Here is a 71,745-nt window from a genome sequence, read left to right as displayed (position 1 = left end):
ATACTGTTTCACGAAGGCCCACTGCAGACCTTTCAGGGGCCCTTCAGGTGTTGGGTGGCACCAGTTCAGGCTTACAGTAAAATGGGAGTCAGAGATCTTTTTTTCGAAGAAAACTGAAAGTCTTCACTTGGTAAAATTGCAGTGCATTTCTAGAAATGTCTGTTGGAAGGTGCAAATTAAACACTTTGAAGACATTGAGTAACACGTGAAATGATTGCTCTTTTAAAAATGATCACTATAGGGTATTTGATCACAGCAAAGAAATCAAAAACTTGGTTTACACTTTGGAAATGGGTGTCAAAAATTCTGTGATTCTTTTCTGCCATGTTTTGGATGAACCTGTTAGGTTAGCTGAAGCTGATTCACTTATTTATAAATCATCTAAGTTTTAGTCACTTTTTTCTCTTTTATAAATACAGCATCACTTGATTTTACATTAGGAATAGATTTTTTAAAAGGCGTTTTGATAATTGCACTTTCCTGATTCAAAGTTGCCTTTTGTAATCAAACTAAGTCGAGCGTTTTACTGTTGCCAGCAGCTCTCGTGAGCAGACGTACTTTTGTAAGTTGGAAACGGTGATGACCAATGCTCTTCATCTTGGTCCCAATGACATTGTCATCCGCATCGAAACTGGAGGGAGAGCTGCCTGGTCTTGAACTTGGAGTGTCCCCTCCTCCATTCAGCCACTGGTAATCGTAATTTTCAGCTGCTTGTAGTCTGCTGGCTGCTAACTTCAGAGGTGATGTGTATGTGTTGCATTAAGTGTTAAGTAATGTTGAAGCAGAATGACTGTGGAAAAGAAAGCTTTTGCTAATCCGTCACTGAGATCAGATAAGTTCGTCATCAGTATTTTGTATTTATTACTTATAGGGTAATCAGGAATTAAGCTTAATATTTTTAAATATTAAACATCTCAGTGTATTACTTCCCAAACAAGACTAAAATGTTTATGAACACTCATTGCGTTATGAACAAAATGCCGTATAAATCTGAGATTATTTAGTACCGGGGTTCGCAGACTCTCCGTGCATCTCCCCAGCCTTCGCAGCAGTACAGAGGGACATGGCATGTATTTTTCACTGGCAAATAACTCTTCTAATTAGCCTTCTTCAGCCCTGATTCTTCTCTTGGGGCAAAGTTGTTTTAGATCCTGACCAAGTGCACTGTCTGGCTGTCTGGGGCCGGGCAGTGCAAAGTGGACCTGCCACGTGGGCATCACCTGGGAGCACGTTAGACCTGCAGAATCTCAGCCCCACCGACCACGGGCCTGCTGGTCAGAAGCAGCAGCAGAGCCTCCAGGGATGTTACGTTTGGAGAAGCGCTGTCCTAAAACTTCCACCAAGGCTCCCACACTTCTTCCTTGGCTTTCCTTTGATGAGAAAATCAAAATCCATCTGATTCCCACAGGTCCTTAATTCGAATTTCTCTTGTTTAGTTTCTTTTCTCTCTCTACTTTTTTTAAAAAAATTGAGATCTAATTGACATGTAACATTGTGTTAGCTTTTGATGTACAACACAGTGATTTGATATACATGTGTATATATTGCAAAATGATCACCACGGTGAGTTTACTTCTTATACATCCCTCACCACACATCGTTACAGTCACTAGTTTCGTTTTTAAAAATCAATCCACCGAGCGAACACCTGGGTGCCAGGCTCTGTTCTGGGTGGTAGAGGTGAAAAGAGGACAAATTAAGTGCCCCGAAGTTCTAGAGGGGGAGCTGGGGGAAGAAATACACCATAGGTTGTGGGGTAGAGAACTGCTGGGAAGAATGAAGGGACCAGAAAGTGAGAGTGAGGTGCGTGCTTTTCGGAGGGGAGGCCTGGAAGGGGTGACGTTGGAACCAGTTCCCCAGGGAGGCGGGAGATGAGCCTGGGGAAGAGAACTAGGGCGCTGCTGTTGAACCACGAGTATAAAAAAGGATCATGGTGGTGGGTACACCGGTGTGCCAGTCCACAGGTCCCCTGTGTGCCAGAGGTGGGAGTGTTTTCACGTCACCGGTGGCGAACAGAGCCCCGGGGGAAGGTTACACCTTTGGGAGAAGCGGTGAAACCCCTCGTGGGTCCAAGTCTTGTGGGTTTGTTTTGCTTTTAACTCTAATACCCTATACTATGTCAGATGTTAACGTCTGGGCTCCACAGTGAATAGAAGTAAAGTTACTTCCGATTCCTGGACCTGAATTGCCTCATCCGTGAAGCGGTGTATGCAACACCCACCCCAGGGGCTGGGGCTTGTGACCGTCTTTGACCTGCCAGGTAGGGCACGTGCGCTGTCACACCGGAGGAAAGATGGAAAAAGTGGTTCTCAGCCGGGAGCAGTTCTGCCCTCCAGGGGACGATGGGTAATTTCTGGTGACAGTGCCGGTGGTCACAGCTTGGAACCAGGCTGTCTGCCACTGGCGTCTAATGGGGAGAGACCACTGGCGTCTAATGGGGAGAGACCAGGGATGTTGCTAGACAGCCCCCTACAACAAAGGATTACCCAGCACAGAACATGTGCCCCGTGCTGTCAGGAGGGAGCTGATCCAAATGGCGCCACTATTGGGGTGATTCGGGAACAGATGGTGGGAGCTTCCGGAATACCTCGATGATCTGACCAATCGCTATATAAGAAATGAGCCCAGGGATTAGTGTGATTAAAGATGGGGTGATTTTTTGGAAGAAGCTTTCCTAAAAAACCTCCTTGGGCCTACCTGATTCAATGATTTAATTTTTTTTTTTAATTTATTTTATTTTTGGCTGAGCTGGGTCTTTGTTGCTGCACGTGGGCTTTCTCTAGGTGCGGCGAGTGGGCGCCACTCCTCGTTGTGGTGTGCGGGCTTCTCACTGCGGTGGCCTCTCCCGTTGCAGAGCACGGGCTTTAGGCACGTGGGCTTCGGTAGTTGTGGCACGCAGACTCGGTAGTTGTGGCTGGTGGGCTCCAGAGCTCAGGCTCAGTAGTTGTGGCGCACGGGCTCAGTCGCTCTGCGGCATGTGGGATCCTCCCAGACCAGGGCTCGAACCTGTGTCTCCCGTGTTGGCAGGCAGATTCTTTTTTTTTTAATTTTTTAATTTTTGCGGTATGCGGGCCTCTCACTGTTGTGGCCTCTCCCGTTGCGGAGCACAGGCTCTGGACGCGCAGGCTCAGCGGCCATGGCTCACGGGCCCAGCCGCTCTGCGGCATGTGGTATCTTCCCGGACCAGGGCGCGAACCCGTGTCCCCTGCATCAGCAGGCGGACCCTCAACCATTGCGCCACCAGGGAAGCCCGGCAGGCGGATTCTTAACCACTGCGCCACCAGGGAAGCCCCAATGATTTAATTTTTAAGCTGGTTTTATTTTTTCTCTCTCTTTTATTTTGGCCACGCCGCTTGGCATGCGAGATCTTAGTTTCCCAACCAGGGGTAGAACCCGTGCCCCCTGCAGTGGAAGCACGGAATCTTAACCACTGGACCTCCAGGGAAGTCCCTAAGCTTGTTTAAAGCCAATTACCCTTTTATTTCTGATCATTGTTTTATCTGACAGTGATATTAGTTAATTGAAGGAACTTCTTCTTAAACTTTAAATTAAAATCACCGATGGAGAGCTTCCCTGGTGGTGCAGTGGTTAAGAATCTGCCTGCCAATGCAGGGGACACGGGTTCGAGCCCTGGTCCAGGAAGAGCCCACATGCTGCGGAGCAACTAAGCCCATGTGCCGCAACTACTGAGCCTGCGCTCTAGAGCCCACGAGCCACAACTACTGAGCCATCGTGCTGCAGCTACTGAAGCCTACGTGCCTAGAGCCCGTGCTCCGCAACAAGAGAAGCCACTGCAATGAGAAACCCGTGCACCTCAACGAAGAGTAACCCCCGCTCTCCGCAACTAGAGGAAGCCCGCAGGCAGCAACGAAGACCCAACTCAGCCAAAAATAAATTAAAAAATAAATTTATATAAAAAAGAATGAATGAGAAAAAAATCACTGATGGAATATTAGAGGCATCTGGAGATTTGACTGAAAGCGGTAGTGAGTCTGGTGTATTCTAGATAGTTTCTGGCTCACTGTGATGGTAGATTTAGGCTTATTATGTGGTATTTAGAGTTTGAGATCAGCCTAATTTCTTTAATGAGAATAAATCTATTTGCAGTTAACTAAAATTCCTTATATTAATTTCTTATTTATATATATATTTTTGAATTTTTTAAAAATTAATTTTTGGCTGCGTTGGGTCTTCGTTGCTGTGCGCAGGCTTTCTCTAGTTGTGGTGAGCGGGGGCTACTCTTTGTTGCGGTGTGCGGGCTTCTCATTGCAGTGGCTTCTCTTGTTGCGGAGCACGGGCTCTAGGCACGCGGGCTCAGTAGTTGTGGCTCGCGGGCTCTAGAGCGCAGGCTCAGTAGTTGTGGCGCATAGGCTTAGTTGCTCCACGGCATGTGGGATCTTCCCGGACCAGGGCTCAAACCCGTGTCCCCTGCATTGGCAGGCGGATTCTTAACCACTGCGCCACCAGGGAAGCCCTCATGTTTATATTTAAAACATCAAAACAGTGAAGGAAGAGATACCTAATCTCTCTTTTATTCCAAGACTCTCTTTTCTTTAAAAAAGTAATCTCCCTTAAAGACAAGTCTTATGTTGTATGTGTTATCTGATAATGCCTTTGTGTGGCCTCCAGCTGGGGCTGAGGAATCGAGTAGCAGTTACTGCTTCAGATCAGCGGCAGCCACGGATGCAGATGGAGGAGGGAGGAGGCCGGTTATCTCGGTAGGAGAAGCGGTTTACACGTGACCTGGAACGCTGGACCATAGGTCAGAATGTCTGTTTTTGGAGCTGCATAAACCTGAGGGAGCCTGATTGTCATGTGCCCTGTCATGGTGGGATCGTACGTGCTAACACCCCAAGCACACGTCCTGAAGAACCCTGTTCATGCAGTTCCACTGGCTTTTGTGGTGGTTGGGTGTTATCATTTATTGAACATCTACTTTGTGCGAAATCTGACATACTTTGCCTCATTTAATTCTCCTGACAAGCCTGGAAGGCAGGATAATAATAATCTCATTTTACAGGTGAACAGATGGGGCTAGGACCCTTCCACCAGAGAGGCACCAGGAATGGCGGACCAGGAATGCAAGCGTAGCTCAGCTCAGACCCCTTCCACCTTCCACAGAGCTCAACGCCCAGCCTGGCGCTGAGTTTCAGGATAACGGACAGAAAGAGCTCGAGCCCAGGGATCCAGAGGCTTGAGTTCTCACAGCAGCTCCTGGCTCCAGGGCTTCTGACCTACTGTTAAACCATTCTAGATTACTTCTTCCCATAAATATAAAAATAGGTGCCTACTTGGGTCTCAGGAGTGCTGTGACTGTCATAGCAGGGACAGGAAAGTGCTCTGTGACGGGTAGGGCCTGTGGCCTTACTTAGAGGACGTTAACTGGAAGAACTGGGCTGGCTGGATGTATAGGAGTGAAGGGTTTCTATTTTTACCCATTCTTTTTTACAGACTGTCCATGTCTTATTTGTGATTCCGCAGTTAGGTGGTGCTGCTGCTGGGCTCAGCTATTGGTTTGCAATTTTCAGTGTGTATAGTGTATACTGCTAATATTTGCAGTTTGTACACTGGAAAAGGTTTTTTGAGGAAAGCAAATTTTATAACATGAAAAAGTAAATTGTTTTCTGTCTGTGATGTTCAGATTATTTTTGTAGTTTCCATTGGCGTGATGAATATAAAGGAAATTTAGTATAAATATCACCACCTTCCTCATTTTGTTTCCCCAAAATGTAACAATTTATAGAAATACTTGACTCTTCTTGTTGTCCTGTCACAGCATTCTTACTTAATAAATATGAATAAGTAGATAAAAGGAAATATAATTTGCTCAGAAATGGGAATTGTATAATGATATCAGGGTTGTGTTTTTAAAATTTATTTATTCATTTATTTTATTATTTTTGGCTGCGTTGGGTCTTCGTTGATGCGCGTGGGCTTTCTCTAGTTTTGGTGAGCGGGGGCTACTCTTTGTTGCGGTGCACAGGCTTCTCATCGCGGTGGCTTCTCTTGTTGCAGAGCACAGGCTGTAGGCGTGCAGGCTTCAGTGGTTGTGGCACGTGGGCTCAGTAGTTGTGTTTCGCGGGCTCTAGAGCGCCGGCTCAGTAGTTGTGGCGCACGGGCTTCGTTGCTCCGTGGCATGTGGGATCTTCCAGGACCAGGGCTCAAACCCGTGTCGCCTGCGCTGGCAGGCGGATTCTTAACCACTGCGCCACCAGGGAAGTCCTGAGGGTTGTTTATATACCACGCAGTTTGATTTGTTTTGTTTTCAGAATAACTAATTTAGAGAAAAAAATAGAAAATGATATATTCAAGAGTAAAAACTCTAGTGTTTATACAGATTGTTTTTTGAATTATAGTCTATTGAGGAATCTTTTCTGAAGCTGTTTAATTTAGAACTTGTTTAGAGGATGAACTGAGAAATTGAAGATAATTTGAGAATTGTTTGAAATTTTTAAAAAACAAAAATGTCACGTGGTTTTCTACTGCATGTGTTTATAATCTGACGACTGGTTTTTCTGGGACTTCTCACTATGTAGCCAGTTAGCCCGTTTAATCTGTCCCCAGAAATAGGTAGAAAGGAAAACAACATTTGTTTTGTATTTGGGATCTCACTTCAATATTCTAAGTAGGTGGATGTCAAGCATAAAACACCTAATTTAGGAGAATATAGACACTTCTAAATGCAAACCGGTATTTTGTTATTATCTCATTAAGAGGCAGCTCATTTTACGGATTTAACTTGACTAGTACGTACACTTTGGGATTTTTAGCAAAACAAATTGCTTAAGATACCCGTAGAAGATGCATAATAGTATCATAGTTATGTGTAACAGATTTGCTTCACTGTTGAGACTTCACATTTTAACATGCTGTTATACACTAGTCAGTCTTTTGTAGCAGATTTAATGCCATAAACTTTTAAAAAGGTGATTTTCGGTGTTAGCTTTTTAAATAAAAATTTGCCAAAAAAGAATAAATACATGAGCATTTCTAACAGTCCAAGTGTCAGATATTCTGTGCTATTGAATAGATCCTAACATCAGCCAGGTATGTTGCAGATTTATGCCACTGGTCGCAGGGGAGATCAAAAGAGTGGATCAATGTAAAATCAGTCCCTGCTGGTGGTAAGCCAGTTTTATATCACTTTCCTAGTGGGACGGTGTTTCCTTTGCATACAAACAGTAACAAACTAGGTAAGTTTAGCGTAAGCTGTAATGTAATGATTTCAGTTTTCAACTCAAAAATCGCTCCACTTTTAGTATTTCAGTTTTAAAGATATGGTATCGCTCCGTAACAGTATTACTGCGTGCCAGGCGCTACTAGCTGCTGACGGTGAAGCTCAGAACGAGACGTGGTCCTTCGTCTTGACCTTCGTTAAGGTCTAGTGGCAGAGAAGGGCCGACGCAGGGAGTCATGAGAGGGACGTGGGCGTCCTGCAGGTCCTGTAGTTGGGAATTCACCCCAGGGGCGGGGTCTCGGGACGGGAGGGCTGAGGAGCTGGGCAAGCCTGAGGATGGCCGTGACCGCAGAGCAGGTGGTGCCCCCGGACAGGCAGCAGGACGGGGCCGCAGTCGGCAGGGAGCGTCGGACGCAGGGGTCGGAACGGGAGTGGGGTGGGGGGGGGGGTTTGGTGGCGGGAGCGTTCGGACGCAGTGGGTGGACGCTGGGGGCTGGAGAGCAGCGGGGGTGGGGTGACATGAAGGGGAGGTGCCTGGAAGTCCAGCGGGCTTTAGTCCAGAGGCTGAGCTGTCCCGGGCCTCAGCGGTGTGGGCGCAGCTGTGGGGATGGGCCGGACTGGTGCAGAGGGGCCGTGGGAACACGAGGGACGAGGGGATGGGTGGCAGGCCACTTGGGTCTGGGAGGTTTCCAGAAAGGTGGCAGAACTTGGCAAGGAGGGGAGCCGTCTCCAAAGCGTTCCTCTTAGGACCTGGGACGTGGCTAAGAGATGTCCACCAAGGGATGTGCCCTGAGGCCCAAGACAGTCTTACAGGAGGGGAGAGCTTTCAGGAAGTGTTAAGACGGTGCTCTGAATTCTCCCCATTTCAGCAGGTGGACGGATTCCCCTGAGTATATTCTCTGTCAGCCCCCTGACCCGGTTTGAGCCCGCCAGGCCTCTCGATGAGACTCTGAACTTCCTTACTCTCCTCCCTTTGTCATTTTTGCCCCTGCACAATCCGTTTCCTCTGGATAAAATCCAAACTTCCAGCGAGACCCCGCCCAGCCACGTGGCAGTCACCTTTCTCAGATTCTGTCCCACGGGCTTCCCCTCTTGTCCCCGCAGGAGGCGGGCGTAGGGCGGGGCCGGACCCCGAACTGGTCACTCCATCACTGCCTCACGGTGCTGGACGTGGCTGGGCCCTTGGAAGGTGCTCACTGAACATTTGTTAAGTGAGTGAAAAGCAGCCTCCCCTTGAGAGGCTGTGGGGAGACAGGTGGAAGTGAACAGCAGGTTGGGGTAGGAGAGTTTAATCTGGGATGTGAGTTGCCGAGGTTACAAAGGCAGGCTTTGAAGAGAGCAGTCTGGCGAGGAGAGTGGGAGTGCAGAGAGCTTGGCGTTCGTGGTGTAACAGGCTGTGTAATCACGGTGTCACAGGGAAACTCGGTGTCAACAAGTGGACCAAGACTCAGTGTGGCCAAGCTGCCAACACTTCGCTTGGCTTCAGGCAACTCAAAACTTCTGCAGATTTAGGGCTTGGATTAGGGCATGACTATGGAATCCTGCCCCACGTTAGTTTTTCATACTTTCCAGGAATACTTGATTTGGGGGTTTAATTTTGATTGGGAGTGGGGAAGAACAGTTTGTTGTTGATTTCATTGTTTCTCCACAGCGTTAGAAAAGAAGCTTTCAAACTTTGCCTGCGACCCCACAGTCAAAAATGCATTTTAGGGACTTCCCTGGTAGTCCAGTGGTTAGGACACGGCGCTTCCAATGCCGGGGAGGCGCAGGTTCCATCCCTGGTTGGGGAACGCCGATCCCCGCATGCCGCGTGGTGTGGCCAAAAAAAATAAAATAAAATATTTTTAAAAATGCATTTTACATCACCTATGATACAAATCGTGTAATAGATACAAAGTTTTCACATAAAATATCTTTGTTGGGACTTCCCTGGTGGTGCAGTGGTTAAAACTCCGCACTCCCATTGCAGGGGGCCTGGGTTCAATCCTCAGTCAGGGTTCTAGATCCCACATGCATGCTGCAACTAAGAGTTCGCATGCCACAACTAAGGAGCCCGCCTGCTGCAACTAAGACCCAGCACAACCAAATAAATAAATAAATAAATAAAGGAACAGTCTCGTTCTTAAAAAAAATAATAATAATAACAGTAATACTAAAAAAAAAACTTTGTTATTGCCCTCTGATATATTTCATTCGATTTCATCTTTTAAAAAGTGCTGGAAGGGACCCACTAAAAACCAACCTATAACTTGAAAAAAACACTTCTAGAAAGTGAAGAGTGTCCCTTCCCCTGAATGATGGAGTAGCTTACACGTCTGTCTTGGTTTTGTCCCCTTCGGGGGAATGAGGGAGAGAGATGGAAAGGGAGGAAAATGGGCTTCTGTTTGTGACTCTAGGTTTTACATCAATATTTAGGTCAGGTTCTGAGTATTTCTGAATGAATAAACAAATAACTCGGAAGGCCCCATCCCATCCCCTTTTCCTTGCTCTATTTCCAAATGTCTGTTGCAGAGGGCAATGAAATGGAGAACAAGTGACTAATTCTTTTCCTTTTATCCACTTTCTGTCACTCTTAATTGTTTTTATTCGAGGGAAAAATCTTTTATTGCCAAACGTGCCATAGGTATGCCTTAATTGCAAAGTTACTATGCTGTTAAAAGCTCACATAGGGCTTCCCTGGTGGCGCAGTGGTTGAGGATCTGCCTTCTAATGCAGGGAACACGGGTTCGTGCCCCGGTCCGGGAAGATCCCACATGCCGCGGAGCCGCTGGGCCCGTGAGCCATGGTCGCTGAGCCTGCACATCCGGAGCCTGTGCTCCGCAACAGGAGAGGCCACAGCAGTGAGAGGCCCGCGTACCAAAAAAAAAACACAAAAAAGCAATAAAGGAAAAAGCTCATATAAATCATCCTAAAGAAAGGCAAATTTTAAATGCTTTCATGAAGCCTCCAGAAATTATGGGACAACATTTAGAAGCAAACATATTTTAAGTTACAGCCCTTTAGGTGAACAAAGTCCGTTAAAAGTATGAGCCAAGATGCTGAAGATAAAACTCCAGAAGGTAAAGAGGACTTGGTAGCATTTTTACTTTATTGAAAGAAAGAAAGTTCAATGACTGCATATATTTTTATGTTTCTTTTGTTTTTTTCCTGATTATCAAGACTATGATGTTTATTGCTAAGAAGCTAGAAGATACAAAAAAAAGAAAAAGCATTCAATACTTAGAAAACCATGTAACTAACATTTAGTCGTATTTCCTTTCAGTTTTCCCTATGCACGTATCATTTTTGTCCTTTTTATGACATTTCTGTGTAATTTTAAAAATCTAGTTTGTTGCTTCCCTGTTACTGGTTGTTGGTAATTTTTCACTGTAGTGATGATGAAATATATGAAGCTCTGAATGCCTTTGTGTATAATTCTTTGTACCTGTCTCTGATAATTTTGCTACGATTAAGTCTGTAAGTAGAATATAGGTTAAAGAGTTTGAATATTCTCAAGGCTTTGATACTGCTAAATTCGCCGCCAGAAACGTGTGCGTGTGTGCTCACTCAGCTACAGTGTATGAAAGTGCCCAGATGATGCCCACTCTTTTTATTCATTTATTTTATTTATTTTTGGTCGCATTGGGTCTTCGTTGCTGCGCGCGGGCTTTCTCTAGTTGTGGCGAGCGGGGGCTACTCTTCGTTGCGGTGTGCGGCCTTCTCATTGTGGCGGCCTCTCTTGTTGCGGAGCACGGGCTCCAGGCGCGTGGGCTTCAGTAGTTGTGGCACGCGGGCTCAGTAGTTGTGGCGCACGGGCTCAGTAGTTGTGGCACTGAGGCTCTAGAGCACAGGGTCAGTAGTTGTGGCGCACGGGCTTAGCTGCCCCGCGGCATATGGGATCTTCCGGGACCAGGGCTCAAACCCGTGTCCCTGCATTGGCAGGCGGATTCTTAACCACTGTGCCACCAGGGAAACCCCATAACGCCCACTCTTGCCAACTCCAGGTGGTTCTAAGAAATGGTGCCATTTAGATAGAGGGGAAATGCAGTCGTTTTACTTTGCATTTTTGTGATTATTTCAAAGGTTGTTTTCTTAATGTTTATTGGCCGTTTTTCTTTTGTTAATGGATATTGCCTATGTTTCGATTTAATACATCACGTAAGTTAAATACACTGTTAATGTAACCTCCCTTGAAATGGACTAAACTTTCCTATACTGCCAGTTGGTAGTTTAAGTACAGCTTTGCTGGAGGGCAGGTTATGTCAAAAGCCTTAAAATATTCATAGAGCATTTGAGCTCCCAGTTACAATTCTAGGGGTTTTTTCTGTGGGAATATTGTGGATGTGTACCAAGATGAGCAATGATGTACATTCCAGCGCTGTTTATAAGTGAAAAATGGAAGCATTCTAGATGTCCAGACAAGCTGACTAACCCATTCTATATCTAGAGTGCAATCATTAAAGGTGATTTTATGGGGAGTTCCCTGGCAGTTCGGTGGTTAGAACTCGGCACTTTCACTGCTGTGGCCCAGGTTCAGTCCCTGGCATGGCACAACCAAAACAAATAAGGGAATTGATAAAAATGGAAAGATGCTCAATATTGATTCAGTGTAAAAAAAAAGCTGTAAGATGTAGGATGCCTCCTATTTTCTTTTTATAAGAATAAATGCATGGGGAAAGGTCTAGAATGGTTAACAATGTGTTATGTCTGGGTGATGGGATTGTGGGTGGTTTATTCCCTAAGTCTTTGCTTATCTGTGTATTCTAATTTGTCTACACTGGTACACATATGTGTAAAAATTAAAGCTCTGCAAAAGACAAAAACGAGGTGGCCTAAATTTCATAAAGTGTCCGTGCTATCCAAAACAAAGAGCACACTTGACACAGAGTTATAGAGTATATTGATACATGGTTGCTTTAGTTGGAATATCATTATGTGTTTTAAAATAAGCTAATGCAAAGTGTCTTTAAACTTACTCTCATCATTTAATTGAAATACTATTTGCTCCATCTTGAATTAATGTGAAATATAAGTTCACCTTCATGATTTTCGGTAGATCTTCGTTAAAATGCTAATATGACAACTTCTGGCGCTACTCTGACTTGCGTTGTCAGTTGGCCAAGATGCTGCCTTTCCCGTGCAGAGAAGACACCTTAATCCAGTGTCCTTAGGATGTGTTCAGAGTTTTTCTAAAGTCTAGACTGGTTCTAGGATGGTTCTGTGTTTGGCAAATAAATCCTATACCTTTTTGAGGCAAAATGAATTATAGAGACTGAACCGGGTTTTCTCTCTCTCTCTCATTTTTGTTTACAATTTCTTTTAAACTTTTAATTTTATATTGGAGTATGGTTGATTAACCATGTTGTGAGGACTTCCCTGGCAGTGCAGTGGTTAAGAATCCTCCTGCCAATTCAGGGGACACGGGTTCAAGCCCTGGCCCAGAAGATCCCACATGCCGCGGAGCAACTAAGCCCGTGCGCCACAACTACTGAGCCTGTGCTCTGGAGCCCAAGAGCCACAACTACTGAGCCCACGTGCCACAACTACTGAAGCCCAAGCGCCTAGAGCCGGTGCTCCGCAACAAGAGAAGCCACCGCAATGAGAAGCCCACACACCGCAATGGAGAGTAGCCCCCGCTCGCCACAACTAGAGAAAGCCCGCATGCAGCAACGAAGACCCAATGCAGCCAAAAATAAATAAATAAAAAATTTTTAAAAAAGCAACAATGTTGTGATAGTTTGAGGTGTACAGCAAAGTAATTGAGTTATACATATACATGTTTCTATTCTTTTTCAAATTCTTTTCCCATTTAGGTTGCTACATGACATTGAGCGGGTTTCTCTTTAACCACATAAATATTAAGGACTGTGACGGAAACTCATTCTAGTTGTTTATAACCTGTGTCTTTAACAGAGGTGATCTGTTACATTCTTTAACACTCCCGGCTGTGCTCTTGTCCTCCGTGGTGAGGAGTTTTGCTCTAGTTTTTGTCATCGCTGGAGCTGCGGCATCCCATTTCTTTTCCCCTCGCGCAGCTATTAGCATCGGCTAGTTACCAAGAGCCACGTGGGTAGCGCGAATGTGGAGACTGCAGCGTGGCTGGAGACAGGGGGCCCCAAACCTGGTGATGAGTGACTGGGCAGGGCTGTCCATGGAGTTGAGAAAAGTGTGGAGTCTGCTTACGTCCTGAAGAATGCTTCGGTAGGAACAGTTCTAGGAAATCTCAGTGCGCTATTGTAAAGATGGCTTGTGCTGGACTCCACTACCGACCAACTTCTAGTAACTAGAAGTCACAAACAAATTGTAAGGCAATTGAATAAAGCTTTTTGTTTGTTGTGTAGCCTCTTCTTTGTTGGGCTTTCTTTTCCGCTCTCCCTTAGTTCTGATTCCCTGGTGACCCTGCAGAGCTGCACATGGTAAGGTTTGCAGAAGGGGCCCTGCTGTTTCCCCCGGGATGTGTGGTTTGGTCTTTTTTTTTTTTTATTGTTTGGTTGCACTGGGTCTTAGTTGTGGCAGGCGGGCTTCTTGGTTGTGGCATGCGTACTCTTAGTTGCGACATGCATGTGGGATCTAGATCCCTGGCCAGGGCTCGAACCTGGGCCCCCTGCATTGGGAGCATGGAGTCTTATCCACTGTGCCACCAGGGAAGCCCCTGGTTTGATCTTTTCATTCTGTGATTCCCTCCCTCCATCTCCTTGAAAGAGGGCTACTTCTGATTGGCGCCATGGCTGTTTCTCACTTTTTTCTTTCTATTAAATTTGTATAATATCCTCATATAGAGATTGGTCCTTTAGGGAACAGAAAAATACAAGACGTTTAGCAGAGTGTGGCCATGTGTCAGGGTACTGGGCTGTGCGGGACACACCTTATCAAGTTGAGTGTGGCTAGAATGGCTGGACCTCAGAGAGGGGTTAGGATCTGAACCCGACCTTCCCTGAGAGGCTCACCTCTTCTGTTACCTTCCTTCCGTGATATGGATTCTGACCGAGAGATCTGTCAAATAACAGGTAGGTCAGTAAGTTCAGATTCCCTGAGTGGAAAAGAAAGAATTTTGCCCAACTTACACGTATGCAGTGAGTTCAGGCTTTGTTCAGTGTTCTTAGCATTGACGCAGCAGAGCCGGTGGACAAGTGGTGCGTAGTGCCTGCCTAGCACTGTTCGAGATCCTGGGGGTACAGTGATGAACAGAACAGGTAATGTCCCGGCCATCGGGGTGGATAGCCAGCATCTCTAAGCTGTTTTCTGAACAGAACGTGTATTTATTTATTCATTCATTTATTTATTTATGGCCTCACTGCATGGCTTAGGGGATCTTAGTACCCCGCCCAGGGATTGAACCCGGGCACTGGCAGTGAAAGCGCTGAGTCTTAACCACTGGACCACCAGGGAATTCCCGGTGTATTTAGATAGTTTTATGCATAATTACTCCAACACGGTGCTAAGGAAACCTAAGATGTTTTGGGGACACATCTCTTAAGCTGTCTCAGTAGACAGTGACTTCCCATAAGCTCCTGGGCTGGATGGACCATTTCCTGGTATGACTTCTTTCCTGTTTCTCCACTGCTTTTCTTGACATAAACAAAAACCATAGTATTTTCATATTTATTCCGCGTTTCGCGGAACACCCAGATTACTCGTGCTTCTTTCTGAGAACAGAGTGAAATCTGGGTTGAAATGTATGTAAGCAAGATGTGAGATGTTCATATTCTTTGACTTGGTAATCCCAGTCCAAGAATTTTTTTTTAGAATCTAGTCAGATGTATCTGTGGTGTTATTTTTGATGGTCTCCCCTACACAAGAGCTATGTCCCACAGAAGGAGCATTAAAAAATATATATATATGGAATTTTATCAGGTGGAATCTTTACCACTGAAAATTATAAATGTGAAGTGTCTGGCGACATGGAAATAAATAAAGCAAAGAGGACAAAAACCCCAAATAGCATGTATACTATGAATGCAATGTAAGATTATGTTCGCGTATGGATCAGGAATGAGGTACTTGGTTGGGGGAATGGCAGTATTATGCCATCCATACTTTTTTTTTCTTTTATACTGATTTTCCATTAATGTTGCTATATTTCCATTAATGTTGCCGTGCAAAAGTGAAACAGAGCCAGATGAGTTCATACACCTATGCTATACCTGATTTAGGAATGATTATTGTTGTGGGCAAAAATCTTATCTATTATATCAAACCCAGTATATGGAGAAGGTGATGAAAGCAAAAGAAACAGCTGAAAGTGAATGTTCAATCTTCGTAATTTTTAGCTCGACTTTGAACTACCATGGTGATACCATGAAACGTCAGTGGGTGCCGTGTCTGAATGTACCGCGAGGAGGTTGATCTGGTGTGCGTTCATCTAGGTTGTTGGGTCCCACGTTCGACGAGTTGTGTGGATCGTATCAATACAGCCTTTTATCCCCAAGATGACTCAAAGTAGATTCAGACCATGAGCCTAAGACACCCAAGGAACCTGACCATATTGTAAAATCAATCCATAATTCAGGGAACACAAAGTGAATGCACTGCAATTAGTGACGCTAGAATTGAACGAGCAGTAAAGTTAGAGACGGGTCTAGATCCAATTTCATACCTCTGATCAGAAAAAAAGGTCCCATTAAGTAACGTCTTTTCCTGAGAATCCAGATGTAATGAAAAACTAGAGTATCCTAAAGTTACTAGGTTAGGGCAAAATGAAGAAATTTGGGGTCTCTACAGATTCACGGTTGAGTTAGTGAATTGAGTATTTTTACTATACCGGTGATAATTAAGAAACGTGACAGGACATTTATAGTTGCTTGTTAAGTTGAATAGACTTGCAGGTGATGCTATAGCTGGAATCCTGCAGGTGTTAATATGTCAGTTAAAAAAATTTACTCTTAGGAACGTAGGCCATACCTTAAATTTGAGAGCAGTTTGAACCTTGAACTGTTAAGATCTTTCTTAGATTCTATCTGCAATGGGGAGGCTTGGATCGTTCATCCATGGAGAATAAAGTCAATTACTCAGAAAGCCTTTTACCAAATCTTACTTAAAAACAGAATTCTGTATTGTCCTATAGCAGCCTAGCGTAAGCAGTCTGAGAACATGTTTACAGGGCTCTTCCTGTGGTCACTGATAAGGTATTTACCTCGCCCTTGGATCTAGTATTCTTTTAGTCCTTCATTCATTCTTAAGAATTTGAATGTCTACCAGGTACCAGGCACTGTGTCAGGTTCTGGAAGACACTGATAAGCTAGGACAGTGCAGGCTCTGCTCTCCTGGGAGTAGCATTCTAGTGGGAGTAACAGATGGAGAAGAGAAAACAAGATAACTGGATTTTGATAAGTGCTGCGCAGAAGGACCCGGGACCCCGAGCCAGGGTGGGGTGTGGATGGGGGTGCTTTAGACGGGACTCTAGAAGATTGAAGATGCATCTTGGGCAGTGGGTGTCTCATCCTAACAGTCCCAGCCTCTGAGCCCGTTAGTGTGAAAAACTGAAATGGCGAATTGGGGGTGGAGGAGATTAAGGTGGGGTGGGGTTGAGGTGAGGTGCTCCAAACCTGCTAGGCAATTTGACCAAGAACCTCGTGGAACTCGAACATGACTGAGTCTACCGAGACAGCCTTTTTTGCCCCAATTTGGTTCAAATGTAGCCTCTGTACCTAAATTTTAGCACCCAATTTTTAAAAACAGTATATATGTAGCCAACATCCATTTTTGGATAGAGCCTCTCCTCTGACTTGTGAAGGGAAGTACGTGTGCCTCTATAACTTCACGTTACAAACTGTGTTTCTATTTTGATGAGCTCTGTTTCTTTATTTGTGCATTTATGCATTTGTTATTCAACACATATTTATTTGAGAACCTACTAGGTCCTGGAGATACTGAAGTGAACAAATAAATAGCCTCTCGTTATGACACTTGATTCCTTTTCTTTTTCCTTCTGACTTTATACTAATATTCTGTGAATGTCACTGCTTCATGTCATATTCGGAAGGCAATCTTTATGTGACGTAAAGAGACGTAGTTTACAATATGCTCTGCCGCTCTTAACCCTTAAACGTATTTAGGGAATTCCCTGGTGGTCCAGTGGTTAGGACTCCGAGCTTCCACTGCAGGGGGCCTGGGTTTGATCTCCGGTCAGGGAGCTAAGATCCCACACGCGTGGCGTGGCTAAAAAAAACAAACAAACATTATTTGTATTGTCGGTGGGTGATTGTGTTCTTTGGGATGTGGGTAATTTAACTTTTATTCAGGTGATTTTGGTATGCTAGATACTCAACTCTTTCTTTCGGCCATCAGAGCGTTCTTCTTTGTTTGGGAGCATATAACCAGTTGTCCCTGACGGATTATGCGGTCCTGACATATCTGGAGGGAAGATCCAACTCCAAACACTGCGAGATAAATCATTTCCACATTCCTGCTTAAGTGGCCATTTTAGTGTGAGAAGCACATTTTCTGTTGAGCATCAGAGCCAGTGTCTCCTTGACCCAAGGTCACAGCAGTTTTTGAGCAACAGAGGCACAACGGTTTAGGAAAAGCTCCACAGATAAGAACAAATCCTGTAGAGTTTAAAATTTTCCCTTTGAAGAACTATGGACAAAAGCATTCATTTGAAACACTGTTAGTCACATATATCAGTAATGACAACGGGGACTGTTTTCATTTCTTCTTGTTTACAGACGCACCAAGATGACTGTGTCTGAGTTTACAAAGCATTAGCTGAGCGAAAGCTCTGCTTCCCTAGGCAGATTCCTGAGTCCTTAGGAACATTTTGATCTCAAAACAATGAAACAAAACTGTAGAATTCAGTAGATTTCCCCCCATACACTTAATGCTTTTTATAACAGATACACTCTGTGTCTCCTTTCACGTGTAAACATCAAGGACCAGTATCTGTATGAACGGCTGTCTAGGCGGGGGTCCTCCCCTGCACTGTCTGTGGGATGATTAACCCCTTTTGGAAGCAGCCCCCAGCGCCAGCGGGCAGCCCCCCGTCCCCTCCGTCTACCCGAGGAGAGCGCTGTAGATGTGTCCAGGAGGGCGCTGCTCCTCTCAGGGGGTGGACCCACAGCTTTTCACAAACCATGTCCCCTCTGGGAGCAGGAGGGGCCTGGGATACAGATTCTCCGACCAAGGGCGTGAGTCAGGGGTCTTCCAGAGGCGGAGCCACGTGCCTGTATGATCTCACTGTGTCTGACAGTAATGCCGACCCTGGCATCAGCCCCATATCGTGACACTCTTCTTAATTCCTCTTAACGGCTGTGTAATGTTTCACTAGGAAGGTGTACCAGACGTAATTAACGTATTCCCTATCGGGCATTTAGGTTGCTTCAGATTTCGTCGTGTCCATCTTTTTTTCTTTTGCGTCATCTCTGAAGATCAGTTTCCAGCAATGAGATTACTGTGTCAAAGGGAATTGACATCTTTATGACTCTTGAGCCGCACTGTTAAATTGCTTTACAAAAGGTTTGACCTTTTTCTTTGCGCAACTTTAAATGTGAGTCATCAGCCGTGAGCCAGTGCTTAGATTCTGGGGCAGTTAATTATTATTCCCACATTAGGCAGAGAGAGATGTGTGCACGTCCGAATTTCTTCTAATTGCTTTCATTACACAGAGCTGACTTGTTGAGAAAAATGTTCTGGCTGCAGGACATTCCAAACAACAGAGCCATCACTTTTGGAAAGTTTGGATCAATCCCAATTTTGTAATCGGTTCCCAGAGTCGTTCATATTTCTCTTGGCAGGGATCACCTGTCGCTGTGGTCAAAGGCAGCTGAGTGGTTGAAGTCCCGGGGTGAGTGGGTCAAGGTGCCTATTTTAGCATGAGGTTGGCAGCCTGGGGCCAGGTGTCCGGGTATTTTGAGGGAAGTAGTTTTGAAAAGTAATTTTCAATTCATAACTGCGAATAGCATCAAAGAGTCATATGCAGCCCTTCCGTGGAACTTCTCTCCCTCTCTTTGTCTCTCTCTGTCTCTCTCCCTCCCTCCCCCCTATACCAGTTGGAGTGTAGTCGTTAGGTTTCAGTGAAAACACATGGATTGCACGGAAGTCAAGATGCCTGCATGCATCACGGCGCCTGTGTTTTGCAGCAAACTGCTTGACCTGGGTTTCCGCCTCTGACAAGCAAGCATGTTGAAAACATGTGGAAACATCCAAAGTCCTTAAGAATTTTTAGGATTTCTGTCCAGTGGGTGACACCAGTCGTGTCTGCCTTTCTGTAGCCAAAGATGTAATTTCCCCATTCACTGGTGCTGCCGTCAGGCAACGGCAGAGAAGAACAGGACGTGAGACGTAAACCTGTGTTTACAGTTTTCCGTTTCCATTTCCGAGGCTTCACGGCCTATAGCGTTAGGACCAATAGCGAAAACTGTTTTAACTCCCTGTGGCTCGAATATACTTAGGTCATCCCTGCTCCGCATTAATATGTTAAACATAAAACCCAGGGAGAAAGAAAAAAAAAAAGAGCGTTCACTCCTGTCCAGCGGGTTGACGGGAAGTTGACCCAGTCTGCGGGACTGGTCCGGAATTTACCGGCCATGACTTTGTTTGCTGACTGCAAACATTTTTAGCATAAAAAATAGCAATCTCCACAGCAACATCTTCAGACGTGAAGACCAATCATATTTTGTTTAGCAGAGCATTTTGAAAATCTAAAGGCAATTTGATAAGAGAGACTTGGGCCATTTAGGGGAGGGTTAAAGGGCGAGAGTGGGTTCGCTCGGGATTCGCTTCCTGTTAGCAATACTGAATTCTTTTTCATTTGGTCTGTTATGAAAGTAATTATGCTCATGTCCTCCTAAGAAGGCATAGAGTAAGAGGAGAGGTTGAAGCATGAGGCTGGAACACGTTTGTCTCTGTAGCCGCCCACAGAAGGATTTTCTGTTGATTATGGAAACGCCACCTGGAGAGGCAAGGTGAGGCTCGCGTCCCTCTGAACCTGAGCAGCCCACCTCACCTCTGGTTCTGCTTGTTGTGTGGATTAGAACCAATGCAGTTAATGCACCCAGCTGCCCTCTCGCCAGTGAGGATACTATATTTAGAGAGGAACCCAGTTCTCAGCTCTCCCCAGGGAATAGCTGCAGGAGGGTGGCCTAAAGGACGGAGACGGTTGGAAGTAGTTTTTAGCATAGTAAAGCCATCCACGTTCTTTCCTCAAATTCAGCTTTTTTTTTTTTTTTTTTTGAGTGTCAGGCAATAGGAATACTGCTGTGAACAAAACAGACAGAGGCCCTGCCCTGCTGGGGGAGAGAGACAATAAACAAGTAAACAAACATGATTTATTTATCAGATGGAGATAAGATCTCTAAAGAAAAGGCCTGGAGACGGGAGTGGAAGAGTGCAGGGTGGGTTTGGGCAGGGCCTTCAGGTCAAATAAGGTTGGATCAGATCCTCTCACGGGAAGACACCGGGGCCTGTCCTGCGGGAAGCGCGGGGGCTCTGAACTGGTGACGAGAATATTGGGGGAAGACGTCCCAGAGAGAGAAGAGAAGAGCGTGGGCAAAGGCCCTGAGGCAGCTGCAGCCGGAGCAGTGTCCTTGGTACCGTCACCTGCACAGGCCAGTGTTGTTTGTGGCTGGAGCAGACCAGGAGGAGAATGGGTGGGGACTGACCAGGGAGGGTGTGGGGTGGCCAGGCCTCAGAGAGCCCCTAGGTTAAGATAAGGACATTCTTTGGCTTTTATTTTGAGTCAGAAGGGAAGCCATGGAGACTTTGAGCAGAGGCGTGGCGCATTGCCTGATTTCAAGGGGGCTTTTATGGTGTGATGTAGAGTCAGGGAAGGGGGACCAGGTGGAAGGGGGAGATCACATAGAGCTGTGTTCTCCAATATGGTAGCCACAGGTGACTCTTTTAATGAAAGTTAATTAAGTTTGTTTCTAATTAAAAATGTAGGGACTTCTCTGGTGGTCCTTTGGTGAAGACTCCATGCTCCCACTGCAGGGGGGCCGGGGTTCGATCCTGGGTTGGGGAACTAAGATCCTGCATGCCGCACAGAGGGACCAAAAAAAAAAAAAAAAAAAAAATTAATACCCTCAGGAATTCCCCAGTGGTCCAGTGGTTAGGACTCAGCGAGGGCGTGGGTTCAGTCCCTGATCGGGGAACTAATATCCTGCAAGCCGTGCAGCTCGGGCACCCCCCCACCCCCCAAAGTTATATCCTCAATTGTAACACCCACGTTTCCGGGGCTCACTTCCCACACGTAGCATCGCTGGTGGCTACTGCGTTGACAGTGGGCTATAGATCATTTCCATGACCACAGAAGGTTCTATTGGACAGTGCTGAGAGAGTCTTACAGGCCTTGTAGGGACTCTGGGTTTGCTCTGGGTAAATGGAAAGGTTTACCCACTGGAAGGTGTCAAGCAGAGGATGAACACGCTCCAAGTTACGATCACTGGGGCCGCCGTGTTGAGAATAGACTGTAACAGGGCAATGGTGAAAGCTGGGGGCTGTTAATCGTCTGGATGAGACACGATTGAGTCTTGGATGAGATGGTCCTGCTGGTGATGATGAGAAATGGTTGGTTCGAATACATTTTGAAGGCAGAACCAATAGGCTTTTAGGATGGAATTGATGTGTGATTTGAGATGAAGTGCCGTGGGTGATGGTGCGGAGAGAAAGCGAAGCCCAGGCGGAGGGGTTCCCAGGCATCTTGAACCAGGAGGTAAGGCAGGGCCGTGGCTGGAAGGAGGTCTGCGAGCCCTCCCCACTGGAAGAGGTGAGGGGCAAGACGGGTGTGTTGGAAGTTTAAGGACGGTGGTGATTGAGCTGAAGGGAGAAACAGAATACAGGTGCTGGGCAGTGCTGGGGCCCATTTGAACTTGGTGGCCATGAACCCCCCCTTCCTTTGGAGGTTCTCCAGCAGAGTTTGAACTGCTCACCTGCAGGTAAAGGGAAAGGAGATGCCCACCTTCCTCCAGGGCTGATGGCTTCCTGGATGGATTTGCAGGAAATACAAAGGGGAAGGGAGTTTACGGGGTTGGCGAGAAGGATGTGATAACAGATTGCGGAATCTAAACTGAAGGAAGGAGGAAAGTGAAAGAAGCAGGGGGCTGGTGAATGGGGAGAAAGTAGACTGGGGGCTCCATCATTCCTGAGAACAGGTGGCGCTGGAGGTCAGGCAGATTGGAAGGAGAGATGCTTATCAAAGAGCTGGATGTCCAACTCAGTGGTGGTGATGGGTCGGGCCTTTGAAATCTAGGCAGATACATACATCTTCATCCCAGGCTGACTTGCCAAGTCCTGGAATCCATATACTAGACTCTCCCAAAGTCCTAGGATCCTACCCAAGCAGGTTTGGTAACCAAAAATCCAAAGAGCATGGGATCGGGAGCCCAGAGACCTACCCCAGGTTTCCCAGCCCGGCGCAAACCGGCTGCATAACTAAGGGCCTTGAGGAAATGAACTTGCGTGTCCCTCCCGTCTCTAATCTGTGACTCTGTGGCCTCATCACCATTGTAGTCTTTTCCCAAACACTGACCTTCAACGTGGACCCTGAGGCGTTTGCCTGTTAAAATGTGAAATTTTGCAAATATTTATCTGCCGGTACCTCTCAGAAGAGTAAACTCTCGGAAAGCTGCCTTCCGGATCACGTGACCATGCGGTCATCTGAGGGGGTGTGACGGGAATGGTATACCAGCAGCATCTGGGTTAAATGTCCTTCGGGTCCTGGGATGGCTGGGTCTTTACCCGATTTCTCTAACTGCTTCCACCTAACACGGATTTTTCTTTTCACCTTGTTGCCGCTCTATAGGAGCGCTCCTTCAGCAGAAAGGACAGAGGCTGTTCCTCTCAGAATCAGATGCGATACTGTGACCTGTGAGTTCCTATAGGAGCATCTGAACGTCTCACTGATATTTATTGAGGGGGGATTCCAGGAAGGCAGAGCTGGGCCCTGCCGCCTCCCCCTCCCCCCTCTGCCCCTCCATCACGCTTCCTTCTCTGAGGCAGATTTAGCTAAAATAACCGCTTTGTTTGCACGTTTCCTCCTTTGAGTTTTCTAGGGTCATTAGAATGATCTAACCGCCTTACCTGTTATTTGAATGGGGTGAGCCTCTGGAGGGCCAGGAAACAAAAGGAGGGCGTTGAAATGCAAATAGACCGCTCTGGGTTCCAGTCCCTGGCTGCAAAATAAAGCCAAGGCTGACATCAACGTCCCCACAGAGGTCTGTGGAAAAGGCTCTAGAAAAATCTCACAAGATGTATTTCTTTTCACGCGCTGGAGTCCCAAGGTAGGTAAGAAAAACAAAAACAAAATCAAAACAAACAAAGGATTTCATACTTGGAATTTGCTCAGTGCCAGTTGAATAGCTAATTGTTTCTTGTTTTCATTCCCTCCCCCCCTTTTTTTCTGCCTGAATAGATAATCCTTACAAAACATCTATTCATTCTACAAGTGAAAATTTCAGGAATACTCGATACTGACCTTGGCGAGACTAATGGACCGAGGTTGAGTGATGGATCTGTGTGTGTTGTGGCTGATATGCATTTTGGTGCTTTGTACGCCAGTTTGAGAATATTTTAGCAAAAGGAAAGGAAGATTTGTGGTGTTTTAATTAATGAATACGATGAAGGCTTGAACTTGCAGGTAAAATTATAAGACATTATTTTTATAGCTTATTTTGGATTGCTTTCGTTGCTTCAAGAAAGGGCCTGCTATAATTAACGATGGCTCCCTTTTCTATGTCAATGTTACCACTCACTGCTATGGAAACAATTATTTTTTAAGGGACATAAAATAAGGAGGTACTACAGCCTAGCAAAAAGTATACACTTTATCAGATCCTTAAATAAACTTGGGCTTTTATTTGATTTCTGCTATGATCTAGCTATGCGACTTTGGGTAAGTGATTTAGCTCTCTTTTTTTTAAACTTATAAAACTCGAATGAGAAATACGTGATAGTGAAAAAAATTTGTAAAAGTGTTTTAAAATCCCATGAAAAGGGCACAGTCAGAAACCACAGCGGGTTGGTTTTTTTTTTTAAGTGAAAACACCCGATCTTGTCTGTAAACCTCAATTTTAGTATGTTAGTTTATTTTTTTAAGCCATCATTTAATTTCAGGTGCTTTATGAACGCTTCAATTCGTTAATGGAAAGAAATGCCATTTACACAGGATGGCTGTATAGCAACTTTATTCTGGTAAAATAATCCCTTAAGTCCTTTTATACGCAGCCCCTAACTGTTGGCTTTATAAGGTCAGTCCCAGCTGACCAGCCTCCAGGCTGTGAGGAGCTCATCACGTCCAAGATAGCACCAACTCCAGCAAAGGCACAACATGGAGAGTTCTAACATTACCCCTGATTTGAATGTGACCCAGTCTGAACAGAGTACTCTTAAAAAAAAACTCACCAGCAATGTTACATGAATTAAGGAGATCGTTAGGTTGTATCGGTGAAGTTTAGTTACGCCTTATTAAAAAGCAAAGGTTGAACGGTGGAATCCCTTCCATTCAGGTGTTCTTAAATGATTAAGGACTCCAACCTGCAGGCCAGCTCTTATTTCTGACTGCTGACTGCTTTTCAAGGAGAAAGTTTTGGAAACTAACATTCCAGTCCCCGAAGCCTCCAAGAAGCCTAGTTCCGTGAAGGCGTAGATTCTATGGGGTTAGCGGAAGCCAGTGGATTTAGGAACTGGGAATGCCAGGCTCCAGGCTCCTGTGTTCCAATATTGACTCTGCCCGTGAGTCATCCTGACCACTGTCTTGTGTGTCCCTTTTTACAGAAGAGCTGAGACTATTGACTTTTTCAGGGGTTGCAAAACACATTACAAAAGGGTAGAAAGTCACTATGCAAACATGTAAATATAAAACATTGGAGGGGGCACCCTTGAATAAAGATAAATGCATTCTGGGGGCTTCCCTGGTGGCACAGTGGTTGAGGAGCTGCCTTCTAATGCAGGGGACACGGGTTCGAGCCCTGGTCTGGGAGGATCCCACATGCCGCGGAGCAACTAGGCCCGTGAGCCACAACTACCGAGCCTGCGCGTCTGGAGCCTGTGCTCCGCAACAAGAGAGGCCGCCATAGTGAGAGGCCCGCGCATCGCGATGAAGAGTGGCCCCCGCTGGCCGCAACTAGAGAAAGCCCTCGCACAGAAACGAAGACCCAACACAGCAAAAATAAATAAATTAATTAATAAACTCCTACCCCCAACATAAAAAAAAAAAGATAAATGCATTCTTTGGATAAGTGGAAGTTTATGAAAGACTAAGGAGTTTGGTTTCAAAAAGAGTTTTATGTTTGAAATTTTTTATTTAAACTGTGAATTTGGGTCCTTATTTGCTCTAGTAATTGTGTTGTTTACTGAAAGGAAACTTGCCAAGTTGCCTTACTAGAATAGTTAATTGATTAGCAGAGATCAGACCCCCAGGCGTTTTAGAAAAGTACATTAAAATTTAGGAACCTGACTTTCCAAGAGGGAGATTAACATTGGTTGAGTACAGGGCAAGGTCCTTGGGTTTCTCTAGGGACCTTACAGAATTGTGTGTGTGTGTGTGTGTGTGTGTGTGTGTGAGAGAGAGAGAGAGAGAGAGAGAGAGAGAGTGTGTGTGTGTGTTAAGGAAAGCGATGCAGGCAACCATTTTATTTCTCACTTTCCCTGGACAACTGTTAGTACAGCTTGGGTTTTTGAATTCTGACTTTTTGTTGGACATCACCTGGATATCTCATTAATAGAGCAAACCTTTCTAATATGGAGCTTAATGTTTTTAGTTCTTTTAATGGTGCAGCCAGGCTCTCGTCACTAAAAAAAAAAAAAAGTATAATATTTAACCCCCCTTCTTTCAGCCTTCTTTCTACTCTACTAATCCAGCTACTCCTGAAATCCTTTTAGGTTTTCCATCTGTGTCCAGCATCTCTCCTCTTATTCCCAGTAAAAACTGTACTATATTCCCATCACCCATAACTAACAACTGTTATCTTTTTTGTTACATTTGTTTCGGTTCTTTAAATGAATGAAGTGTTGGAGATAAGGTCAAGTTCCCTTTAAATACGAATCCCATTCCCTCCTCTGTCCTCACCTCACGGAGCCCATGTTCAGTTTGATATGTGCTTTTAAAATATCTTATATATATTTACATGTACTCATAATTAGTACGTTGCGTTGTTTCATGAGTGTATATATATATTTATATACATGGGTCCACACCTACCTATTGTTCTGTGATTTGCTTACTTTCACTGAACATTGTTTTTGAGATCTATCTATCTATCTCTATATATACACATCTATTGTACATACACACTTGTTTTTAATTGCCATCTGGTATTTTGTGATATGCATAATATCACATTTTATTAATTATTTCATTAGTGGATATGCAGATTGTTAAAATTTTTTCCCTAATATAAATAATGGTTGGGACTTCGCTGGTGGTCCAGTGGTTAGGACTCCGAGTTTCCAATGCAAGGGGCACGGGTTTGATTCCCGGTCGGGGAACTGAGATCCCGCATGCTGCGTGGCACTGCCAAAAAAAAAAAAAAAAAAAAAGTAATAATACTAATGCTTGTATTACTTTTCCCTAAGTCAGATAGAGGGAATCGTTTCCTTAGGTTTGATGTCTACATCTAGAATTGCTACCTTATGAATATACCCAATTTCACTTTTAAGAGATGGTACCAAATTGATGTTCAGCTCTTTCCCCGAGGTTCTCCAATGCTGGTCGAATTATTTTTATTTATTAAAACAAAGTTTTTTTCTTGTAATGAGAACTTTCAAGATCTAATCTCTTAGCGACTTTCAAACATGCAGGACAGTACTGTCAATGCTGTGCTGTACGTGGCATCCCTGGCAGACTTCTTAATTGTTGCTGATTTTAGGGGGGGACGTGGTTTTCTCTTGGGTTTTCTAGCTTCACTTCCATCCACTCTATTCCAAGGTGCTCCTGGTCAAACTCTATCGGGGGCCCTGCGCTCCTTCCAGGTCCAAGGGCAGCCAGGCCCCTGGGCAGCTGTTCCAGAGCGAGCCGCTCACCACGTTCCCAGTCTCAGCTTTTCCTTTTCTACCTCTGCAACTTGATCATGCTTTTCTGCGTTTCTTTATTGATTCAATAAATATTTATTGAGTCCGTTGCTTCCTGCCAGGTGCTGGGGGTATAAGGGCAAACAAGAAAGACAACATTTAGGCTGTGATGGAGCAGAGGGTGGGGAGGGGCAGAAAAGAAACCAGTAAAAATACGAACAAGATAACGTTTCATAGTTTTAAGTGCGTGAAGAAAGCAAAATGGAAGAAGGTCAGTGTGATTGTGTATGGTGTGTGCGTTGGGGGCGCGCTGTCGGGGGTCGCGGCCATACCCACCCAGGTGGGAGCCTTAGAAGGGCAGGTACTCAGGGAGGCGCTGTTCCTCCTAAGATGTGGCGTGAGCCTCACTCACGGGCCCAGGTGCACGGAAGCCCAGGGCTGCCCTCGGGGCTGGGTGCCTGGACAGGCTAGGAGGGTGGCAGCTGCCGGGAGAGGCAGCGCCCTTTCACGCGGTGATCCAACCCTCTGCATAGCCATCCCTGAGTGTGCTGGCCCAGAGGATCTTTCTGGATGTCCACAGCCCAGGATGGTGCCTCTCACGGCACTTTGCAAACTGCTTTGGGATCTTGGTGTCCGTTCTTCCCAAGAGCTAATGTGTGCTTTCATTTTGCCGTTTTGTGTCTACCTAGAATGAGTAGGTAGAGGGGGAAGAGGTACAATGAAGAGGAAGCCTGTCCTTTCTGATTTTCTGATGGAGTCACTTTGTGTTTTTTCTTTTCCTTTTTGGCCGCCTCATGCGGCATGTGGGATTTCTGTTCCCTGACCAGGGATGGAACCTGCGCCCCCTGCAGTGGAAGTGCAGAGTCTTAACCACTGGACCACCAGGGCAGTCCCTGGAGTCACTTTGGAATGAACTGAGTTTCAGTGAAACCAACTTTCCTTTGGTGGGTCCAAGCTGACGTTCAAATAAAGTGATAAATAAAAGAAATTTAATTTTCCTTAATAATTGGTAAGACCAGTTGTAGGTCTCAATGGGACTTTTCCCACCCCCCCCCCCCAGGGTGGTTCTCAGAATAACAATTAGTGATTTATACTTAACAGTAATCAACAATCTTGTTTTCGATGCTGTGTCCACTCTGAGGTTTAGCCTGTTATGAAGAAGTGATGGTGTGTTAACTGTAGTGGGGACCTTTCTCCAGCATCACCAGCTATGAAGATAACGTTGTGTAGAGAGAATGAAATACATTTTCCTACGAGTTAGGTCCCTCTATCTTCAGGACTATCTTTGAGTTGTGTGTTAGATTTCTCTTACAGATGAAAAAACTGAGCTTCACAGGGGTCGTTACTTGTCCCCAGGTTACAGAATTAGTGAACAAGTAAGCCTGCCTTTACATTTGGGGCTTCTGACCCAAATGGCTCTGTGAAGCGGCCATGCTTTAAATATTAACATAGCAAACACCAACCACTACTATTTCTAGACACAGCCTTTGTGCTCTTGACCACTGAGATACACTGCGGGTCGCTTCTTCCTTCTCGAACTCTCCTTTTCTTTGACCGTTTGTCAGACAGTGAGAGACAATGTATGCAGAAGGTGAGAGCACGGGCTCTGTCTGGAGCTCGACTGCCTGGGTCAAGGTCTTCCGTACCAGCTCACTGGCTGTGTGGGTAGGTTACTCATCACGTCTGTGGTTGGGTTTCCTTATTTTTAAGGTGGGGATAATAACAGTATCGACGTCCTTGGGTTCTTATAAGGATTAAAGGGGATAATACACAAAAGGCCTAGAAGGAGCCTTGAATCTGGGGAGCTCTCAGGCGATGTTTGCGTATCTCAGGTCTCAGCTCACACATCCAGGCTTCTCCTGGTGCAGGAGCCTCCCCCGGGCACCGGACACCCCTGCCCTCCGCCTGCACCCCACCTTCCTGCCACTTGGAGGTCCCCCCACCCCTGCACCTGGGGCTTGTCTGCTCCTTTGGGCCTTGGGCTCCAGGGCAGCACCTGGCTTGCAGCTGGCCCTCAGTGCGTGCTTGTTGAGTGGCTCTCTGTTTGCTGTGTTGGTTTCCCGTCCATAGGCCCTAGGAAATCCTGGTCCCTGAAACTCCATTCCCAAAGCTCCAGATATGATCCCGAATGACTCGTGAGTCTCCTCTTCTAGCCCTGACCCCTCTTTCCCCCTGTCTTTCCAGCTAACCATTAATAAAGCAAAATCCTGTAGGCCTCCCCAGCTCAGCCTGTTCTAAACCAAGCACCCCCACCCCACCCCGCCCCGCCCCACCCCGCCTTCTGTTTCAGGCCATCCCCAGCCTGGCTGACCACCACGTGGGTCTTCACCCACCCGTGGAGAAGCCTGGGAGAAAACCTGGACTCTTGCCTTCTCTGTCAGCCACGCAGGTGTGCCCGGGATGCAGGCTGGAGGTCTGGAGCCAGCTTTTGGCCGGCCTCCTGACTCCTGAGCTCACGCCCTGACCTCAGACATTCTTCTCCAGCCTCAGGGTCACGACCCCCAGTTTGGCCCCAGTAGTCGCAACAAATTTCCACCTGATGTCTCAGACCCTGTGCCTCTCACGCGGCCCCTTCTCCTCCACCCTGTGACAAGTCTTCAGTATCTTACTGACATACAACTTTAGTCCTATGACTCTGCTCTTAGAAACCATGGTTGGTTCCCTTTGCATCTTTTAGTCCAAACTCCGCATGTCGCGTGAAGCCCCTCCTCAGTCTTTTCCTTCTCTCCCCTCTCCTGCCCGGCTGCACCTCTGCCCTCAGGTCTCCTGCTAGACCAGGTGAAGAGGCGGGCGCAGCACGGGCCACGCGGGGCCTAGAGCACCCTCCCTCCCCTTTGCCTACTGACATCTTTTCGTCCTTCAACATTCAGCTCACAAGCCACATCCTCTGCGAAGCCTTTCAAAGAGGGCTCCCAGCAGCCCGTCTCACCAAGGCGCCGGGGGCCCATCATCTGGGGGAACCCGTTTCTCAATCAGAAGGGCAGTTCCCACAGCCCCCGGAGACAGAAGGTTGGACCAGGCCCAGGAGAACCACAGGAGATCGTTCCCTTTTGCCCCTCTCCGCCCCGTGAAGGGGCCGGGAAGGCCCTTCCCAGGCAGGGAGTTGTCGGCTTTCTCCGAGTCTGCCCAGGCTGGCCCGATGCCCAACGCAACCAGTGTTTGCCAAATGTATAAGGATGACACCAGACCAGAGAGCCTAAGATTTGAATGGATCCAACTCTCAGGTGTAAATTCCTCCAACCAACCAACCAACCAACAGACCAGTAGAAGCCCTTGGTTGAAATCTTGGCTTTATCACTAGAACAATTTGCTTCTCTTAGCCTCCGCTTCCTCGTCTGTAAAATGGGGATAAAACCTCCAGGGGTGGCTGAGAAGATTGTAGGAGCTAATGGAAGGATATTAGCCGGCGTGGGGCCTGGCTAAGGAGTCTTTGTTTCAGACAAAGATAATGTGTAGCTCATCGCTCTAAACAGGACCTGGGAGACAAGATCACGTCCTAAAATAACTTTTTAAAGTTAGAATTTCATTGGGAATTTTAAAAGTTAAGACAGTTAAGAATGTCACTAATATTTACAACAGCTTTCCCCTAAGAAGATGCATTCAGCTACATCTTAAAGTACTCTTTGACTTTTCACCATACAATTAGCAGTTGGGCTGGGGGTGGCGGGTGTGATCCACCGCTTGTTTTGCTGCACTTTTGTGTTTTATCAGCTCTGTTTGATCGCAGACGCAGCCGGGCATAGGGGTCACTTGGGCGAGTGTTTTAGAGATTCCTGGGCCCTACCCCACACCTACTGAATCACAGCAGGGAGCCGGAAGGGGACCGTAAATCTATATTTATAAAAACCTCCTTTGTGGTTTTGATCATCTGCGAGGTTTGGGAACCACTAACACATATGCCACTAGAAAAGCCTAGGGTTCAATGTTCTCGGCTTTATAGTCTGTGTAATTAAAAAAAAAAAAAAAAAAACTAGTTTATTTGCCTTTTCGTAAACAAGATTCGATCTCTCCAGGCCTGTTTTATCTTAACTGTTTATCCTGCTGGTGGAAAAAACTGGCTCCACTTCAACAATAGGAGAAGGAAAGGTGCAAACCTCACCGTCTTCCCAACATTTTTAGCACCAGGGGGCTATTTCCCCCGCGTCCTACTGGGGCAATTTAAATGCTAATGCAGTTAAGTCCAACAATTGTTTTAGCAATCAGATTAGAATTGTTTTTTATGAAAATCTTATTTCTCTTTTCTCCGTTCTGTATTTATTTTATTCTATTCTATTTTTTTTTTTGCTAGAGAGGCGTATGTTTCGATTCTTTGACATTTCAAACCTTAAATTAAAAAACAAAAGATCCCACCCTGATATCTTCTCAGCAGTATTTGCAAGAGGACAGGAAGGGATCCACCCTGTAAACCTGAGGTCTGCAGTTTAAATGTGCTTTGTCACCTGGTCTTTGCTGAGTCAAATGTTTTGCACCCAGGAAAAGTACTGCAGACAAACTGTGAGCTGGTATGTGGCTAATTTAAATGCCAGTAAGAAAACTGGAAAGGGCTGATGCATCGATACAGAGTAACTTAGTATTAACTTTAAAACTTGTCTTTGGAGATTTCTAACAGCCTGGTAAGTGCTCTTTCTGGCTGGTAATGTGTTGGTGAAATTCTTTAAATACTTCTTCCCGTTCTTAGAAAGGGAAAACAAATATAAATGGTATAGCAGTTGCTTTGTGTGGTTTAGAGAACAGGAGAAAATTCGTCTTGGCCATTATTCTGAAGTTTTGCATAATTAAGCTTCTTGAATTAGTTTGAAATAAGTAATCACAAACAAACAAAATATAGTAGTGAACCAGATATTGATAGCTGATGTCTAACTGTAGTTGAGCTTTTCGGAAGTCTGTTTTCCTATTTTGATCATGTAGTGGGAGAGCCCGTGAGCAGGTATGACTACAAATGTACTAACAGCGGAAGTGGCAGGAAGCTGCAGTTTCCTTCGAACCAGAAGGAAAGTTTATAGAACTCCTGATGGAAACGTGGACTACAGATGGAGATAAAAGTCGGAATAATTTGTATTTGTAAGTGCTATTTTATTTTCACACTCTAAAGGTGGTTCCTTTAAAGTTAGTATCTGGGACTAAAGAGAGTGCAAACATTCCAGGAAGTCAGAAATGTCTGTTCACCGGTATTAACCAACACCCTAAAGTCATTTCACAAGGTGGAAATTTACTATGGGGCCAGTTTACGTGGTCATCCTCCAGCGTGTTTGCGTCACGAGTTGGGAGCGGCCGCTGGTCTCTGCGTGGCTGAGCCCTGGTGACCAGTGTCCCTGAACCCATCTGTGAAGCGACACAGGCACTGCCCTGTGTGCCTGCTTCTTACGCCGGCCACGGTGCCAGGTGCCTCCACCGCCTTCTCCATCCCAGCCTCAGTCACCTACAGAGGTGCAACCTGTACATTTTTTTCCTGTTTTTTTTTTTTTTTTTGGCTGCACCCTGTGGCATGCGGGATCTCAGTTCCCCAACCAGGGATCGAACCCTTGCACCCTGCATTGGGAGCGTGGAGTCTTAACCACTGGACCACCAGGGAAGTCCCGAGCAGCTTGTACTTTTAATACCTTCAAGCCGAGTGTATGAAAACTCAGAGATTAAATCATACCCACTCAGAGACTAAATCTACCACCTCGCCGTGGTAGAGTGAGAGTTTGCACCTAGGCAGGACCCTAAGCCCTGATGTCCCCATGGAGAGCGCCTCTAGCTCGTAAACGTGACCACTCACCGGCCAGTAACGTTAAAATATGGGAAGAACGTCCTCAGTGGGTTGGAATCCTCGCTTTCTCTCAGTGAGAAATTTAGGGGGAAAGGGCAGAAGAGCTGCAAACAGCCACCTAGGAGGCCGGAGGGGCTCAGAGAAAGATTCTAACTCAGTGAGTTTTCTGCTCAGAACTAGTGTGTAATTCACAGGGCTGAAGACGTGAACTGGATTGAAAATCTGCTGTGTTTTTTTCCCAGCTTAGGTTCATGGCCATAATACAATGACTTGGCATTAAGAGAACAAACAAACAAAAACCCTAGGCTACCTGCCTTTCATTTGACTCCGTCTGGAACCGGAGGCAAGCAGATACTGCCACAGGCAGGGCAAGGACGCGGAGTGCCAGCGGTCAGGCGGGCGTGACGCGGTGCAGACGGGTGTCAGGCAGACACGGCTCTGAGTCTCAGTGGTTAGGAGCCTGGTGAGCTGGGACAGTTGATTTGACGCCTGTGAAATTTGGATGGTTTCTTCACAGGTCCTAGCGTGGGCTGGAGGAGACACGCAGCAAGGTGGATGTTCTCCTCTCACGTCCTCAGAGGCCCAGGTATGACCAGTCCCGAGACAGAGCATCCCGGGAGAGACTTGGAGGAGAGGGATGCTCTGAGGCAGGTGCCTGTATCTGAGTCCGTGGTCAGCTCAGGGCGGAGCTCCTTGAGAAGATGAGATGTGAGCAAAGAGCCGAAGTCGTGGCGTGAGTTACCCGTGCGGGGGTCTCGGTGGGAGAGGTTTCCAGGCAGAGGAAACGGCTGAGGCAAAACAGGAAATTACCTACTGGCAAGATTTAAGAAGAACAAGGGACGCAGTGTGGCTGGAACAGAGTGAGTGAGGCGGAACGTAGTAGAGGGTGAGGTCAGAGAGGCCAGGCAATCAGACTGTTCTCCAGGACTGTTACTACGAGGGCAATATGGAGTCTCTGCTGGGCTTTGAGCTGAGGAGGTGATGAGGTTTTCAAAAGATCACTCAGATGGCTTGTGCTGAGAATCAAGCCTGAAGCAGGGAGGCCCGTTAGGAGAGGAGCCGGGGCAGTAATCCTGGCAGGAGAGGGGGAGGGATCTGACCGGGGCTCGTGACAGCAGAGGGGGTGAGAAGTGATCAGGTCCTGGGTATGTTTTGAAGGTGGAGCCAGCGGGATTTCTCAGCGGCTAGACGTGGGATGTTTCAGGCATGAGCATCTGTGGGGATGGAGTGTGCCAACACGTGGAATGGGGAAGGAGATGTAGATGCAGGTCTGCGGGGAGACCAGGACTTCGTCTGTGTCCACGTTGAGATGCCCCCTGGGCATCCAGGTGGGAAGGGAGGGGTCTGTCTGGTGACACACATTTGGAAATTATCAACATATAAATGTTTAAAGCCTGGAGACTTAACAGAGACTGCTAAGGGGGTGTGGATAGAGAAGAGAAGGGGTCAAAGGGCTGGGCTTTGGGGCATGCCAACCCTGAGGGTCCTGGAAGAACAGTGGGGTCAGCAGAGGAGACTTGAGACGGGGCTCCCAGAGAGCTCGTGGGCAAGAGGAGGCGGGGAGACTGGACGTGAGGCTGGAGGACAGGCGTCCCCAACTTGCAGTGGATGTGGACGCTCAATGTAAGACTTTGGTTGTTTCTTTCAAGGTGATGGCGGCTGGGTGTACTGAGACCTTGCTCTCATTTGCCATGTGTGGGGCACTTCGCTAAGCACATGACATACCTTTAATCACTTAATCTTTATACATGCCCTGTAAGAAAGGGAGTGTCCTTATCTTCTGTAGTTGAGGGAACTGGCTCCGAGGGGTCAGAGATGTCACTCAAGGTTATCTTCCAGTAACTGCCCAGGTGGTCCTATTCCAGGGTCCCTCCTTTTAACCACTAGCCTGTCTTCTCCTGGGTCTGGCCCTTCTCAGCCAGGGGTCAGAGGGTCAGAAGCTGAGGCTTGCGTCCTTTGCCTGGAGACACCTAGCTTCACTCTGTCCCCCAGAGGAGGTGCTTTACAGGCAGAGGAAAGGGTGTCTAGGTGGACGGTGGCTTGATGGGATTTGCTTTGATGTACCGGTGCTGGCGGAAGCATCGTGGGGAGAGGGGATGAGGATGCTTGGGAGCTGGGGAGGGAGATGGATTTGGGGCAGGTCAGCTCAGCTCTTGAGGGACCTGAGGGCTGACAGAGCCGTGCAGCAGTCGGTGAAGGAAATGGGGTCGGCGGTCCGGGCGAGGGAAGCAATTCCAGATGTTCATCACCCACGTATATACACTTTTCTGAAATGGATGCCCTGAGAACAAGTCCGTCTCCCACTTTGCAGGAAAAGGGCACATCTCTTTGCCTGGCGTGTTCTGGGGCGTGTGTAAAAAAACCCCTGGGCTCCAGACAAAGGGGTGACGCATGAGGGCCTGGAGATGCTTCCTTGCAAGTCAGGTGGTTTGGGCTGCTTGCTTTTACCACGTTGTGGGGACTGAAATGTAATTTTTTTTTTTTTGGCTGCACCGCGCAGCCTGTGGGATCTTATTTCCCAGGGATCGAACCCGTGGCCCCTGCAGTGGAAGCACAGAGTCTTACCACTGGACTGCCAGGGAATTCCCTAAATGTGATTTTTGAGTAGAGATGACAAAGTGATTCTGGGGCTGTGACTTACACAGATTTCAAAGACATGACTAACAGTGATCCGAGTAGAATACTTCATTATTTCACTTATTATTATTATTTTGGCCGCACCATGTGGCTTGCGGGATCTTAGTTTCCCAACCAGGGACTGAACCGGAGCCCCGGCAGTGAAAACGCAGCGTCCTAACCACTGGACCGCCAGGGAATTCCTGCTTCACTTACTTATTTGAAAAGAGTTTCTCAGGGATCGTGTCTATAAAAAGAAAAGCAGTGATGCCAGGTTATGCCAAAATGTGTCATTGTAATAATGAGGCATCCACAGACCCATGAGCTAATCATTGGAAAATAAACCCAGTTCCTCTCATTAAGAGATGTATTTCCAATAAGATCTTACCTTTTATGTTTAATAATTGTCAAAGTTTGCAATATACTTATGATGATTTGATTAATTGGAATTTACTGCTGCTCAATCCAGAAGAATTTTTTGTGTGTACTTAATGAATTATGGTCACAGAAACTTTTTATTTATTTATTTTAAAAATATTTATTTATTTATTTTTGGCTGCGTTGGGTCTTGGTTGCTGCGCGCGGTCTTTCTCTAGTTGCGGCGAGCGGGGGCTACTCTTCGTTGTGGTGCGTGGGTTTCTCATTGCGGTGGCTTCTCTTGTTGCGGAGCACGGGCTCCAGGCGCGCGGGCTTCAGTAGTTGTGGCGCGTGGGCTCAGTAGTTGTGGCGCGTGGGCTCAGTAGTTGTGGTGCTCGTAAATTTTAGTTTTGAATTGTGTACACAGTCTGTGGATGAGATCCATGAAAAGGTTATCGATAAAAGATGTTGAAGCATAAAAATAAATTTGATTTAAAATCTGTAACACAAAACCTTGTAGAAGAATGTCTATAGCAGCATTATTCATAATAGCCAAAACATAGAAACAAGCCAAACGTCCACCAACTAATGAATGACTAAACAAAATGTGGTCTATCTGTCTAGTAGAATATTATTGGAAAATAAAAAGGGATAAGCATGGGGCTTCCCTGGTGGCGCAGTGGTTGGGAGTCCGCCTGCCGATGCAGGGGATGCGGGTTCGTGCCCCGGTCTGGGAGGATCCCACACGCCGCGGAGCGGCTGGGCCCGTGAGCCATGGCCGCTGAGCCTGCGCGTCCGGAGCCTGTGCTCCGCGATGGGAGAGGCCACAACAGTGAGAGGCCCGCGTACCGCAAAAAAAAAAAAAAAAAAAGGAATAAGCATGGATCATGCTACAACAAGGATGAGTCTTGGAAATGTTATGCTACATGAAAGAAGCCAGTCACAAAAGACCACGTATTGTATAATCGCATGTGCATGAAATGTCCAGAGTAAGCAAACCTATAGACAGAAAATAGATTAGTGGTTGCTCAGGACTGTGGCAGGGACCGGGGGATGGGGAGTGACTGCCAATGGGGACGGGATTTCTTTGGGGGTAATGCAAGTGTTTTAAAAGTGACTGTGGTGATAGATGCCCAACTCTGATTATGCTAACAGCCATGCAGTTGTACACTTCAAATGGATCATTGTATAATATGTGACTGATCTGTCAATAAAACTGTTAAAAAAAACCTGTGGGGTAAGTGGAGTGGAAATGGAAGTTAAAGCAGGAAAAAAGAATGATGTGCCATTTCTAGCTTTACTAAAAAGATTTGTGCAAAACACAATTAACAAGATGCTTTGCAGCCATTTAAACTTGGGTTAACACAATGTGATGTCAAAAGTAGACATCGCCTAGGGGCGTGCAGTTTGTATTTTAGGGGATTCGCGAGGGAAAGAGCTTGAAGCCCAATGGATTAGATCTCCTAAAGACAATGGCTAGATTGAGTGAGACCAAAGACTGAAGAAGGAGAATTAGAAATACCAGCCTTGGGAATTCCCTGGCGGTCCAGCTGTTAGGACTCGGTGCTTTCACTACTGGAGCCAGGGTTCAATACCTGGCTGGGGAAATAAGATCCCACAAACGACGCATGCAGGAGAAACTAAGAGGGGGGAGCAGAGTGGGGGGGCAGTTTCCAGGTGGAGGGGGTGTCAGACGTCCCTTGGGATTATTCTGGCCAAAGATGCAAAGCCATCCTCGGGGACCAGTCGGCAATGAGGTCATCGACCTGGCACCATGTGTTTTAATAAACTAGTTGCAGTCCAGTGCAGAGCTGGTGGCTGGAAGCAGAGTTTAGGGAGGTCAGAGGAGGTAGAAAGATGGAGGAAGTGAAGACCTCGACCTCGGACCTTGCTCTTCAGAAGTTGGAACAGATAACGCGGCAGAAATTTGGTAACTGGGGAGAAGTGGGGTAAAGGTAGTTAGTTGTTGCTAGTCTAAGGATGCAATCAATTTGAGCATGTTTGCGGATGGAAGGTGAGAAGCTGGTGAGAGAGAGTGAAGTGGAGGAGAGACGTTCATCCCCGCAATGTGCAGGGCGTCCTGCAGATCAGCCAGGTGGAGAGGACGCCTCCCGTGACCGCAGAGCTCCCAGCAGCTGGGGCGCCATGGCTCTAAGGGAGTCCCGTGGGAATCTCCCTGTTCTCCGCTACTTCAGACGCCCCACTTCCCAAATGGCCTATCTCCACACAGCCCACGTTCAATGGGCGGGTGTTTAGGCTACGACAGGATGCGGATGGGGCGCGAGGAGTGATACGCTTGCTCGGCAGTCTTGAATTTGACTGCGGGTAAGAGCTGTTCCTCAGTATCTTGGGTTGGAGGGAACAGAAGTGCTCAGTTGAACACTTCTACTCACTTATCTCATTTGAAGGATGCTGGAAGTTAGAAGCGGATCCACCTCCAGTGCTAAAGGCAATGGTCCAAGGGTGGAGGCATGGGAGCTGCCCTCGTCCAAGCTCGCCCCCCCCATCCCCCAACCCTCCGGCCACATGGATCGTGGTCCAGTGCGCAGCCCGAGACTAGGCGTCCTGTGAAGACACCCAGGGCCCCCCGCGGTGCTGCTTTGTCCCTCCAGTTCACTTGACCCTCTTGCAGCATTTTTACACTCTTAGAAAATGCTCTCGACAATAACTGCCCCAACAAGAGAGAAGAAAGGAGGTGTCTGTTTAGTAACAGGAAGAGAGAGGCGCGGTCGGGAGGAAGCATCTCGCTTTAGTATCCGCGGCAGCGCGAGGAAAGAGACCGAGCAAAGGGAATCTCTTGTCACTCACGTATCTGGAGCCGCACGGCCCATTCGAAGGTCACATTGCACGTGGCAAGGTCATGGCAAGGAGACCGATGTCCTCCCCGTACGTCCCCTGAATCTTCTCTATTCTCTTTCCACGGTTTTGTGTTAATGCTTGGAGAATTGAAGACTGTGTTGTAAGGTGGCCAGGGAATGATGTGGTCCCAGGCAGATGTATTTGAAGCCCCTTGGCAGTCCGTGAACAGTCTTCCAGGCTCTACTTGGGTGTAATCATGCTAGTAGTAATGGTAACAATTATTAGCAGGAGAAATGATTTATCTTTGGTTTTTTGTTTGTTTTTTTTAAATATTTATTTATTTATTTGTTTGTTTGCATCAGATCTTAGTTGAGGCACGTGGGATCTTTAGTTGCGGCGTGTGGGCTCTAGGACCCACCGGCTTAGTTGCCCCGCGGCATGTGGGATCTTAGTTTCCCTACCAGGGATTGAACCTGCGTCCCCTGCATTTGGAAGGCAGATTCTTAACCACTGGACCACCAGGGAAGTCCCTTATCTTTGTTTTTGAATTTATACTTAGTGTTGTCATCGTTATCGTTACAGTGTTTTGTCGCTGGATATTAAGTTCCCTCTGTGTGTTAGGAGCCTTGAGAACACAAAGATAAATTGTACACGGCCTCTCTAAACAGCAGTCCTTATCCAGGCGGCCATGGATCCTTGTCCTTGGTTGGAATTCAGGGGCTTTGTGAACTTGGATGCAGAAAAGATTACATGTTCAGTAACGTCCAGCTGCGATGTCATAGTTCCTTCAGAGATGAATGGTGATGGAAAACCACCGTAGTGTCAGCTGTCCCTGTGACTGTCACCGGGAGATTACACGTATTTTCATGTCGCATTAGAGCTATTTGCAGTTCTCTTGAAATATTGTTCATACGTATCACTACTTTGAAATAATGGTAGTTATTTGACCTACCACTAGACCTTGGCATTGAATAAAAAGGCACATATGTTATGTATTACATCAAATATGTATTTTAATGTTTTGATAACTAGTTCGTAATCAACTTTCTGCATATGCCTGTGTATTTTACCTGATTCTTTTTTTTTTTTCTTTTTCTGGCCGAACCCTGAGGCTTGTGGGATGTCAGTTCCCCGACCAGAGATTGAACCCAGGCCCTTGGCAGTGAGAGTGACGAGTCCTAACCACTCGAGCACCAGGGAACTCCCTTTACTTGATTCTGAAGAGGTTTCACAAGGCTGCCGAGGGAAACCAGGGCACAGAAAAGGTTAACAACCCCTTTAGGTGTACAGTCTGGGGCGGCGGCTAGGGGGACCAGAAGCCTGAACAGATAAAGTCGTAAGAAGCGGCGAGTAGCGGTGAGAAAAATACCCAGGAGCCACGGGCACCCGAGGAGGGACTGTGCTCAGCCTCAGGGGCCCCTTCTGGAGAGCTCTGAGCGGCACCTGGAAGGAGGAGTTAAGAGGAGAGAGACACAGGAGGTCGTTTCCAGGGAGGGAGCAGATCGGGTGCGGGGGCTCTGGAGAAGCGAGGAGTACTGAGGCTAAGTGCTGAGTACTGTGCTGAGTCCTGGAGGCTACGGAATGACCCAGAGACAGCCGAGGGGGTCGGTAAGCTCACTTTTTAAAACAAATTAATTAATTTATTTATTTATTTTTGGCCGCTTTGGGTCTTCGTTGCGGTGCATGGGCTTCTCATTGCAGTGGCTTCTCTCGTTGCGGAGCACGGGCTCTAGACGCGCGGGCTTCAGTAGTTGTGGCTCGCGGGCTCAGTAGTTGTGGCATGTGGGCTCCAGAGTGCAGGCTCAGTAGTCGTGGCTCACGAGCTTAGCTGCTCTGCGGCATGTGGGATCTTCCCGGACCAGGGCTCGAACCCGTGTCCCCTGCGTTGGCAGGCGGATTCTTAACCATGGCTCCACCAGGGAAGTCCTAAGCTCACCTTTAGAACCATTTTTAATGGGGCAGGGTGGACAGCGTACTTTTCTTGGAGAAATTCAATGGCATAATAACATTTTTCAGAACAGCATCACTGACGTGTAATTCACGTGCAATCAATGCACATATGTGGTAAGCTGTATCCACGTGAAAACATCACAGTCAAGGTAAGGAATGCCTCCATCATGCCTCCCCCCACAGAGTGTCCTGCAGCCCCTCCGGCCTCCCATCCCCAGCACTTGCTCATCCACTTGTGTCATGGAGACCTGTCTGCTTTTCTAGAGTTTTATGTGAGGGACTCAACCCACATCCTCTTTCTGGCCTGGCTTCTTGCACTCTGTGTAACACGTTTGAGATTCAGCCAGGCTGTTATAAATCACCAGTTCATTCCTTCTTGCCGCCGAGTAATTTGTGTGCTTTAAAAAAGGGAAAAACCGGGGCTTCCCTGGTGGCGCAGTGGTTGGGAGTCTGCCTGCCGATGCGGGGGACGCGGGTTCTGTGCCCCGGTCCGGGAAGATCCCACATGCCGCGGCGCGGCTGGGCCCGTGAGCCGTGGCCGCTGATCCTGCGCGTCCGGAGCCTGTGCTCTGCAGCGGGAGAGGCCACAACAGTGAGAGGCCCGCAAAAAAAACGAACAAACAAACAAAAAAACCCAAAGCCTGGTTTTCATAACAAAATGTAAAAAGGGAGCAAGTTTCCTAATCCTTATCAAATGGGAACGTGGGTTTAAGATTATTGAGAAACGCCACACTGGAGTGTGGCCAGAGTGCATTTCAGCCCTGGGTTCTCTTACCACCATTGCTAAATTTGAGCACATTTGGAAATATTTTAGACCTGCAAGCAGGCAGCCCCGCAGGACGTGGAAACGAGCACTCAGCTGTCTCTGCAACCACAGGCTCTCTGATGGAGGATTAGTGAAGAAAGTGCCTGATGGAGTGTCTAAGAAGCATTCCGTGTGTCTTCTGCTGTCCTCACACCCCCCTCATTCGGTAGATAAGGGGCGAGAGCTGTATTCCGTGTTGCACAAATAGGAAATGAGGTTCAGTGAGCGCGTGAGGATTGTTACTCAAGACAGAAGCGAGTTAGGGGCTGACTGGGCTGCCTGCTCCCCAATCCCAGCCTTGCTGGAGGCTCGGCTTGGCTGACGTTGGAAAGAAAAGCGCAATCATTTCACTTTCACTTTTGTTCTTGTTGGAGCTGTGATGGGATCTTTAAACTGGACGAGTTAAGGTTTTCTTTTCCCCCTTTCTTCTTAAAACTTTCCCCTTTCCACTGGGTTAGGGCTGGCATGTGTCGAGGATTCCACAGCCCAGTGTCTGTGTGGAGTGAGGCTCTTTTCCAGACATCAGGGGGTTGCCGCGCTGGGTAAATCCTGGAGGGTTCCCTGGAGTGAGTAGGACGGAAGGACCAAATGAGAATCAAACGGTGTGTCTTACCCTCTTCTGGGTCATGGAAGATTTGAGAATCTGGTGAAATCGTGGGTCCTCTTTCCCAGAAGAATGCACAGACGTGCACACACATGATTTTGCAACGATTTCAGTGTTTAGACTCCCTAGAGCTGGTCTGTAGGAATGACCTCGGGGTGAGTAGTTTTGGCCTGAAGCGAAATAGTCATGCCTTCAGGGAAACACAAAGCCATAGTCACTGATGAGACAGCGATTACAGATAAAGGCTGGGTGGGACTGGTGGGTTGGGTAGCGTTTGGATAGACAGTCCTCTCTATCAAATAGGACTAACACCACCCCCACCCCCAACTAATACCCAGTTGGGGTGGGGCGTTAGTCTCTGGGAGGCACGATTCCAGGCAGAGGGGTGCGTCTCGGGGTGGGTGGGTGGGGGACAGTGGAAGTAGGAAAGCTCCAGGGAGCCGACATGCCCAGTTTGACTGGAGGAAGACTATGGAATTGTCAGAAACAACAATAGAAAAGGAGGGAGAGGTCATACTGTGGGTGAACTTGAAAGCAAGGTGAGTACTTCTCCCCCCTCCCCCGACTCCCCGTAAAATATTCTGTAATTCCTTTTATTTATTTATTTATTTATTTAACATCTTCATTGGAGTATAATTGCTTTACCATGTCTTTTATTTATTTATTTATTTTTCAGGTGGAGGTTTGGGGTGTATATAGGTGTATGATACATATTTATTGTCACAAATTAAGGATGTTGACAAAAATCAGAAATTCTCGTATACTATAATCTGATCTCTGTTAAGAGCTGACGTAGTCTGTTCTAGTCTGCGAACATTCTTAGCCCTCTCCCAGCTCCAAGCCGCCACCCCAGACAGAAAATAAATCCTGTGAATTTACCACAATTTAGATAACTCGTCTGTTGGTGTTCTTCACGTTTATTTAAGGCTCAACATTATATCCAAGGATTTTTTTTTTTTTTTTTTTTTTTTGCAGTACGCGGGCCTCTCACTGTTGTGGCCTCTCCCGTTGCGGAGCACAGGCTCCGGACACGCAGGCTCAGTGTCCATGGCTCACGGGCCCAGCCGCTCTGCGGCACGTGAGATCTTCCCGGACCAGGGCACGAACCCGTGTCCCCTGCATCGGCAGGCGGACTCTCAACCACTGCGTCACCAGGGAAGCCCCCAGATATCTCTTAATTTTTAAAACATTTACTATTTCTTAGGATAGATGCTTAGAGGGGGAATTATTGGGTCAGTGTATATAAACTTCTGTAGAAGCCTGAGTCAGTAGCTTTTTGGAGCGTTGGCTACCTGCTATTGGATTTTGTTCTGTTTATTTTGCTTATTTACTTTTTTCCTCTTGGTGTCCTGTGTCTGCTCCTTAGCCCATTTCTTAAATACTGGAGCCCCGCAGACGCCCGCCGCTCCTGGGCCTTTACACTGATCCATTCTCTTCCTGATTTTCCTTGATGACCAGGCAGCCTGAGTTGAGTGCCTGTCGTGCACCAAGCATTGGGTTTAACAATATTACACATAACTTTCAACACACCCCTGTTGCATAAGGATTCGTATCTTCCTTTCACAGATGTGGACTCAAAGCCGAAAGCTGCTTTCCCAAGGGGACGTCTCTGGGTCCGTCTCCCCAGGTCTGCATCTGTAGCTTCCCTCTCTCTACCCAGCTCCAGGGCAGCCATCGCGTCACCAGCACAGATTCCACTTGGGGTTTCCATTGACACCAAACTGAGTCTGTCCACACTCACCTAACAACTCCGACCACCAGCCTGCCCCCATGACATCACTGAGCCCATAGGTCACCCTTGATGATGTCTTTACTCTCCTGATTCACCCCACCCGGCTTTGTGCCTACGTTTGGTGTTGGTCCCCATCCTGCAGCCTCGAGGAGATACCCCTATCTGAAGGCATCCCCCGCCTGGTCTGTCAGTGTGGGATCCCAGCTAGGTCTCTCTGCTTCTCTGTCCTGTAAACTCTCACCCCAGTTTCTCAGCTAACTCCGGGGTGTCAGGACCGGGAGGTCTTAGTCTCTTCTCTTCCCCTCTCTCCCCACCACCTCCAGTGATGACCAGATTGTATTCTCATCTGATTCCTATTTGCTTTCCCATTTCCCCCGAGTAAGGATTTTGAGGGCGGAGCCTGACCCGCTCAATAATCTTCGTGTTCCTGTGGACTTGACAGGTGGTGTTGTCCCCGAGCTTCCGTGTGTTTAGTAGGATCGCTGCTCTGTCTGCCACGCGGAGCAAGTGGGCTTGAGGCTTTGTATCTCTGACGTTATAAGAATGTACCGCGTTAAGTCCGTGAGTTAGAATTCGTTTCTATATAGTGTTCTGAATTGTTAAACTGTTGCCCCATTGTAATCAGATAGCTTTTGCTAGGAACACAATCTCACCCCCTTTTCCCCAGTTTAGTGGCTTCAAACAATCAAGTCTCTAGCTTGTGATTCTGAGGTCAGACTGTTCTGGTCTGGGCAACCCAGCTGATTTCTTCTGGGCGGGCGGCTGATCTAGAGCCAGCAGTGGGTTAGATGGTGGCCAGATAACCCAGGAGGGCCCTGCTGACGTGCCTGGCAATAGGCATGTGTCTCTCCTCCAGCAGGCTAGCTTGGGCTCATTCACATGGTGGTGTTAGGGCCCCAGGTGCAGTAACCACCCGCCCCAAGGAGTGGAGGGGATTAAAGCCACTGCTTGCATCACATTTGCTTCAAAAGTCACAGGACCAACAGTGATGCTAAGGGATGGGGAAAGAGACTCTGCCTTTTGATGGGAAGAACCTTGCTATGATTGCAAGAATATGGATGTAGGGAAAAGAATTTGTGGTCATTTTTACAAACTACCTCACTGGTAATGGAATTCCGCAGTATCTGATCGATAGTAGGCACTTACCAGAAATCTGGATTTTTGGATAAATTATTGGCCACTTATACACATGTATACGTATTATATTTATTTTGCAAATAGGGTCAAAGCACGCGTAGAAAAAAACTGACCTTCTCTTTCCAGGTCATCTTATTTTTGGATCTTTGATATTAGTGTTATGTAGAGCTCAGCTATTGCAGAGCTGTTAATAAAATGTCAACATCAGTACCTCAAATGCATTTTTGGAAAAGGGAGTTCTTGAAGAATACTGAATTCAATGTTGAACTGAATTAATTAAAACAGATGACCAAAGCCTGGGGTGCATAAAAAGCTACAGAGGTTTGGTTTGCATTTTAAGAATACCTCATGCACGAAGCCTCTCCATATCTTCATGCTTCATTGTCACTTCTAAGGAAAACATCTACCGACTAGAATTACTTCATTTTTCTGAAGTTGTTTGCTTTTTGTTGGTGGGGTTACAATTCAAGCTGCCTAACTTGATTTTACAGATAAGCAGCTGGATTTGGATGACAAAGCAGTGGCTGAAATAAGGAGTCAGGTGGACGGTGTTTATCATTTTTGCATGCCTCCCTTCCTTCCCTCCTTCCTTTGGAGCCTAGATTGTTAACATGGGTTCTTTTTTTTTTTAAAAAAAGTTTATTTATTTATTTTTGGCTGCTTTGGGTATTCGTTGCTGCACGCGGGCTTTCTCTAGTTGCGGTGAGAGGGGGCTACTCTTCGTTGCGGTGCATGGGCTTCTCATTGCAGTGGCTTCTCTAGTTGCAGACCACAGGCTCTAGGCACACGGGCTTCAGTAGTTGTGGCACACACACACAGGCTCAGTAGTTGTGGCTCGCAGGCTCTAGAGCGCAGGCTCAGTAGTTGTGGCACACGGGCTTAGTTGCTCCGCGGCATGTGGGATCTTCCCACAGCAGGGCTTGAACCTGTGTCCCCTGCACTGGCAGGCGGATTCTTAACCACTGCGCCACCAGGGAAATCCTTAACATTGGTTCTTCATTCAGGAATGACACGGCAAGCAAGCAACACTGGTACTTTTATCCAGGACATATGCCCAGGTGTTTCCCTGAAGATTCTCACTCCTTAGGTCTTAGATGGGGCCCAGACATTTGTATTTTGAAAAAGCACACGTGATCTGAGAGGTACCCCTGCTTTATAAAATGTTAGTGTTCATGTGGGTGCAATAATGTGTTTTAGTTAACTTGGGATGGCAGGAGTTGCTGCCTCTTTTACTTCTTAGGCTAGACGGGTGTGGTCTATGATTAGACATCATAATTACAAAAGCAATGCCTACTCTAGAAAATGTAGACAACACAGAAGATCAACTAGAAGCAAAGAAAATACCGACAATCTTCCCCGCCCAGAGGTGACTGCTGTTAACATTTTCATGAAAATCCTTTCACTTTTTTCTGGAAAGCACACCACAAATGATCATACTCTTGTATGAACTGCTTTTTTCATTTAATATATCCTGATCATATTTTCAAGTTATTAACTAATCTTCCATGTTTTTTTAAAATAAATTTATTTATTTTATTTATTTATTTTTGGCTGCGTTGGGTCTTCGTTGCTGCGCACGGGCTTTCTCTAGTTGCGGTGAGCGGGGGCTAGTCTTGGTTGCAGTGAGTGGGCTTCTCACCGCGGTGGCTTCTCTTGTTGCGGAGCATGGGCTCTAGGCACGTGGGCTTCAGTAGTTATGGTGTGTGGGCTCAGTAGTTGTGGCATGCAGGCTCTAGAGCGCAGGCTCAGTAGTTGTGGCGCACGGGCTTCGTTGCTCCGCAGCGTGTGGGATCTTCCAGACCAGGGATCGAACCCGTGTCCCCTGCAGTGGCAGGCAGATTCTTAACCAGTGCGCCACCAGGGAAGCCCTTCCATGTTTTTTTAAACAGCTCAAGGGTATCTATTGTACATGCTTTATATTATTTGAGTAATATCCTATTCCTGGTGCAGGGATGTTGTTCTTTAGGAGTTGATTGTCTAGTACAAGAACACATGAGAAAAAGTATAACACAATTTAGGAATCACTATAAAGAGTACCTTGCTTAAGGGGACTTCCCTGGCGGTCCAGTGGTTAAGACTGCCCTTCCAATGCAGGGGACGTGGGTTCAATCCCTGGTCGGGGAACTAAGATCCCACATGCTGCGAGTTGTGTCCAAAAAAACCCCCCAAAAACCTTGTTTAAGACAATCAAGTGAGCTTGGCAAACATTGGCTCATCCAGGTTTATTCCGTGCCACTTCCTGGTGGACCTGCATTTCATAATTAATAACCACTAATACTAACACCATTTACTGAATTTCAGTTACTTAGCAGGTACTGTGCCAGGCACTTTATATAAATTATCTAAAGTTTACAAGCATGATGCAAGATAAGTTAATTTTAAAAATAAATTTTATTGAGACCTAATTCACAACGATTGTAATTCACCCTTTGAAGGTGTACAACTCAGCGGTTTGTAGTATATTCACAGGACTGCGTGACCATCACCACAATCATTTTGAGAAGACATTTATTACCCCACCAAGGAACTCCGGACCCGCCCATCAGCAGCCTGTCACCGTTCCTTCACAACTCACCCAACCCGAGGCAACCACTCGTGCCCATTCTGAACATTTCATATAAATGGGATCATACGGGATGTGGTCTTTTGTGACTGACATCTTTCACGTAATACAATCTGAAGGTTCATCCATGTCACAGCAAGTATCAGTACCCCATACTTTTTATGGCCAAATAATATCCAGTTGCACGTGTATAGCACGTTTTATTTATCCATTCATCAGTGGATGGACATCTGAGTTGTTTCCACTTTAGGGCTGTTATAAATAATGCTTCTGTGAACATCTGTGTCCAGGTTTCTGTGTGATTTTGTGTTTTCACGTCTCTTGGATGGATCCCCAGGAAAGGAATTGCTGGGTCGTACATTAACTCTCTTCTTTTGAGGAACTCCCAGACTATTTTCCGAAGTGGCCACACCGTTTTACATTCCCATCAGCTGTCTAAGATTTCTGATTTGTTCACATCCTCGCCAACACTTGTCAGTATATGTCATTCTGATTATCGCCAAAGGTAGGTTCTGTTATCCCTACTTTTCCACTGAAGGTACCCAGGGCCTAAGCAGTTGCCAGACCATAGACAGGTACCTGGTACCCTCAGACCCCAGAGCTCGTCTGCCTGCAACCCGCAGCTCTCTGACTCAACTTATCTTGTAATAATGGAAAGAGGAAAACATGGAAATTCATTTTTTTCTCAGATAGTTCAGTATTTTTTTTTTCCTGAATTAGTTGGCAATTGAACATTTTGTATGATGGATTTTTGTAAATGACTGGTATTCCTTCTATTAAATGTATATGTCTGATTTAATTCTACTACCTCTTACAACAAGATTTATGTCCAGGTTTGTATAGAGTACAGGTGATCAAGTGTGGTAAGGCAACCACGGAAATGTCCCTCAATTTTAGAATTTCTTAACTGTAAAATGGTAATTCTTAGCCAGAAAAAAAGTGGATAAACAGACAGAAACTCAGGTGGGGATGTTTGTTCTGGGGCTCACGTCATGACAGCTCTTCAGATTTATCCTTACATCTTTAAACATTTACATGCAGACACATTAGCCCAGCCCCAGACCAGGTAAGTTGGAATCTTCACCGTTGGCTCTGGGGTGTCTGCATTTCCAGAAGCTCCCAGGGTGATTCTGAGGCTCAGCTAAGGTTGAGAACCAGTGGTTTATATGAACAAAATGATTTGCAGAACTGCAATGTTTTTGAGAAAAGTGACTGGCGGGCCCGGTTGGGCACATCCGGTGTGAACGTTCTCTGTGTTTCTGTTGCCGAGGGTGGGAAGGGTACTGGGGATGGGGGGTATCAGGGTGGCTTTGGCAGCTGGGAGAGGGCAGCGTGGGTAAAGTGGAAAGGGGATCGAGTAAAGCAGCATCTGTTTTCAAGTCATGGTGAAGCTCCCTGATAAGGAAATGGTATTCGTGTGCTGTGACATCATGCCTCTCCCAACTTGTTACTTTTTTCTCATATTTTGCAACAGAACACAGCCATGGTTTCATGTCTTCTAGCTTTGCGTGCATTGCATAGTGTACAGGCCAGGCCTGAAGCAGTCTCCCTTTTGTTTACCTACACCATGTAATTTTGTGCACAGAACAGAACTTAGAGCACACCTAGCGTGACTCCATCATTACGAACGTGAAGAAACCAAGGCCTGGAACACTAAGGTTCCGGGTCTCACGTAGCAAGGCAAGGACTAGAAATGGCCGTCCTTGGCTAGAGGCTCTTCCGTCTCCACCGTAGTTTGTGGTCAGCCCACTGCTATATATGCAGACCCTTTCAACCCATTTCCTCTTTTTATTACATGAAGCTCTGGCAAACAAGTCTTCCATCATTCAGATGTTTTTTTCAAAAATTCTCTTTTTAGTTTGTTTCTGATATTTAAGAATGGCCCTGGGGTCATTTTTCCGATACCCTTCATTATCCCTCCCCCCCGCCCCCAGTTTTATCGAGCTATAATTAACATATAACATTGTATTAGCTTAAGTTGTACCCCACTTGTTGTGAAAAATTTCAAATCTAGAGAAAAGTTGAACAAATAATACAATGAACGTCAGTATTCTTTTTATCTAGACCGAGCAATTGTTAACATTTTGGCACGTTACCTTTCTTTTCTTTGTTTTGTAATTAATTTTTATTGGAGTAGAGTTGATTTACAATGTTGTGTTAGTTTCTGCTGTACAGCAAAGTGAATCAGTTATACATATACATATGTCCACTCTTTTTTAGATCCTTTTCCCATAGAGGCCATTACAGAGCACTGAGTAGAGTTCCCTGTGCTGTCTCTGAATCTGTCTTTTCTAAACCATTCGAAAGTAAGCCGCAGACATCATGACACTTACATTTTAGTAACTCCTAAAAATGAGCATAATTTTCCACATAACCATAATATAATCATCCCACTAAAGAATCTAACATTGATACAATACTATGATTTCCCCCAGTTTTCCTGTTAATGCTCTTCATGGCTTAAAAAAAAAAATCCAGGGCTTCCCTGGTGGCGCAGTGGTTGAGAGTCCGCCTGCCGATGCAGGGGACACGGGTTCGTGCCCCGGTCCGGAAGGATCCCACGTGCCGCGGAGCGGCTGGGCCCGTGAGCCGTGGCCGCTGAGCCTGCGCGTCCGGAGCCTGTGCTCCGCAACGGGAGAGGCCACAGCAGTGAGAGGCCCGCGTACCGCAAAAAAAAAAAAAAAAAAAAAATCCAGGATGTAACTGAAGTTTAGGCATTGCATCTGGTTGCCGTGCATTTAGTCTCCTTTAATCAAGAACACCCCTCCCCTGCCTTTATTTTGGACCTCGGATATTGTCAGTTTTGAAAAATCCAGATCAGTTATTCTGCAGAATATGCCTTGATCTGGCTGCGGCCAGGTCCTCGTGGGTAGAGTCAGGGGGACAGTTGACATCCTACACGGGTGATGTGGGTCTTCTCTGAGCAACACGTCAGGTGATGTCAGTGCAAGACCTGGTCACCTGGCCCAGAGGTGCCCACCAGGCTTCTTCGCTGGCCAGGGAGCGGCCTCCTTCGTAACTAATAAGTAATCTGTTGGATGATCGTAGAGTTTGTGTGATTATCCTTTCTTCCGGGGACCTTTCACCCCGTGGCTTTAGCATCTAAGCCGATCCTTGCCCGAGTCAATTGTTCCAGTGGTGGTTTTCCAATAGATCTACATTTATTTGTTGGTGACCCGTGACTGTATAACCAAGTAAAGATAATTCAGGAATTATCTGAACCTGGGACTTTTACCTTATTTGAAAAAAGGGTCTTTGCTGATATAATTAAGTTAAGGGCCTTGAGATGAGGAGATCATTCAGGTGGGCCTGAAATCCAATGACCAGTGTCCTTGGCAGAGGGAGATTTGAGACAGAGGAGAAGACACAGGGGAAGAGGTAGTGTGGCCAGCAAGGGAGAAGAATTTTGTCACCTCTGTAGTTCCTCACCTACTCGGCTCTTGTGTTTCCTAAAGCAGGGGCTGGCGACTACAGCTCAAGGGTCGGATCCACCATCACCTGTTTTTATGGAGGCTGTGAACTGAAAGTGGTGTTTACATTTTTAAACGGTTGGAAAAAATTAAAAGAAGAATTCGTGACATGTGCGAATGACGCACACTTCCCATTTCTGCGTCCAGACAAGGCTTTATGGGAGGACAGCCACACGCACACGTACACGTTGTCTCTGGCTGCTTTCCTGCAACATTGCAGACTCGACTCGTTGCAGGGAGCCCGTTTGGACAGCCAAGTCTAGAATATTCACTCTCTGGCTCTTTAAAGGAAAAGTTTGCCCACCCCTGTCCTCCAGGATGGACAGAAGTTGCTTGGACCTTGATAAGCCTCTCGGCTTCCCTACCCTCAGCTATTCATGTGCGCATTTGACTCCACTTCACTCAAACATTTATTTATTCAACAAATATTTATTGAGCATCTACTTCTTCCACCAAATAGGTCGAGAGGCTCAGCCCTGACTGCCCCCCTAAGCTGGTGGAGGAGTGTCCAGAGCATTGGGGACAAGGGGCCCCAGTGGCTGAACGGTCCCCTCAGCCCCACACCTCTCTGTCAAGGGGGGTGGTCGCTGTCGATAGGAAGAAGGCTCGTGCATCCATGGGGTTGACCCTACACCTTGGGCAGGATCGGCCCTGAAGCGGGTGGGCAGGCTCTGCTCCTGAGATGAGGATTTTCTAACCCTTCTCGGTTTGGGCTCACCTGTCACTGGACGAGGCTCAGAAGCCCTGCTCTCTGCCTGTGCCTCTCTGTCTCCACCTGGGGTTGTGAATACATCTGAAGGAGCCACAGAGGCCCCTTTTTCCTCCTCCGCCACGGTTTCCACTTCCTGTCCCCTGTCCCAGCTGTTAAAACTACATTAGCTAAGAAGGAGCTTGGAGGAACAAGAAATTATAGCAGTCAGCTAGGTGCCCAGGACAAACATCCTCTGCTTTTACAGGCACCGCCGTTTTTAATCTTTTCATTAAAATCTTTTCTTTAAACGGTAGGTACTTTTATTGTGCTCCTGTTTTCCAGGTGACAAAACTGAGGCCCAGAGAGGTGAAGGAATTGGCCCAAGGGAACGTGACTGTGAAGCAGGGAGCCTGGAATTTGAACACACGCGGTTTGATCTCATGGGGACAGGCCGAGCATGTGGGCATATCCTGTGACCTGAAAGCTGTGTGGGTAGGAACTGTGGCTCCTTTTTCTGTAATGGCATGTTTGGTCACGCCCTCAGGTACCTGCCAAGGAGAAAACTGGTCACTCAGGCTGACCATCATCTACCAGAGGGACTCGAAAGTCCTAGCAGGCCGGAAACTGGATGAAGGATGGAAGGGCTGACAGACGTGCTTTCTGCCGGGGTGGGGTTGTCATCACTTCGTAAAGTTAAGACATTGCGACAACCCAGGATGTTTCTCGACTCGAACCCTGATTGTCCAGAATATCGGGGACCATACCTTTAGCAGAACCGACCAGCCCAGCAAGGCCCGAGGCGTCTGTGGAATGTTAATCACATTTCCAGAAAAGGGGGAGTGGTCAGATAAGGATGGGGAATGTGGAGGCCGGCAAAGCCAGGCAGGATTCTTGACAGAGATGCCCATGGCCCTCAGGCAGGGACAGGGGATGCTGTACACAGCGATGACCAGACTCAGCCACGTCCCTGCCCACCTCAGGGGACAGGACAGGTGCTCCTGGGTAATGCTGCCTCGGGCCTCGTTCTTTCCATTTTAGTTTAAGCCCCAAACAGGGAGGAGGGCTAGATTGGGAATTTGGGATCAACAGATCCACACCACTAAATGTAAAATAGATAAACAAGGACCTACTGTAGAGCACAGGGAACTATAGTCAATATCTTGCAATAACATCATGCAAAAGAATCTGAGAAAGACTATATATAAAACGGAATCACTTCGCGGTACACCTGAAACATTGTCCATCAACCACACTTCATTTAAAACAAACAAACAAACGAATGTAGGCCAGCCCTAGAAGGTTTTAGAAGAAAAATTGAATATCCTTTAATTTTTAAGAATTAGTAAAAGAAGATAATTTTATTTATTTATTTTTTATTGAAGTATAATAGATTGACAATGTTAATTTCTGCTGTACAGCAAAGTGACTCAGTTCTACACATATACACGTTCTTCTTTAATAATTTGTTTTTTTGAGTTTTTATTTTTATCTATTTATTTTTATTCTTTTAACTTTTATTAATAATTTATTTTTTAAGATTAAATAAAACTATAGTATTCAGAAAAGAACAACAAAAAGAAGTCCCAAACACTTGAGTGACTTACAGAAAAGTCCGCGTCTCGGGTCAGTTCGCTGCTATTTCTAGGCTGGGAGGGGATGAGGGTAACACCATGTTTCCTGGCTCTGTAAACACTTTGTTAGGAAAGTTTTGTAGAAATTAATAATCAGACACGATATTAATAATACAGAATTAGTTTGGAGTTTCCCGAGAATTTTTCGGGTACGGTTAACGGTGATGTCTCAGTAAAAATCAAAGTAAACTGGATCATATAAACCTTTCTCAAGTGTCGATGTTTTCTGCATTTTAGCTTGTCCAATCCTCTACATGGTGCTGAAAGTATCAGGACCCCAGAACATAAAGCATGCTTTGATTCAAATGATAGATTCAAAATACACATTTGTGCAACTCCGACGTGGGAATTGCAGCACCCACGCTGTGGCACACTCAACATGGGAATATGTGGAATTTTCTTGTCGTTTTCAGGAAATAAGGTGTCATTGTTAGGACGGTTTCCTGTGGTAAAAAAATTCTCTAATTTGGTTTTAAAATAGCAGCCTTAGCTGTTGTTTTTGACTCAGAAATCCATAGGAAATCTAAAATTGTATCTTTTTTTTTTCTTTTTATGTGTGTGCCTGTGTGTGTGTGGAAGAATTTTCCGTATTTTCCACAGACAAGAAATGAGCAGGTTCTATTCCTGGTAGCGAACAATGCGATGATGTTTGTATTTTCTACACGCACGTGTGCAGACGCCCTGGCATTAGAAGGAGGGAAACTCTGTGTTGATTTTGGTGACGGGTTACAGGTACAGAAGCCATCCTTCTTATTCTGTAAGCCCCAGTCCTGAGAGCTGGTCAGCCCAGTAGCTTTAAGGTTATAATCTGCGGCCGTCAAACGGTTTTTTAACTTGAAGCTTCTCTGGCTTGGACCTCAGGACAAGCTTGCACTTAAAAACAGAGCTCGAGCCATGCCTTACTCTTTTAAGGAAGAGGTAGTCTGTCCTTAGTTTCTTTACATAAAGTGTCAGGAAAATAAATACTTTGCAGAAGTCGTTGCAGTGTCATTAGAGAAGTTAAATACTGAAGATTCAAAACCTAATCAGAGCGTTCTTAAAAAAGGAAAAAAAAAAAGGCCAACCGGGGAGGAAGCACTGCTGTTTGTGGGACGGGGAGTGAGAGACTGCCGCTCTGGGGGAGGGAGGCTGATGCTTTTTGCGGGGGCGGGGGCGGGGGGCGAGAGGGAGGGCGGCAGGGGACGGGGTGGGGAGTTGATGCCAAGGCTCCCTCAGAGCTGTGGGCACCAGACCAGGTATTCAGGACCTCACAACCCCGTGGTCTTCTCTTCCCCTTTTTTTTTTTTAAATTGTGGTACAGTATATATGACACAATTCACCAGTTTAGCCGTTTTAAAGTGTTCCAATTCAGTGGCATCTAGCACGTTCACCATGTCGTGCGACCATCACCATGATCTAATTCCAGAGCATTTCCACCCCAGCAGGAGACCCACCCCATTAAGTCCTTCCCCATCTCTCCCTGCCCCGCGCCTGCCTTCCATCTATGGATTCGGATTCGCCTCTTCTGGGCATTTCCCACAAGCGGAATCATGCAATATGTAGCTTTTCATCTGGCTTCTTTCACACAGCATGTGCTTCCTAGGTTCACCCCTGTTGTAGTGTGTGTCAGTACTTCATGCCTTTTTTATGGCTGAATAATATTCAGTTGTATGGATGGACCACATTCCATTCATCCATTCAACCCGTTGAGGACATCTGGGTTGTTTCCCACCTTTTGTCTGTTGTAAATAATGCTGCTATGAACATCCACGTGCAAGTTATATTATTTGAAAGCCTGTTTTTAATTCTTTCAGGTACACGCCTAGAAGTGGAATTGCTGGATCATGTGGTAGTTCTATGTTTAACTTATTGAGAAACCACCAACTGTCTTTTCTCTTGCCTTTTAATAGCTTATTTTTTTTTAATTTTATTTATTTATTTGGTTGTGCTGGGTCTTGGTTGTGGCAAGGCGGGCTTCTTAGTTGCGGCTCACTGGCTCCTTTCTTGCGGCACGTGGGCTCCTTAGTTGTTGGCATGTGAACTCTTAGTTGCAGTATGCATGTGGGATCTAGTTCCCTGACCAGGGAACGAACCTGGGACCCCTGCATTGGCAGCGTGGCGTCTTAACCATTGCGCCACCAGGGAAGCCCTTCTCTTGCTTTTTAGATTTTCTTTTTTTTTTTTTAATAGTGTTTATTTATTTTTACTTGTTGACAGTTTGCTTTATTTATTTATTTATGGCTGTGTTGGGTCTTCGTTTCCATGCGAGGGCTTTCTCTAGTTGTGGCAAGTGGGGGCCACTCTTCATCGCGGTGCGCGGGCCTCTCACTATCGCGGCCTCTCTTGTTGTGGAGCACAGGCTCCTGACGCGCAGGCTCAGTAATTGTGGCTCATGGGCCCAGTTGCTCCACGGCATGTGGGATCTTCCCAGACCAGGGCTCGAACCCGTGTCCCCTGCATTGGCAGGCAGATTCTCAACCACTGCGCCACCAGGGAAGCCCTTCTCTTGCTTTTTAAATGCCCCTCTTAAAATAAAAATTTACCACACGATTGATATTACAAAATAAATTATGGGATGTGTTAAAGAATGGTTATATTTCTAGACTGACTATTAAAAGTCTAAGAGGTCTCTCTGGGGCCAAAATGCGCACACAATAGTTTGCTAAATGAACAAGCAAACACAAACCACTTATATTTATTTACTTCCTGCCAGAGTTGGCTTTTTCCTACAATATTCAGCCTTTTGCAAAATCCAGCATCTCTTAAGAGGATGGTTATAAATCGATTATACTGTCACTGTCCACTTTGGTTTTATACTTTCTGGGTCAGATGGCAGCCCTCTAATCTCTTTCGTGATTTGGGTGGATACAGAGTAATCCCAGGGCAGGTCCGAGTTAGCACTCATCTTCCATTTTATGTTGACTCTGCTTAAATGTCACGGTTCCCCAGGGCGGGTAGATGGGAAATAACATGATTACAGATAATATGGATGATCTCCCTACGTCACATTGGCTGGCGACTTCCTGGTGTGGAAGTGGACATAGCGGAAGATTGGGGCGTGTGCCTGCCTGGGACATAGTGAGCTCACAGGAGGGGACTGGCCCATTCCTGTAGGGGCAGTTCCCACCCCCCAGCTCCTCCCTGGTCCAGCCTCTCCAGCTCCCTGGATATGGGGAAATAGTTCGAGGGCGCTTTCCCACGAGGGGTCTACTCTCACCCAAAGCACTCAATAATCAATATGGCGCAGGCATCAGCCAGTCGGCACAGAGCATGTGGGCCAGGGAAGGATGCAGAAGGTTCTGGAAGCCCCCCAGGGCTCAGACTCCATGCAGTAGTTGCTGGAACATGGGCTGGTCTCAGGATCCTAGGGTTCAGATGAAGAGGAGTGTCCCTGGGAGGGCGTGTTAGGGTGTTGACTATTTACCAACTGACATACAAGTATTTTAATATTTTAACAGCTAGCATGGCTGTCCTGCCAGGCTTGGAGGATTTATCACTAGAAACTATGCTGATACTGCCCCGCCCCAACCAGTCTTCCCCAGGAATCTTCAGGACCACGAGTCTGCTGTCTTACCCACTGTCTTTCCACAGGAAGTAGTTACCCGTTTTCCTACTGGGGAGGGCGTTATTTTGCCTACTTACCTGAGGCTCTGACTGTGATGCCCATCCTACCCAAATCAGTCCAGGAGGGTCACTACCATGACTGGTGATTCCTTGTACTTGCAGGAATTCCCTACTCCATGTTTTATCACAGCCTTTTTTTTTTTTTTTTTTTAATTTATTTATATTTTTGGCTGCCTTGGGTCTTCGTTGCTGCACGCGGGCTTTCTCTAGTTGTGGTGAGCGGGGGCTACTCTTCATGGCGGTGAATGGGCTTCTCACCGCGGTGGCTTCTCTTGTTGTGAAGCACGTGCTCTAGGAGTGCAGGTTTCAGTAGTTGTGGCTCGCGGGCTCAGTAGTTGTGGCACACGGGCTTAGTTGCTCTGCGGCATGTGGTCTCTTCCGGGACCAGGGCTCGAACCCGTGTCCCCTGCATTGGCAGGCAGATTCCTAACCACTGCACCACCAGGGAAGCCCCCCAGCTTCTTTTTTATTTACAGTGTCTTTTCATACCTTCCTCCCTGCACACAGGATCATGTGTTCTCACCAAAATATGCCCTGTCAGTCATCACCTCTGTCTCACCATTGCCTCCATGTCATCGTTGGTTAAAATCCTTTCATACTGGCTGAGTATTCTTTCAGGGTCACAGGCTGTCCTTCTTTGGAAGCTGGGGAGAGGGTGGGTGACCCAAGCTGTGCAGTCAGCCTTTTTCAGGGTTGATGTGGACCCCTGGAGAGGGACTCTGGGACCATCGACTCCAAGGCTGCCTGGCCATTCATTCCAGGACTCGGAAAAACGTACCTGAGGAACAACTTCGCACAGGAGGTGAAGGGTGGGAAGATGTGCCCTGGAGGTGCCAGCTGAGCCTTGGCCTCAGCCTGGTCTTCTCCACCACTGGAGATGGTCAAGTCCCTTTTTTGCTTCAATTATTTTGAATTAGATTTTTGTCACTTACGAGAAGGAGGTGGCATGTCTTTCAAGGCACAGGTCACGCACCAGCTCAGGTCATCACCTGCCTCCTTACCCCCTGGTTCTTTGTTTGCACTGGCACTGCACTGGGATGTGCAGTTTGTGTACAAGAGCTTCATCCTGCAAGAGTCAGGGCCCCTGCAGTCCGGATCCTGGAGGGTCAAGGCCAGGCTGCATGGGTGGTGAGGCTCTGAGTACCGCTCGTTCTTTGGTGACGTTGGGCGAGGGGTAGGGTGCTGGGCTCAGGTGGCTCCAGAGGGCTCCAGAAAGCTCCAGAAGAAAAAAAACTCAGCCCCCGGGTGGCTGAGAGCATTTGCATTTACAGACAAAGGGGAGCCAGGGGAGAGGGAGGGACCAGCAAGAGGGCTGGGGTGAGGAGTGTGGAGAGTTACTCAGAGACACAAATGGGAGAAAAGAGAATGGATTAAGATATGGTGACATTTTAAAACAGAGAGGAAGGGATACACACGTCATGATTTTAATCTCTGCAAAGCAGCAAATCGTCAATTCACCAGATGTTGTTTTAATCTAAGACTATTTTCCTTAAAACTGCCTTGAGGCTCAAACAGCCACGTCTTTATTTTCCCTCTAAGAGGAGGTTGCCTCTCACCAACTCCTAAGGGGTTTCCTCGCCCGTGTTCTCTTCCCACGCCAACTGACGCTCTGTCCGGTGTCCAGGACCCGAAAGTGCCCATCCTACCTTGTCACCTCTCTTCTTGTTCCCCTGCACAAGCTTCCCAGAGGTTCCAGAGTGAAATCTCTAGTCCTCAGCTTGGCACACAAGGCCTTATGTTCTGGCCCAGCCCAGTACCTAGGGGGCTACGTGACAGGCAGGCCCGGCCCACCTGTCCAGACCATCTTCCACCACTGCTCACCTGCCCTCCCCCCGCCCACCCCTCATCCCTACCTCACGCTTCATACCTGCGCAGCACTGATACTTGGTGTTTTCTGACAAAACTTGTGCTCTTCTTTCTTTCTAACTCTTTCTACATATTTTTGTTTGTTTGTTTGTTTTGTTTGTTTTGTTTGTTTCATACGGCATGCGGGATCTTAGTTCCCCGGCCAGGGATCAAACCCGCAACCCCTGCAGTGCAAGCACAGAGTCCTAACCACTGGACCGCCGGACAAGCCCTCAATCTTTTTATATATTGTTCCCGTTTAATTCAATGACACTGATTGAGCAGGAAAGAAGGCTCGCCCTTCTTCTCTGGGGAGATTTTCTGGGACCCGTCAGAGAGAGCTAAGAAGCAATTGATTACATAGTAAGGATCAGATATGAATATAAATTAATTTTTTAAAAGATTTTTTTGATGTGGACCTTTTTTAAAAATAAATTTATTTATTTATTTGTTTATTTTTTGGCTGCATTGGTCTTCGTTGCTGTGCGTGGGCTTTCTCTAGTTGTGGCGAGCGGGGGCTACTCTTCGTTGCGGTGCGTGGGCTTCTCATTGCGGTGGCTTCTCTTGAGGTGGAGCACAGGCTCTAGGTGCGCGGGCTTCAATAGTTGTGGCTCGCGGATTCAGTAGTTGTGGCTTGCGGGCTGTAGAGCACAGGCTCAGCAGTTGTGACACATCGGCTTAGCTGCTCCGCAGCATGTGGGATCTTCCCGGACCAGGGCTCGAACCCGTGTCCCCTGCATTGGCAGGCTCGAACCCGTGTCCCCTGCATTGGCAGGCGGATTCTTAACCACTGTGCCACCAGGGAAGCCCCAATGTGGACAGTTTTTAAAGTCTTTATTGAAGTTGTTACAATATTGCTTCTGTTTTATGATTTTGATTTTGGCCACAAGGCATGTGGGATCTTAGCTCCCCGACCAGGGATCGAACCCGCACCCCCTGCACTGGAAGGCCAGAGTCTTAACCACTGGATCGCCAGAGAAGTGCCAAATATAACTTAATTTACAAGTGCAAATTGACCTCTGCAGTTTTCCTACAATAGGAACTCGGAGTGTGAGCTGACTCTCATCTAGCGGTCAGCTGTAAAGTATTTTGCATGCTCTTTTTTACAGATCGGGCCTCACTGTTTCCATATGCATTATTGTATAGGATTGTATGTATCCGAATAGTGTTTTGTGTGTTATGGACCATGCATGGGACTTTCCACGGAGTAATTCTGAGTATATTTCAGTTTCACCGTCTCGCTGACTTTAGACCTTCCACCTTCTTCAGATTAAGTTAAGGTATGAGGTGAAATTGAGTATATTATACTCGAAAACTCTTGAGAAGGCGCTGGGTTGGAGGGTGACGTCCAAGTCCAGCAATGACACCTTTTGCTCCAGAGTTTGAGATGAACCTGGGAAGAAGCCGTGGCTTGCATTTGGAACCAGGCGGGAGTGTCTGGAAACATGAGACTCACGCTCCAGAGACATTTAGAGAAAGACATGCCGAGGGAACCAGAGTCACGGGTGCTCGTTTTGTGGAACATCTTTTGGGCTATTTATACTGTTTTCTCTTTTTTTTGGCCGCGCCTTGGGCCCTGCAGGATCTTAGTTCCCCGACCAGGGATTGAACCCGGAGCCCCGGCAGCAAAAGCACCGAGTCCTAACCACTGGACCACCAGGGAAGTCCCCTCTATTGTTTTCCTTTCCTCTTATAAAAAGGACTGGCAGAAGAATCTAGTCTGGGGCTGTGTCTGAGGGATGACAGTTCATAGGTCAAGGGGAATGTGTGTCCAGAGTGAGAGCCGGAGACCTAGGCGTGCCCAGGTGGACACGGCTGCTTATGGGTCAGGAGGAAGAGAGTCCGGGAGGGAATCTGAAAGGGGCCAAGCCAAGGAAAATAGTGTCAGGGAAAAGAGAGTGGTGAAAAGGGCCTGATACCGTAGACAGAGGCCTCCCCGTCGTAATGAAGTCGGATGAGGCTGCAGGGCGTCCTCCGAGTTACCTTCTCCAGAGTGGACTTCTGCCAGCATGCACTGCAGGTAGGGGCCAGACTGCAGGGAGGCGAGACTCACTTTTTCAATAATGTAGAGAGTTGGGAGAATGTGGAAGGTTGCTAGAAGGAGAGTGAGGGCTAAGAGAACGCCTTATTATTTAATTAAAAACAATTTTCTTTTGGACTGTAGTTGATTTACGACGCTGTGTTAGTTTCAGGTGTACGGCACAGTGATTCAGTTATACCTGTACATATATTCATTCTTTTTCAGATTCTTTTCTCGTATAGGTTATCACAGAATACTGAGTAGAGTTCCCTGTGCTAGACAGCAGGTCCTCGTTGGTTATCTATCTTATATATAGTAGTGTGTGTATGAAGAGAATGCTTTGGAACTAAACAGAAGGAGAATTCTGCAGCCCGTGTTTAGGCTGGAGAGGCGGTTGAAAAGGAGACATTAGGAACAAAAGTGCCTGCTGAGGGGATGCTTCGTGGAAAAAGGCCCCGGGGGATTCAGGAGGGGATGCTCTGAGGCCAGATACAGGACCTCACCGTGGACAGAGGAGGGGCAGGCGGAGGCAAGCCCGTAGTGTGTCTTCCACGTGTCCTCACGGTGCAGTGGTGCCTGGCCCGCAGAGGCTGAGGTCTTGGGGGGCAGGTGGGGAGATGCAGGTAGGGCCCCGAGAGCTGAGAGTTCTGGCTCTGTCTGTGTTCATAGGCAAGGAGGCAAGACCATGTACTGAAGATGCAGGAGGGAGGGGTGGGGGCTTGGAGAGGGAGCTGCAGGTGGGGTGGCGGGGGGGCCACTGAGGGAGGCGGGAGAGGAGAATGGAGAAGCAGCCGCGCTGCACGGAAGGCCCTCCGAGGTTGGGGACCAGGAGAGCAGAGGCTACATCCGTGGGATGGGGGTGCAGGGGCGCGTCTGCTCCAGGTGCAGCTGCCAGGGTGGGAAGACTTGGCCACCCAGGGTTGAGGGATCCAGGTGGCAAGAGGATGGGGCTCCTCTCAGTTTGCAGCGTTGGTTTTCCAGTCCCCCATGGGAAAGCTCAGCTCCTGCCCGGTCCTTAGACAAGAAGGGCAGAGTGCAGCCCTCTGGCCTCACCCCCAGGGGATGTGCACCCTGCAGGTGGTGACCGTGTGCTAACCCTGGCAGGCAGACATTGAACTCATAATAATAAAATATCAGCATTATCACTATTTTGTTGATCTATTCTATAAAACACATTGTACTAATTCCATGTAAAAAATACTACTTCTGTAGAAGTTCCATAGAATCAGTCTCTTTTTTTCTTTTCTTCTTTTTGGCCGAGCCATGTGCCTTGTAGGATTTTAGCTCCCCAGCCAGGGACTGAACCCGTGCCCTCGGCAGTGAAAGCTTGGAGTCGTAACTACTGGACCACCAGGGAATTCCCAAGTTGGTCTCATTAATTGTAGTTATTACATTCATGTTTGAAGGTTCTTGGGTAATGCCAGCTCTTTGCGGGTTGTTATCCCTAGAGATTTGCCGTTCATTGAATGTACTTCGAGCACCCCTGAGCACCAGCTCTGGAAGCCAGGTCCTCTGGATTTGAATATTGACCTTACCCTCGGTGCCTGACGTGCTTGGACCAGTTACCATGCCTCCGAGTTACGAGGTTAAATGCACTAATGCGTGTGACGTGACGGTACAACCCCTCGGACCTGGTCAGCTCTCAGTCAAGGTGAGCATATCCACCGCCAACAAATGTTCTCCTACTATGTACTACGTAGTTTAGACATATTGCCTGATTTCATACAATGGACTAGACATTCCCTTCACTTTGTCGTCGAGGAAGCTGTGGCTCGGAGAGGACAGAGTTTGCCTCGTCGGCCGAGGGAGGGGCAGAAGGGTTTATGCTCCCAGCTGCCTGGCTTGACTCAATGCACCTGGCTGCCTGGTCTGTACCGTCGCTGTGTCCCCAGAGCGCTGTGTCCCCAGAGCCCAGGACGCTGCCTGGTGCATAGGCGGAGGGTGTGGACGCTAGTCTCCTGACCCTGCCGGTTCCTTTGCTTGCTGGGCGCTGCAGCATTTGTCTTGCGTGGTACCACACCCCTCTCATCAGTACTAACCTTCTCGTCGTTAAGCCTTCGTTTGTGTGTTGCCAGTCCCCACCCCCGGGGCTGGATGGATGTATTCACACATGCAGCAACGGTGGTCCAGCCTGTTAGAATCCAGGTAGCGCTTTCCAGAAAGATTGTTCTGAACATCCAAGGATGAAGCGTCCTGACTCTCTTTGCTTTTAAAGATTCAGGTACCAAATGCACGCTTGGCTGGCTCATCCTCTTCTGCTATTGAAGTAGAGTTGATTTACAACGTTGTGTTAGTTTCTGGTGTACAGCAAAGTGATTCACTTATACACATACCTACATTCTTTTTCATATTCTTTGCCATTATGGTTTATCACAGGTTATTCAATATAGTTCCCTGTGCTCTACAGTAGGACCTTGTTGTCCATCCACGCTATAGGTAGTAGTTTGCACCCGCTGACCCCAACCTCCCGGTCTTTCCCTCCTCCAACCTCCCTCCTCCTTGGCAACCACAAGTCTGTTCTCTATGTCTCTGTGTCTGTTTCTGCTTTGATCCTTCTTAACTAGGATCAAATGTATGAAAGTGTTTTCACGTTGGCAGCTCACCTGGAAGTGAACATGCGGCCCGCTTCCAGGACTGTTGCTACTTTCGTTTTTGGAGGCTCGTAGCTCAGAGGACAGAGCACAGGATGTGGGTTTGAGACCCTGAGCTTCCCGGGCCTCTGCTGCCTCGCTTATAAAGCTGGAGCGATGCTCTCCCCAAGGTCACGAGAGACGACCCGTCATAAGGGCATTATTGCAGAGGACCATGAAAATAAAAGGGGGCATCTGGAGAGTTTATCAGCAAAAAGCAGGGGTTGGAGCAGAGCCCAAGGTGCCAATTCTAACACAGAGTTTCAAAAGAATATGCCCGAGATTCTACTTTTGTCATCTCTGAGTGATGAGCTTATGGGTAATTTCATCTCCTCGGTTTTGCCTATCTGCATTTCCTAGTTCTGCACTTAGGAACTTTTTTTTTTTAACTTAGTTGAGTCATTAAAAAACAAGTCATTAAAGAGATCCAAGAAGAAGGTTGTACTTACTCTTGGATATTTAGTTGATACCTGAGGATCATTACTGTACATATCTGATACTATACAATAGATGTAGCTAGGTGATGGTATAACTAGTATAAAATAACAGGATGGTTTCCATTGATTTTTTTGTTTTGTTTTTGTTAAGGGTTGTGGTTTTCCTGCCGCAGCCTGATAGGCGGTTTGGTGCCTCATCCGGCCTGGCTTCTAGTGTGTAGCCTGTTCATCAGGCCTACGAGAAGCTAAGGTCCCCGGGGCTCCACCCACTCGACTCCCAAGTTTGTATCCAGATGATTATAGTAAAACGATTTTGCAAGTTCGCTGTAAACATGGATAGCTATGATACACTACAACAGAGTCACAGAGATTCCGTGTCATCTGTGACCTTTTGGTCTTAACATTTCTGGGCAATTCTTCACGTTCTCCCGGACCTGGCCTTCTCAGTTTATTTTTCAAAAGACGTCCCTTTGAAATTGTTGAAGAATAGTGCACACTCGTTGTTATTTCCGCTTCTTTTAAATTGCCCTTTACTCAAAGTCTCCATGTTCCTATATGACGTTGCTCCTGCCTTTAGGGTGGTCCGGCTACTCTTCAGATCCTGTGGGTCTGGGTCACCTGGCGGCTAAGGTTGACAGGGATGAGCCCCAGACAAGGTCCCCTGGGGTCCCAGGCTTGGCCCACGTTCTTTCCGCTCACCCCACATTGGCCACGAATGTAAATTGTATTTCCATTCTTACTCCCCACAGAATTTTATCCTGATGAGATATCTTTATGTTTGAAAGCCTTACTAGTTACCATGTAATTCTCTGCTACAAAACTCTGCATGTAAATTGAATTTGTTTTCAATTCCTACAACTGTGAGGCACTAAAGGTTAACACTTTCCTCCCATATTGAGGTAGCATTAGAAATCGATCGAATACCGTAAGTATATATTACAACCTTCGACAGATAGATAGAGTTTTATTTATTTTTAAAGTTTATTTGTTTTATGTATTTACTTTTGGCTGCGTTGGGTCTTGGTTGCTGCGCGCAGGCTTTCTCTAGTTGTGGCGAGCAGGGGTTACTCTTCGTTGCGGTGTGTGGGCTTCTCGTTGCGGTGGCTTCTCTTGTTGCGGAGCATGGGTTCTAGGCGTGCGGGCTTCAGTGGTTGTGGCACGCGGGCTCAGTAGTTGTGGCTCTCGGGCTTAGTTGCTCCACGGCATGTGGGATCTTCCCGGACCGGGGCTTGAACCCCTGTCCCCTGCATTGGCAGGTGGATTCTTAAGCACTGAGCCACCAGGGAAGTCCTGATAAATGAGTTTTAAACACAGAAACCTCTTGGTTGAAATTCATTTCTTCACAGGATAAACTGTGGAGGGATCTTCAGGGACCTGGTAGATAGTCTTTGGTGATGGAGATATTCACCTTGGGGGCCGGGTAAGACTCCGGGGGTGGAGAGGGTGCCTTTGAAGTAAGGTTGGAGAATTGCAGTTGTGAATGGGGTAGAAAATTAGAATGTGTAGGATGTTTACTCAGGTAGACCAATTTTAGGAAAGAAAACATACTGACACTGAGGATTTCGAAATGGATTTTCTCAGAACTATCCATGCCCACACCCCGCCCCCCGGAAAGTCTTCATGTTATTTGTATACTGGTTGGATTTAACTCACTCGAGGTCTCCGAGTAACTTAGCAACTCTCTTCTTTTAATGATTCAGACTGTTTCTGCACACAGCTAAAGCATGTTAAAGAGACCTAAGCCAGTGTGTATTATAAATACTTTATAAGACCAGCAAGTGGAATTTCTCACAGGGAGCATCATTATAGCAGAGGTGGTCTAGCGCCGTAGTTGACTGTACTAGTTCCTGAATCAGACACAACATTTGTTCTATTCTCCATCATTACCAGCTGTGCAACCTGGGGGCAGATTTTTACCAGTTCTGGTCCACAGCTTTCTCACCTGTAAAGTGGGACTAAAAATAGATTTCTCATTGGGTTGTGAGATTTAAATGAGGTCATGCATGCAAATCACTCAGTGCATGCCCCATATATGCTAAGTACTGGGTAAATATTAATTGTCACCTTTAGATGTTACAGTGTTTGCCTCCAGGAAAGAGCTCTCTAAAGGCGATGGCATCATCATTTCAGCCTTATTTCTTCGATCGTGACTCTTCTGTGCACAAGTTACCGTACTGCCCACACTGATTTTATGGCCAGCTGTAGACCTTTGAGATTCCAATTGACCGTGAGGCTCTGGAGCCGCCCACAGCAGCAGGGTGCCCTCATTTTCCCATCAGCCTCTCAAGGACAAATGTAAACCCTCTAAGAACGCTTACCGAAGGGTGGCCCTCTGAATGCCTGAAGTCGTTTTTAATATTCTCAGAACACTGTCTAGGAGCTGTGTCAGGTGGATGGACAGCATTCAGAGTCTCCTATGGGGTCATGTACAAAAAACCCATGTAAAGGCACGGCTCCCAGTAACAATACAGGCACCTTAATCCTTGTATCGACAACTGTTCTATTGGGTTACACAGTTTTCATCTCAGAGGAATGGTCTCGACATTAAACTGTCCAAACAGTATTTATATCTGTGGCTGCCCCTGCAAGATCACTTAACCCCGCACAGCCGTTTAAAAGTAGTTAATGACAGAAGCGGCCTGACTTGCCCCAATGAATGATGGCCCAAGTTCGACCTGGGCTGTCACGGTTTTATGGAGGAAGACGGTTTGTCCATCGTCGGCTTCAAGCACAGCAGGTGATTTGAAACGAAATGAGACGGTTTCTACAAGCAGATTGATGTGGGAATCTTGCCTCTCTTCCCTTTGACCCTTGACAAGTTGACACTGCAAAGATTGTGACTTTAAAAATGATTGGGCGCAAATGCATTTAGGTAGATGATTTACTGGGCGCTGAAGCAGGGACGGTGCCTGTGGAGTGATGCTGGGTGGGGAGGTAATTGTTAACTTTAACAACTCATGTTTTACGTTTCTGTATCTTATTAATTGTCCTGCCGGGAGAATCTGCTAGTGACCCTTGATCAAGTCATCTATATTCTTGGTAAGAGATCAGGGACCCAACTGCCTGGTCAGACACCAGGTAACCAACATCAAGATGAAGAGACTCAGGACTTCCCTGGTGGCACAGTGGTTGGGAATCCGTCTGCCAATGCAGGGGACATGGGTTCGAGCCCTGGTTCAGGAAGATCCCACATGCCACGGGGGCAACTAAGCCTGTGCGCCACAGCCACTGAGGCTACGCTCTAGAGCCCACGAGCCACAGCTACCGAGCCCGCGTGCCACAACTACTGAAGCCCGTGCGGCTAGAGCCTGTACTCCGCAACAAGAGAAGCCACCGTAATGAGAAGCCCGCGCACCAAAACGAAGATTAGCCCCTGCTTGCCGCAACTAGAGAAAACCCGCACGCAGCAACGAAGACCCAATGCAGCCAAAAATAGATAAAATAAAATAAATTTATTAAAAAAACATGAAGAGGCTCTGTCTCTTATTTATGTCATAAATACTCTTACTTATGATAAACTTATCAAAAGACACTGATTCAGTTGGTCATTTTGGTAGAAAACCCACAGCTTGCATAGGAGGACAAGAAATTGTGTTCACTTTCATGGATTCCCTTTTTTCTTTTTGGTAAATGTGCTTAATCAAATACGGGGGGAACACTGTGATTAGAAGGACGATAGATTCAATTTTTTCATCATCGAAGAGCTACCAGAGATACCAGGGGAAAAAAGAAAATCCTGCATTATCAAAACTTTTTTTCTAATCCTTTGTAATCACATTTATTTTCACAGCAGGTATTATGTAATACTTGATGTGTATGTAAAATATTATGTAATATTTTAATATGTAATAATTAAGAAAATATTCTTCGCATTATTTTGACCGTACTCCTCTGATGCAGTTTTTTCTCTTAGAAGCGAAGTTGTGTCATGAATAAATGTTATCTTACATCGAATTTAAAAATCGACCGTTTTCCAAAACAAGAATAAAAATGACAGTCAGGAAGACGATTTTTAAAAAGCGGTTATCTCAGCTCACGATTATGTAATGTTTACACCTAGATTATTTTAAATGAACCTGGCAATAGAACTGTTGATCAATTAATGTTGGGATTTGCATCGAAGTAGCCACACTCTTGAACATTTGCCATAGAACCTGGGCCTTTCGTTGCAGCTTTTGTGTTTCTGTCTATTCTAACCACTTTCTTTGAAATATAATTTTGAAGATGCTAGTAAAAAGTATAACAAATTCCTTACTGGTCTCCGTTTAAATTATTTACTACCCTTTGGAGCCATATCTTCATTGAACTATGTTTAAAGTATTTTGCTGGAATGTTTCTTTATGTTGTCCATCGGGTTTAATAGACGTGCCGTTTAATAAGTTCGCTACCTGTAAGGATAGACTATTTGACCTCCGTGCCCTACCACTGGTAGACGTAGTATAAGATTGCTTTGTGAAATAAAGCTGTCGGTAACATCAACAAAATAAAAAATGATCGTGTTCCAATACTCTCCGCTGAGTACTATGACAGCACTGAAATATGGAATAAAATTGAAAGTAGATTAGTTTTGGGTCTTAAGTCATGTTTTGACAAGAAATAAGAGAGGAGAACATATCTTTGAACTTTTAGTTTTAAAGTTTTTTAATGAAAATAAGGTTCCTTCTTTCTTTATCACACCATGGCCGTATAACCTGAAAACAATCCATTCTCTTATTGTGAGGGATATAAATACTGTTCTGTCTTTATATTAAATACCAGAAAGGAAGCTCACACAGGGCGAGATGGCTTGACACTCGTAAGTGAAGGAGTGTCATGCTAATAAAAAGGCTTATTGAAGAGGATGGAAGCTCAGTTCATTAATAAGTTGCATACTTTTAGGGTACGTAAGGCATGTAAATGCTGTGGACAAGCCGGCCGCGCTTGCTGTAGTTTCTGTTCACCTTCTGGAATGGTTCGCATCTGAAGAGGAAGAATAAATATTTCCGGGGTGGGGAGAAAGCCTGGCTGGTGATTGCTTTTGACCTGGAGGAATTTGAAAATTAAGGCGACTTGCAGATTGTGAAATGGTTTCTTTCACCTCCGTGGTTATTTATTAATCGGGTGAAACCACTGCCGATCTGTGGCGTTGACGGTCAGCAGAGGCTGTGGGCTGAGGACCCTGACCCTCCCCTCCAGGGATTTGTAAACATTCTGTGTCGCCAAAGGCGGAGCTCTTGAAAATGCAGCGCCCGCTTGCCCTTCGTTTCGCACACAGGGTGATTACCAAGGGGGCAGGTTAAGCAGCGCCCCCATTCATCTCAGAATGAACTTTTCTCTTTTCACATCTTTCCCTTTAAAACCAAGGATGCAGAGTCTCTGCACACATCCCGGCTGCCCTGCCGGCTCTCCAAGCTCAGCCGCCTTCCCTCTGTTGCAGTCAGGGCAGGGCTCATGTCTGCGAACCTTCTCACCACGGCTTCTTAAAAAAAAGTCCAGATGGACTTTTTTCCCCACAATAAATGCGAATTACATGGTAGCATCGGGCTAACACTGGTCAGACTCTCATGGGATTCTGTAGTTAGTTATGAAAAAAGCAATCCTGTTGTCCTAATCTTAAACTGTCCATAGTCAGGGCTTTTAAAAGTAAGTTGAAAAAGGAAAGACTCTATGGGCTAAAAGTTCTGAAAAAAGTTTTCACGAGGGTTCCAACAATCTCTCCTGAGGTATTTTAAGGCTGTTACAGAGAAAAAAAAATTTTAATTTTAGATAAATATGAAATATAGCTATGCATCTTAGTTGAGGTGGATGCCAAGTCTTGTGGAGGGTCCCGTAATACCACCCCTTAATTTGTTCCATTACGTGGCTTTCACCTTGACTTTGCTAAATGATATTTGTAAACAGGACAGTGAATTACTGTGGTCGTTATGCTGGTGTCATTTGTCATCACTGGTCCGGGCTTGATTCCTGAGGGTGGAAGGTTGTTGAGTGATAGCTATATAGTCACCAATGAACAAGACCAAGTTTACATGTGTTTTATTCATGTTTTTTTTCTGTCAAATGTCAAAATCCAAGAAGATCTCTGAGCGTCCTGGGAAGGGTCAGTAAGTGTGCTCAGATTCCCAGAGGGCTGGGAACGGTCACACCTGGTCACACCATGTCCCTAGTGGGTGGAGGTCACCTAGAAGAGAACAAGGCTGGGAAAGAGGATGTCTGTGTGAGGTACCGAAACCCAGAGGTGAGGTCAATTTTAGCATTCTAGAAGATAAGTGAGAAGGGAAATATGGATAGAAAATTAACAGTAGCGAATGAAATAGTGCCATTTGCAGAGACATCATAAAGAGTGAAGTAAGTCAGAAAGAGAAAAACAATTATATAATATCGCTTATATGTGGAATCTAGAAAAATGGTACGGATAAACTTATTTGCAAAGCGGAAACAGAGACACAGACATAGAAAACAAACTTATGGTTACCAAGGGAGAAAAGGGGGGATGGGATGAATTGGGAGATTGGGATTGACATATATACACTGATGATACTATATATAAAAGAGATAACTATATATAAAAGAGACAGCTGCTGTTTAGCACAGGGAACTCTACTCAATGCTCTATGGTGACCTAAATGGGAAGGAAATCTACAAAAGAGGGGATATACGTATACGTATAACTGAATCACTTTGCTGTACAGCAGAAACTAACACAACATTGTGAAGCAACTATACTCCAATAAAAATGAATTAAAAAAAAAGAAAATTAACGGTAGCTGTAGTGTATGACAGGAAAGGGATGTGGACGTCATTCCATGGTGAAGAGCTCCCTATTCAGGCAGATGAGGGGACAGTTTTCACAGGGCACCCATCCTGCTTTATGAAAAGCATGCACTTGTGTGTCAGCCCAGGGTTCAGGTATTAATTCTGCCAGCTGATATCTGTGGTACCTTTAGCATAAGATGTGAATCTTCTGAGCATCGAGTCTTTAATCTGCCGAATGAAGATGAGACCACAGCGGCTGTGCGTACTGTGAATTAGATGAGGTAAACTGCCCCAGAGGGCCCAGATTGGGGGCTGACACCTGCCCACTGCCCCCAGAACACCGTGGCCTCCCCTCCTTTTCCCAGTTCTGAAATAAGGATGCCAACCGCTTCTTCCCCTCGGATTTCTTGAGCCCGACGAGGTCCATCCCATTCTTGTGAAGAAACGTGTTCTAGAAGTTTCTTCACCTTCCGTAAACTAAAAGTCCTTATTCCAATTCCATTTAACTCTGCTTGCTTAAGAAGTCCAGACTAAACCCTTAATGTCGTTGAATTTTAGAGATGATCTGTGTGGTAGCTTTGTAATCAAGTTGGAGTTAGCATTGTTTTAAAAATCATGGGCTGAAACAGATAACCAACAAGAACCTACTGTATAGCACAGGGAACTCTGCTCAATACTCTGTAATAAGCGAAATGGGTAGAGACTTTGAAAAAGAATAGGTACATGTACACGTATAACTGAATCGCTGTGCTCTACGCCTGAAACTTACACGATATTGTAAATCAACTATACTTCAATAAAAAAAACTTTTTAAGAAATGGGCCATAGGGCTTCCCTGGTGGTGCAGCGGTTGAGAGTCTGCCTGCTGATGCAGAGGACACGGGTTCAAGCCCTGGTCTGGGAAGATCCCACATGCCGCAGAGCAGCTAAGCCCGTGCGCCACAACTACTGAGCCCACATACTGCAACTACTGAAACCCGTGCGCCTAGAGCCCGCGCTCCACAACGAGAGAAACCACCGCAATGAGCAGCCTGTGCACCGCAACGCAGGGTAGTCCTTCCTCGCCGCAGCTAGAGAAAGCCCGCGCTCAGCAACGAAGACCCAACGCGGCCAAAATAAATAAATAAAATAAATTAATAAATAAAATACCTTATTAAAAACAAAACGAAAAGTAAAATGGGTTGGAAAGAGCAAGAGAGCTGCGGAGGCTGTTCTGAGTGCCTGTCTGGAGGGGTCCCCTGCAGGGCATGAGTGACAAGAGTGAGTCACGCCAC

General features: G+C 46.5%; 1 long non-coding RNA gene across 3 annotated transcripts; it reads left to right on the top strand.

Moving 5' to 3' along the window:
- The first annotated feature begins 31,569 nt into the window (after nt 1-31,569).
- Nucleotides 31,570-66,961, top strand: LOC116750890. 3 transcript variants are annotated; one of them, XR_004349141.1, is made up of 6 exons: nt 31,570-31,710; nt 32,006-32,158; nt 33,367-33,435; nt 51,916-52,065; nt 62,121-62,323; nt 65,810-66,961. It is a non-coding gene; the product is annotated as an uncharacterized LOC116750890 (long non-coding RNA). The 3 variants fall into 3 exon arrangements; XR_004349140.1 differs by having other exon boundaries at nt 33,367-33,582; XR_004349142.1 differs by lacking the exon at nt 51,916-52,065.
- Nucleotides 66,962-71,745: the final 4,784 nt, after the last annotated feature.

Source organism: Phocoena sinus, chromosome 1 (genome assembly GCF_008692025.1).
Source record: "Phocoena sinus isolate mPhoSin1 chromosome 1, mPhoSin1.pri, whole genome shotgun sequence".
NCBI lineage: Eukaryota > Metazoa > Chordata > Mammalia > Artiodactyla > Phocoenidae > Phocoena > Phocoena sinus.
This window is presented reverse-complemented; position numbering and strand designations above follow the sequence as displayed.